At 51.1% G+C, this 71,612-nt stretch overlaps 1 protein-coding gene and 1 long non-coding RNA gene across 4 annotated transcripts; both read right to left on the reverse strand.

Annotated features, from left to right (window-relative positions):
* Positions 1-18,633: 18,633 nt before the first annotated feature.
* LOC139019652 (uncharacterized) lies at positions 18,634-39,756 on the reverse strand. 2 transcript variants are annotated; one of them, XR_011473127.1, is made up of 5 exons: positions 39,671-39,756; positions 32,446-32,538; positions 30,531-30,624; positions 20,790-20,875; positions 18,634-20,708 (listed from the first exon to the last, which is right to left on the reverse strand). It is a non-coding gene; the product is annotated as an uncharacterized lncRNA (long non-coding RNA). The 2 variants fall into 2 exon arrangements; XR_011473126.1 differs by having other exon boundaries at positions 18,634-20,875.
* Positions 39,757-47,290: 7,534 nt separating this feature from the next.
* FAM110C (family with sequence similarity 110 member C) lies at positions 47,291-55,212 on the reverse strand. Of its 2 annotated transcripts, XR_011473128.1 has the most exons (3): positions 53,729-55,212; positions 48,922-49,897; positions 47,291-48,260 (listed from the first exon to the last, which is right to left on the reverse strand). XR_011473128.1 is itself a non-coding variant. In XM_070428595.1 (2 exons), exons 1-2 carry the CDS (start codon positions 54,922-54,924, stop codon positions 48,254-48,256), a joined length of 1,203 nt encoding a protein of 400 aa, XP_070284696.1. In that variant the 5' UTR covers positions 54,925-55,212; the 3' UTR covers positions 47,291-48,253. The 2 variants fall into 2 exon arrangements, 1 of the variants encoding a protein (XP_070284696.1); XM_070428595.1 differs by lacking the exon at positions 48,922-49,897.
* Between the last annotated feature and the right edge of the window lie 16,400 nt (positions 55,213-71,612).

Genomic DNA, 71,612 nt, shown 5'->3' on the forward strand with positions numbered 1-71,612 from the left:
ACAGAAAGCAAAGGCGCAAATATATCCAAAATGTGACAGCAAAGAAAGCAATGCCAAACAGAAGGGAGCACCGACTCACACTCTCCCAGTGAGAAGGCACAGGCAGAGGCCCTGTAATGGCCTCCCCGACAATCCAAGCACAACAAGCCCGGGAAAGAAAGCAGGAAATGGAATGCCTGTGTGCCAGACACAGAGAAAGGGAGCTGGTGGGACACAGAACAGACACACATGCCACACAAACCCATGTATCAGCAGCACAACCAAGCAGTTAGCAGTGCATGTGCAGGAAGGACCCGACAGACAGGCAACCGCACACAACCAGCAAGGGAAGCAAGCAGAATGCAGGGGGATGACGTCACGCTAGCACAAAGCCAGAAAGGCAGCCGAGCCCATGTTGTAAGGCCCTGGAGCTTGGCACAGCAGATGCTGCTCAGAAGGACTCCAGGGTAACATCACACAGGAAAGGATCACGCATTTCAGCAGCCATCACTACTTGTAGCCATACCTGAACCACAGCGGGCAACCACAGGATCAGCACTCTCCAGCGAAATACACAGTGCCACAGCTCACTGTAAAGACAGACAACTGGCACCAACCACATGCTCACTGTCAAGTGCTTCAACAGATTGAAGGCAGATCACAAGGGACTGGGCCCAGGGAGTCTCCGACACCGCATAAAGATCTTCGCATGGAAATTGTAACGGCTCTCTGCGAGCAAGGTAAGTGGCAGCAAACTGTACAATAGGGAGTGGTGGAAGGAATCTTTGGGCGATGCCCATGGAAATGGGAGCCTGACACAGAAACCACAGAGGCTGAAGGGAACCCTCTGGCATGGCTCAGCTGCTGCCATGAGCTATGCATGGCAGCCTGCGGGACTTGCATTCACGGGCAACTAACCCATATTGCATGCACCATCAGCTCAACCCATCAGTCACAATCAACGGTCAACCGTGCAGACCTGAGAAGGAGATGAGCACTGCACAAGGCTCCACAGTGAAGAATGGCAAAGTGAGCTTGGACGGTGCTCGAGTGCAAGTGACACAGGAGCAGCACAACTCAGTAGCTCACAGCCAGAAACGAATCGCACCACCACAGGAACACAGCACTGACAAGCAGGAATGCTGACTCCGAACCCACCCTAGAACGTACATGCCATGGCGCATTACCATTGCAAAGGCACCATGCGGCATGGCTCGGTGCACACAGGGCAGGAAAGGAGAGGAGCCAACACGGGAACAAACACAGGGGGAGCAACTGCAGAGCCAGCACAGGAGCCAAGCCAGTACTACACATTGGCGACGCACATCAGCAAAGATGGCCAAGCACGGAAACAACACATGCTGACCCGAAATCTCAGAAACACAGGAGACAGCGGAAACACATTGGAGCTGAAACAGAGAACCTCCCATAACGTGCCATTGACCGGGATATCACTGCCTGCCCCGGAAAAGGCACACCTGACACAGGCCACAAGTGCATGCACAACTCTGCCAGGCAGTGCTACACACGGCACCCGGAAAGTCACCTGAAAACCCTGTGGGTCACGTGACCCGCAAAGCTGGAAACACCCAAAGGAAGACAGCCCTATACGGGCAGACTTGGAAACGGCTGCGCTGTTACCCAGCTGTGCCCAGAGGGCAATGATCCAAGCACCAACCTGCCCTTGGCAGGCGGAAATACTACCTAATAGGCCCAAATGCCAAAGGGTGCGCCCTTCCTGAGGTCTTTCTTTCCCCCATGGCACAAGGGAATAAGCCACCCCCAGAGCAGCGGCACCACCGTAAAGTAATCAGTCCAGGGATGCTGAGACTCACGGAAGTGCCTCTCAGAAATCAGGGCCAGGGCCATGACCAAGAGTGGGGGGCGTAACCGGCCTTCCAAGCTCAGGCTTACAGGAGGAAGGAGAGAGGCCCACTCGTCACGGAATGCACAGCTAGCCAGCTTGCTGTCAAGGGCCTGCTAATTGGGAATCCTATTGGGCCTGATGCCTCTGAACACCTTGAGCGCGTAATAGTAGAAGTGGGGCTGCCAAAGCTTTTTCCAAAGCGCCCACAGGAATCATGGCAGACATGCTTCTGGGCATGAACACCTTAATGTCCCAACAGAGAGTACCAATGTCATCTGGGGAACCCCCAGGCTGCGGACTCCCCAGAAACATTGATGTGGGTGGAAGCATTGGAAAGGACCAACCACTCAGCGTCCAGGAACACACCATGGCATGCAGCCCTGCCATGAACGCCACGCATACCTTGCTAAGAGAAACGATGGCATTGAATGCTGGACTCGGTGGGACAGTGCTTGCTGTGGGAGGGGATCGTCGGCAATGCTTCCACATTGTAACGCATGGTAAGGAGACGAGCACGGCACCGACGAGCTGAAGGCACTGCAGTGTCTGGGGGCGCACATGCAACGTGCATCTGGCAGCAAATTTGGAATGAAAGGATCCTGCTGGCATTGGATGGCTGCTAAGAGTGGGAGACGGCTTAGCTGATGACAGCTCCCATCCGGGAATGGATGGAAAACATGACTGCAGCCTGAGAAAAGCCTTGTAATGGAGCTGTCAGCTACACTGCCTTTGGAAACACTGCTGTCACAGGGAGCATTGCAAATGCAATCGAAAGCCCAAATATCCTGCGCAAAGACTGAGCACAACCAAAGAACAAATTAGCAATCATTAAACATGCTCCATGGAGATTTTCACAAGTACTTAAATTATGGCAGGCATACGGAAAAGCCCAAGTGCTTGCCCGTCACAGCCAGCACACTCAGCAAGTATGGAGCGTTTTGGTGTACCCAGTCAGGAAGATCACAGTGATTCAGCAGACAGTGTAGGGAAGGGGTTAGGTTTATGCAGGGTTTCCATTTCCCACCACCTGACTTTTTAAAAGGCAAAGACCCGGTTAGTGAAATGAATTGCACAGGGTGCACGGTCATCATGCCCTTGGGAATTGTCAATGGTGAATGGGTTCTCTTGGATGGCACAGGATTACTTTTCAATGCATTGGGAGGGACCACCACCAAACTGGAGGCATTAACAGTCCCTGAAGGAGTGAAGGCTGTAATGATTCTAGGAAATGTCCTGTCCCCACTGAAATGGCTGCAGGGACAGTCTGCAGCACTGCCATGATTTGCGAGGACCATGAAGAAATCACCAGGAGCAAACTCTGGAAGAGCATGGATCTTCCTAAGGGAACCCACTTCACTCGCACACAAGGTGAGCTGCAAGGTTGCTCATCTGGAGTCTCAACAGCATGTGACATCAAGCTCAAAACTGTAAGTACTGCAGCATAAGGGAAATGAGGCAAGGACTCTGAAAGCACTGTCACTGCTGCTGTGAAATACAGGGAGACAGCATTATCAGGACAAGCACTTTAGCAACCATGGACAGCAACACTGCTGTGCAGATACAGTACTTCCTTTGCAGGGCTTCCGTCATGTTTCGGCTGCTGCAATGCCATGGTTCTGGCTTTGTGACATGGTTTTGCTACTCTGTGGGTTTTGAGCAGGCTCACATATTCCGCTCATGCACACAGCAGCAATCTCCTTGCATCCGCCATGCTGCTGTCATGGAAAGGGCAAGCAGTGGCATGCACACATCTCCTGTAAGCAACTGCATTGCAATGCACAGAAATGCCATGCACAGGGCCAGCAATGGAGCGGAAAGGACAGCTGAGCACAAGGAGAACAGAGGGGAAACCCCCACAGGGGAAACATAAGGGAAAATTGTCGGCTGTTGAAGCTGCAACAGACACAGGCAGTGAGACATGTCATTGAGCAGAAGGTACCTGCATGGCATGGGAAGCACACACCTATCCAAAAACATGAACACGCATGTGAGAAAGACCCAGTTTGTGTTCTGCTGCACACGTCGATGGTAACGTCAGCAAAATTGTTGCTGGCATTCTGAGAGCACACGGCAGGCAACATGCACACACTGTCCTCCTAAGCACTGCAATGGCCTGAGGAAAACTTCACCGTAACTGTTGTCCAGGCCACCACTGTCATGGACCCTGCTGCATCATCAGTGTGGCTGGACACAGCAGACCAGAAACATGAAAGCATGACACACACAGGATCATGGCAGACGGACATGCGACAGCCACCAGACACTCACAGTAGCGACACACAGCACAGTGCTGCCAGTGCAGGAAACCACACAGCAAGTTTAGAAGGGCCGGAGCACATGCAAGGGCCAGCAGCAATCCAACCAGCAAATAGCTCCTATCACAACAGCAAACACAACAAGCAAGAAGGCAGCAACTCAACCGGAGAATGTCACAGCACCGCGCAGCACTGGGCAGGACAGACCACAAAGACTGCATGGCAGTGCCAATGCCTACCTTTCCTGGCAGAAGGTCAGAAGTCATTCACTGCAGTGGATGGTAAATGTCGCTGTTTCCCAGGAAGCAATGCCACAAAGCTGCCGCCACACATACCTGTGGACAACTGGAAAGTCAGTGAATGCTGGAACTCTGATATGAAGGGATTCCCTGCAATGCACTTCATGGTCACCACAGAAGACATTGGCAAACAGCACGGAACAACATAGCAGCCTAAGGCAACAACACACGACCAGGAGCTACATAATGCGAATCGCACAGCAGGGAAGACAACGAAAGGAAGGGCCTCAACACCAGGACACGGTCAAGCAGTGCATGCCTACATACATACATGCATGCACACATACATACACACATACATACACCTCAGGGGGGCACTTTACTGCATCCTAGTTAGGCTTGATGGGCACAGCCTGCCAACACACAATGGGGGAGGCAGCAGAGAAGCAAACGCAGTCAAATAAGAGCAAACTCTGCACGGTAGCTGCCCATACTGTAAAAGGTGCCTGCAAAGAAAGTACAAGGTAGGACGGGATCGCAGGGAAAGCAGAAGCTCACAGCAGGAGAAGAAGGCAGAAGACATGTCAGGGAATACCTGAAATGAGGCTGGAAGCAGCACTCTAAGAAGCCTCTCCTGAAATGTGCTGCTGCTCCAAAAATAGCCACAAGGTGGCAGCAAAGGATCACAAATAAAGTGGCGCGACCTTCACAGCGCACAGAGAGGGGATCGTGGGTCAATCCCCAGAGTTCAAACAGCAGATACTGCCAACAGGAAACTGCCAGCATGGAGAAGAGGCTGACTGGAAATGACTGACAAAGCAGGGCGGGAAAGCAACATTGAAAGCCGCAGGGAAAATCGGGAAGGACTAAGCCAATGTGACATGTGAAGGACTTCCTCGCACAGCACAATGCAGAGCAGGGGAACATGCAAACCACTGTCCCGGCAGGCCAGGAATGGCAAGACTTCATTGCCCAAGCAAGAAACCAATAAGAAGACCACAAAGCAGGCAACCAAAGAACGCACACAACGGGAAACGAGGACACACGCAGAAATGGCAGACGGGAATGACCACCACGTCACTGTCACAGACTGATAGTGTGAACAACACCCAGATGCCGCCATACACACACACAAGCAGCAGAAACTGTGGAAAGAGAGCCAGTGCCATGCTTGCTTAGGGAAACCACCTGTCTGGAAACACCTAAACAGAGAGATGCTCCCTGCAGCCTGCAGAAAGCAGCAACACAGCAGGCAATGGCAGCGCTACACATGCCCAGCACTCATTGGCCTCCTTTCATGGAGAGTCAGGGCCAGAGATGAGGCTGGAAGGACAGTAGGTGCCTGGGACGAAAGCAGACACAGGAGGCAGGGCAAGAATCTAGCAAAGCAAGTGGGAAAAACAAAAGGAAAACCAGCCAGGGGCAGCACTGAAAGCAGCGTTCCTTTGCCTTGGCACGGAAATCCGTCCCCTCCTGTGCAGATGACAGGAAACCACCAGTCTCATGAGCACAGGTGGCCCGTGACATCACAGCACACAGCTGCTGCAAGCACAATCCCCGAAAGGCTGTCATGGGGCATCTCAGAACACATGCACCCTAGACTGCATGCTAGCCATTGTAGGTCCCAGAAGAGAAAAACACAGTTGTGAGGTCAACGGGAAACTACAAAAGGAAGCAGTACTGGCTATGGAGAAGAACACGAGTCAGAGAAGGACTCCCCATGCTCAGTTAGCAGACATCCTAAACACAGCAAAACTCCGACATCCAAAACTCACCTGGCATAGCAAGAATCAATGACGGGCCGGACGCTCACATCAGCTGAGCTACTTGCAGGCAAGCAGGCAGGCAGGCAGGCAAACAAACAGAAAGAAATGATGAAAGGAAGGAAGGAAGGACAAAAGGACGGAAGGAAGGAAGGAAGGATGGGAGGGAGGGAGGGAGGGAGGGAGGGAGGGAGGGAGGAAGGAAGGAAGGAAGGAAGGAAGGAAGGAAGGAAGGAAAAACAGAAGAATAACAACCGATCTCTCCAGGAGCTTTTCGCTGACACCTTCCTGGGGCTCCACCCACCTGCCCCCAGGCATCGGCAACATCACAGCTACCATACTTGACATACTCATGTCATAGGTTCATGGCAGGACCCACTGTGGCCCTCTCAGAAAACTAATGCCGAAACATAGCAGCGCAGAAACCGCACACATGCACTGGGCGGGGAAACTTCCGTAAAGAGACTCCATGAGAAAACCTGCAAGGCGGACGCAGGGAAACTCATGGGGGTGGAGGAAATATCCACGTGACAGCAAACACACATGGAATGATGGCCTCCTGTGATCGAGGAAGAATAAGCCTGTAACCAAAACACATGGCAGTACATGCAGCAAGAAGCAAGAACACATGACAGCAGACACACAACCCTCACCAAAAATATGGCCTGTCTGGTTCCTGTGACCCAGAAAACGTGTTGCAACATAACATGATGAGAAGCCACAAGGAAATGCACATGCAAAGCAACACAGAAAACTCTGTAGCATGACAGCACCCCGAAATTCTGGAGAGCGGCTGACCTACACGATAACAGCAGCAGGATGACACATGCAGCAAACACTGGGGATCCAGGTGCAGGCCACATCCCCAGGAAAAATGGGGCAGAAGTGGATGTCGCGCACCGGCATGGGTCATGGTGACAGCCATAGGACCTGAGGCCAGAGCAAACCAGCTAATGCTCCCTCTGCAAAACCAGGCCCCTGCATGGAACTCTATTAGGAAGCAGACTGGAGGAACCACAGGCCCTTCATAAAGGCCAGCAACACCTTAAACCATGCAACCAAACAGCAAGAGGGAGCCACCCTGCACAGAAGCAATGCAATGATGTGCACCAGTGGGAAAACAGGGAAACTGATAATTATGACTGCAAAGGAAAGGAGGACGGAAGGAAGGAAGGGAGGAAGGGAGGAAGGGAGGAAGGAAAGAAGGAAGGAAGGAAGGAAGGAAGGAAGGAAGGAAGGAAGGAAGGGAGGGAGGAAGGAAGGGAGGGAGAACAGCATGTCATAGGCAGCCTTCAAAATGTTCTGGACATATCAACGCACTACGAAAGAGAAATGTAACACCAGCTCCCCACCGCTGCCGAAACACTGCGCCATCCCGCTGGCAGCCACCAGATGGCAGCAGAGGAACAGAAGCAGCACTCAGAAACGTGGAAGCGCGGCAGTGCGGAGACATTCAGAACAACACTCAAACCGCGCACAGCAGACGCTGTGAGTTTCAAGCCGGAAGCACACACTGGTGTCTCATTGGAGAAGAGTCACAGTCCAACGTAGCAAATCAGCATAATCATAAACCAGCAATAACATCAATAATCGTAAGGAAGAGATGCCTAAACAGGGAGACATGCAGAACACTTTTCAGAACCATGACATCAACCGAAAAGCACATGCGCGCAAAGCCGATGAGGAGACCGCACAGGCAACAACCACATGCAGGCGAAGACTCAACAAAATGAACAGGAGGAAATGGCCGAAGAGGACCACACAGCAACGGCATGGGCTGCCCTTGCTGGGAGGACACATGCATGTCACCACGGACAAAGGGTGGAAAATGTGGAAACAGGCAGCGGCATCCCCAATTCTGGAAAGCACCTCTTGAGACTTGCAATGCAGGGACAGTTCCCCACGACTCCTGAAGAGCAGGAGCCAAACACGGAACGTCAACGTGACAGGTGCCCAGGACTTCTGTGCCCCCTTCACACCAGAAACTGGATCAATGGGATCAAGGAGGAGCATGCCAACGGGGCATGTGGCCAGAAAGGAAATGTAACCATGGAAACATCATAACACAACTGGAAAGGAACAGGGAAACAGAAAAGAGGGACAAGGCGGAGCACAGCACAGAGAACACTGCATGGCCCCCAATGGGAGCCTGAGAATGTGAAGCCAGAGCAATGCAACGAAAGCCCCCCATGAAACACCAGGCCTCCCTCTCCATGGAAACCTGTTAGGAAGAAAGGGCTGGGGGAGGTGGGGGGAGAACTGCAGATCCTCACAGGAGACAATCAGTGAGTGGAAATTGGCAGTAAAGTAGCAGCACCGAGCCACCCTTCATAACTCCCTGCGCAATAGCACATGGAAGCTGTGCACCTGCAAGCCAGGTGACTATGGCTGGCAAACAACAAGGAAGAACGAAGTCAACACACTCTTCTCCGCCTTCAATCTTCCATGCGGTCAAGGAAAACAGGGAGCACGCAGGCAAACCAAAATTCCCCACAAAGAAGAGCAAGGCAGAGAGATTGCTGTCCTCATAGCGCACAGTCAGGCACACGCATGCAGCGTAACCAATGGAATTCATGAGCACACGCCAGGAAAGGGAACTGACCGACAGGCTAAAAGAGGGCCGACACAGGGGAGGGAGCAAAGGGCTCCTGAAAGTCTCTTCTCTTGGGGCGGGAGCACTTCGAACGCTGGGCAATGAGCTGTGAAAACGGTGCACACCCACTGGCATGAAACTCGCACCGGAATGGGAAGCAGACCCACACCTGCCCGAACTGTGACCGAACCACGGGGCAACGGGCCCACCTAGCACCTCAGCGCACGCACTCCCCGCTCCTCCTCCCTCCCATGCTCAGCACCGCTCACCTGCAGCCTCAGGTCCGCAGCCGCTCCAGGGAGGCCCGCCTCGCGCTCGCCTCAGCCTCCAACAAACGCCCGGGGCCCTTTCTCTGAGCGGCTAAAGCCAAAAGCAAAGAAGGCGCCAAGCGGCTGACAGGACAACAGTCGAACTTGCCCCTGAAGCAAGCCAGTGTGCGCTGCAGCGGGAACAGCTCCCTCTCCTCAGGGCGCAGACTGAATCCCCCGCCTCAGACACCACCCTCATCCCTGACGGGACCCACCGTCTCTGGCGGCCAGCAGAGACTGCAGAGCCGTAAAGTGTGGGTCGGGGCTTCCCTGCTTCCGGCATGCCCAAACTGTGGCCGAACCCACGGTACCCACCACCTCAGCGCACGCACTCCCCGCTCCTCCTCCCTCCCGAGCTCTGCCGCCCCCCCCCCCCCCCCACTCACCTGCAGCCGCTCCAGGGAGGCCCACCACACGCTAGCCTCAGCCTCCAACACAGGCCCGAGGGCCCTTTCTCTGAGCGGCTGAAGCCAAAAGGAAAGGAGGCGCCAAGCTGCTGACAGGGCAATGCTAGCACTGGGCCCTGAAGCAAGCCATTGTGGGCTGCAGTGGGAACAGCTCCCTCTCCTCAGGGCAGGGACCGAATCCCCAGCCTCAGACACCAACCTCCTCCCTGACAGAACCCGCTGTCTTTGGGCAGCAGAGACGGCAGGGCCGTAAACTGTCGGGCGGTCGGGGCTTCCCTACTTCCGGTGCCTCGAGATCCAGAAAAGGCTCGCTGAGGTGCTTGGTCTTTGTCATTGAGATGAAGCTCACCTACAGGCAAGACCTCGCACAAGCAGGCAGCCCCCCAATCCTGGCGGGAAAACCTGAGTTCTGGCCCACGCCCCTAAACTAACGCCCAATAATTCACAATGAGAACCACTGACGCAGCTTCCTTCTGAGGGCACCTGATAAAAGAAAGGTGCGGCCTCCTCATCCCCTCTCCACACCATGGCTGCATTGCTCTCCGAGCATCGCCCGCTCAGCCACCCAAAGAGCCGACAACACAAAGTCACAGCACTGGCGACTGCAATCATCTTAAGCACACAGGACTTGGCGTGGTCGCGGGAAAATTCCAAGGAAGGTCAAGGAAGCACCGCAGGCACTGTCAAGCGATCCTGGGATGCACCAAGGGGCCCCGTGAGCTCCGCTGACTACCCACCGCATTCAGCAAACCCTGGGTAAGTTTTTCCTTGCATTGCGGGGGGGAGGGGGGGGGACGACGGGGGACGGGACACTCCCTTGCCCTTACAGAGAATCTGACTAAACTCGAACTGCACTCTTTAATGGGGGGGGGGGGGGGGGGGGGGCTCCAGTAACGTCAGGGAATCACAGCAGGAAGAGCCATGGAGAACTGGAGGGGAAGGACGGGCGGCTACAGCTCACTGGAGAAACCAGTGCGTGAGAATCTCAGCAGAGACCCTGGGCCACACAAATGAGAGCTGGAGGACGTGGTCCAGGCACCTAAATGGCCCCATCCTCCCAGCTGCAGAGCTCCATAGTGTTCCTAGGGACCCAAGAACCTGCTTTAGGGATGTTGGAGGGCATAATGGATAAATGAAGAGAGCAGCTCATGGGGAAATGCCACACACAGTGCATGTAAGGGACTGGAACCCCACAAAGAAGGCATCAAACAGCAACACCAGATGCACTTTTCAAAATGGCACCCATAAGGTTGCTGGAGACAACAACTCCCAGCGCTGAGAACTTGATGAGGACAACGGCTGAATGGAACAGCATCCCAGCCCGCACCAAGCAATGCGGGGATGCTGTGAAATGCACATGAGCACTGCCTGTGCACGGCAACAGAAAGTGCAGCAACTGCACATCCACCCGGTAACTGCACAGCCCATGTGGATGGGGACCGCAGAGATCCCTGTGGGGGACCAGAGGAACCTGAGGTAGCGCTGCAAGCAGAGGAGAAGGTAAGCCTGAGAAACAAATAAGTAAGAATCCCCAAACGCTCCCCACACGCTCCACAACTGCTCCCTGTGTTTGCTGCCTGAGATGCCTGCTGCTGAATTCCGCTGTACCCTCCCCTTTCCGTGCAGGCTCTGCACCTGCTCCCCTAGCACTCCTGGGTGATGCCATGGGAAACACGGCTAACAATCCTGACACATGTTCCTCCTGAATCCCAGCAGCTCCATTGGGGATACAGCCACTGTGAGGCCAAGGGAACCAGCAGCAGCAGACAGAGATCCGCAACGCAAGTACACACCTACCTGACTTCCTGCTGAAAGCTGTTGGGCTCGCAGAAATCTGCAGACACAACAGGCAGAAACCCTGCTTGCTACATTGGAGACCTATGAGAATGCAGACAGCAGATGGCTGATAAGACAAGCAAATGTGCTGCTGCACCCACCACAAACTATGCCATGATCCAGGATCACCTTGATGGCAACAAAAACTGTGGACAGGCAATCTGCAGGGTGGACAATGCTGACTCACTTTCACAGCTGGGCCAGCTCCTGGGGATCAAAGCAGACCGGACTGAGGGGGACAATGCAATGGCTTCCTGGGAAATGCAATCTGACGGAGGGGATTGAGTCCAATTGCCGATTTCACATCCATGCGCTGCTGAGCAAGGAGGTGAGTGTCTGTGCATGAACACAGAGGGAGCAACTGCGCACCCATTGCAGCTGAGTGTGTGACAGCGGCACTGCAGCGAGAGAGCATGAGCCACCATTGAGGGCAGGAGGCAGATGAACAGGTTGTGGGATTGGGGGGAGGGGGGGAGGCTGCAACTTTCCGTGGCGGGATGGGGGGGAAGGCACAGGAAGGGGGCAGGCAGAATAGGCTGTGTTCCAGAGGAGGAGCAACCGGCATCCCTACGGCCACAGCACAGGAAGGAATGCTCCCCCAAAAAGTCCATGGGATTTAGGGGAGATGACACGGAACCTGAGAGGCGTTGGTGGAGCCTCACACTTGCAATGGTCACTCCAACAGGATTCTGGAAGATGGGGAAAAGGGAAAGCGGTTCCTGGGAAGAGAAGCAGAGCTGGAAAGAGGACAGACGAAGAGGTGAGTGGTGGGGGTTGGCTCCAAAGAGATGGAAGGCTGAGCTGCAAGGCACCAGGGAGACGGGAAGGCTGATAGGCAGCTTGTGGGCAGACACTAGCTGAGGTTGGAAAAGGGGTCCTGGAGAGCCTTGTTGGTGACTGCTGTGGGGAGAACAGGAGTGACAGGTGCAGGACATAATGGTTGCCCTGACACTGCCAGGGCATGGACATTCACAGGGCAAAACTAGTGACCGAGTCCCATCCCTTTCCAGCACACGGGGAAAAGGTTCCAGGAAGCGTGATGATGCTGCTGGAGCCCAATGCCTGGAGAACGTGCCACAGAGAGGCGACTTCCACGGCTAGGACACCCTCAGGCAGAACTGCCCACCAACACCCACAGCCATGGACATGGAAGGGGACTGGGACACATCAACCTGAAAGAGCAAAGCCAGGAAGGAGTGAGTTCAGCTGCAGCCTCCACTCCCAAGAAGCTGCAATAGCCACCCTGGACTCCAAACACCCTGAGACTGTGCCCTGCCACTCACAGCCTGGCCCCACACCAATCCCTTGTGCTCCATGCACCTCCCATGAACCTCTTCCTCCAGCTTATATCACGCTCACTTGCTTGCAAGTCCCTGTCCTTGTCCCTATGCCCACAACCCTGTTGACTGTGGCTCAGTGACTCCATTGAACGTTGGAGACAAGACGCTGTGTGAGGGTGGGCCCTGGGAAAAAGGTACAATGGCAGCACACACAACAGGCCAGAAGACACAGCAGATGTGGGTGAAGTACAGGCAGGGTGATGGGGAGAGACCTCCAACGCCCCAAATAAATCCATGTACATAAAAACCACACCCAACAGGACCCTGCAGCCATTCCAGCGTCCTAAGTGTCAGCTCACTCTCTGTAAACCATGACTGGGAATGGACAGGTAAGGGACTCACTGTGATCTTTGCTAAAAATTGCTCAGGATCATGCAAGATTTCAAGACAGCATGGTAAATCAAAACATAAAAGTGTCCACAGGACAGGTAACTACATAGAGAAGTACATAGGATAACAACCACATAGTCTGTGACCTGTGATGACACAGCAGCCTGTCTTATAAAGGGAGACCACACAAGACATGTTGTAAGCAGACGACTCCATGGATGGATCACAGACATCACTCTCCAGGTATCTGTCTTCTGCATCTCTGTCTTCTATCCTTCAAAGAATGCAGCCATCCTGTGGAGGGCCCACCCAAACCATACAGTGACTGTGAGGTCATAGGAACATGAATGACTCAGCAAAGGACACTATTCACTCGCAAACAAGGCTGTGCTCACAGTTCCTCAGGGAGACATGTCAGCTCCCCACAGACACAAGGGGTACTGGTTCATGATGCTTGGCACAGAGTCACTACTTCCCTTCTCAAGGAAGCCACACCATGAGGGGCCCCTGGGGAATTCACAAGCACAAACTTCAGTCCATGCTGACAAGATGAGTGCATGGGAAAACAAGGCACAGATCCCTCCATGCAAACAGCAACCTCAATGGGGAGGACATGGCCACAGAAAGGGCACACAGACCTAGACAAGAGGAATTTCTGTTAGCAGGATCCATAAACAGCAGGTTAACGGGACTAGGACCACAGGAAACCCATTAATAAACCCAAAACAAGCAATTCACCCACCCACCCACCCACCCATATCATGGAGTCCAGGACAATCAAAAGAAAAAGAGACCTCAGGGATGCCCCAAACTCTCTAGCCTACTCTAGAACCCCATTAAGTTCTCAGAAAACAACACAATTTCCTTAAAAACAGACAAACACTTCCAATGACTTTGGGCTCGTTGGTGCTGGGATAAGCTCCTAAACAATAGGGTGATCCCTTTCAAACTGCCTTCAAACACTAGGAAAACGTGGCACACTTCAGTACTACCTAGTCTGGCTCCTTGCAATGACAGTGGCTTTAGAGGGCTACACAAGGGTATTTGGGGATACACTCAGCTAGGGACACAAATATCAGTCTCTGCAACATTCCCATGAACATGGCACCGGCCACCCTCCACACTATCCATCTGAAACTTATGGATTCAGTCTACGGTGCTATCTACTTGAGACTCCAGCAGGTCCCTTCTTAGTGACTTCTCTTACTTCATAGATTCTCTGTGATAGGCTGTGCCCAACCAGGACATCTCCTTCTCAATTCACAAAGGTAACAAAAACACTATATCGCCACTCCATTACATATCCAACAATTCACATACTACTAAACTTTCATACTATACATACCTCCTGTTCCTGAAGCTCTCACTGTGGTTATACATCCAAAACCTTCAAGCCACAGCAGTGGGCAATGACGGACATGGACATGTCTTACACATGCATTCTTTCTGCAAAATCACACAGCACACCACTACACTATGGCCTTACCTCACAATCCTGTGAGAACAAGCACCAGCCCTACCAGGAAATGGCTGTGACCACATACAAGTGCTCTGACGGACCCTATGTGCAGTGCAAACAGTGGCTAAGACAACACCCTTTCCACCGGTGACATTCGAACCCAACAACAGCACCAAGGAACAACTCTATGGTGCAGATGACATACAATCAACAGATACTGTGGCACAAAAAGGAAAAAAAATTCCCTTGACTGGCCCTGAAGCTCCTTGAGATATTGGGGGACAGACATGGGAACAGGAGGCAGTGCAGAAAAAAAGGGATCCAAGACGCTACAAATGACAGTGAACTCACAAACAAAACTGATAGATGGCAAACAATGCTTCAATGAGTCCCTAGACAAGGACCTCCTAAAACTCCACAACCACAGATGTGGGGGGACTCACCTGCTTCATACTCCTCTCCTCCTCCTCGAATACAATCTGTGCCTCTGGGCCACATTTCAGAGCACCAGAAGACTTCCAACAACACTCTTTCAATCACCAATATATCCTTTAAAAAATATTTTTCTCAGTTAAAAACAAAAGAATTTATGAGAAAATGCAAACATGCACATGTCATACATAAAACTATTGCTGTTCTTTTTGAACGGTGACGCTGAGATGAGCTTGGCGTGCAGGATTAAGTTTATAGAAGCAGAGGGCTACCGCTCGCTCAGGCGAATAGCAAAGGCCCCCAAAGCTCTCATGGCTTTTATTCAGTGAGTACAGCAAATAACAATGGAGTACAGCAAGTGACAATGATGAACAGGCATGCATGCGTTTGAGATCATCAAAGCTAAGTTATACATGACACTATTAATTTCCTATGTTATACAAAGACCCTTTCCACCTGCAGCAGTGTACCCTCCCTTGAACTTTCCACGCCCTCATGGACTATTTATCACCTCAAGGAAAGGTCTGCCTCTAAACAATAAGTCTTGCTCGCAAGACTTTGTTCTGACGTGGCCTGCTTGCAGGCTCCTGACTTTTCCTGGCAGAACGTCCTCTTCTAGTTAACTTTTCATTCCACTTGTCCAGCTACACATGCACATGTCATACATAAAACTGTTCTTTAGAACAAATCAACATTTCTTCCCACGGACCTCGACATAGAGTAACACAGAACAAGGGAAAAAGGAAACAAAAAACATGCATGCAAGGAAGCCACAAAAAACATATTGTCTTGCCTCATCTCATACAGGTGACAGAAACTAGAACTCATATCAAACCTACACCGTGGAGACATACAATACACCACATTTCAGCAAAAGACACTTCACTGCACGGGCCAACATGGTGAACAGTGAGGAAAACTGGGCAAGGAAAAACCTCTTTAGGATAGAAACCACTTCAGAGTCACTTACCAAGCTCTGGTCACATCCCTCATTCCTCTATTCATTGCCTGACATTCTCTTCATTTGCCGACTTCATCCGACATTCATCAAATATGAAAAACAACCCCATCTTCATGATGAACCAGCTAAACAAACACAAAAATAAAGGATCCAAGGATAACATTCCATTCTTCTTTCAAAATAAAAAATGGCTTGCCCTTTTCACACAACATGAGTGGCAACAGATGAAACATTACACACACACAGGAATCCTTATCTATCCCAATTCAAGAAACACAAAAGCTACTTTCAGCATCCCTGACTTTCACCGCATATGGCAAACCTTGGGCAACTACACTGTCATCCACGCCCAGGCCTCTCTATCACCAACAGTCCAGACACAGGATCCGATTCAGGACAACACAGAGGGGCAACGAGCTCCACACCCTCTCCACAACCACCAGCTAACCCTCCTGCTCTGGGGCACCCAACAGGGCACTTACCTTCTTCCTTTTCACCTAGGAAAGCAAGGGCCATGCTTCAGCGGGTCCACAGTGGACACATGAAAATCAATAAACACATACTCGGTATTGGACTCACTCAACAACAACACTAGATACCACAGCCTTTCTCAGAAAAACACAAAACACATCCTCATGGGCTCAGCTTTCACACTTTCTGGTCCTCATTCTGAAAAATCCTGGCAGGCTTATCCTCACACTCAGCTCTCCCACAACAGTACACTGCCATCTAAGCAAACACTCCAGCTCTCTGCACCTGATACACTTGAACAAACTCTCATCGTTCAAAACCATGCCACCCTCTTACCTGTTGACGGCATAAACACAGCCACCCAAGGACGTTCTGGGTCACCGCACAGGGGAGCTCCAAGGAACAGCGACCTCCCATGGATGGCCAAACAGGGACTTCCACATTCCGTAAATGACTTCGCCTGAAAAAAAGAAGCAACAAACATTTGCAAGGCAGGATTCACCATAAACGGTGAGAAGGAACCCAAAGCACACAATACACAGTGTTCAGGGGATGACGGGGGGCCCTCACATGCCTGCACAACACCCACCACGGGGCTGTCATACTCACAAGCACCTCCACGAGTCCACGACGGATCACTCAAACAGCTGGCCACAGGAGTCCTGTGCAAAGAGTGGGACCAGGGGGACGACCCTGAAAATTGCACGTTACCAATCATCACACGAGCCACTTAGCAACACATCCCCTCCACAGCTGCTCATCTTCACCACACCCACCATGTCAGGAGGACCCCAGATAGACTCACACAAACACACAGGACCTGCATCGCACTTAGGGCTCCCACTAACAACCATTAAAAACAGATACAAGACTCAGAACAACTCTAGGCAATTAGCAATGCCAATTCAAGTACCACTCACATCCATCTTTCTTTCTCTGCTACCCTCCCTCCCTCCCTCCCCACCCCCTCCCCACCCCGCCACCACCTCCCTCCTACCATCTCTACAAATCACTGGGAAAAATGTCCTCATTGCTTCCATGGCCATTCAAAACAAATTAATTGTGAGAGAGGACAATACATGGAGTTCTGGGACAGACACAAGGACACTCCAACCCTCAAAAACAGGGGGGAAAGACCTCCCTCAGGGGACCTCCAAGTGCTCAAAACCTAATGCCCACATACTAAGGATGGACACACATTCACCCTCCATCCATCCATCCATCCATCCATCCATCCTCATCAACACGAAAACATGATGGGACTAGGTCCCTCCCTACTTCAAAGAAAACAAACATCAACTCAAAACAACTACAGGGATGCCCAACCTCTCATAGCACATCCAAAAACACCTCAAAACTAAAAACCGCGCCAATCACAAAACCCATCACCTCACCAACTCTACTCCACAGGGGACCTTCCCTTCTCTCACATGCTCTCCCTCACTTCACTGCCACGGAAGCACTCCCAGACCTTTCAAGCAATCGTGTCCAACTTCCAAAACGCATGCAAACACTGCTTGGTCTTCTCCATCGACACAGACAACCTTCTGCCAAGTACTACACAAACAAAACACAAACAGCTTCATGCCCATCGCCTTACCACATCCATGGCCTCTTGCTTCCTTTTCTTTGCCTGGGATGACAAAAATACACACAAAGACAAACTCCACCAAACCTGAAACCACACCTACACTCCCAGCTCCGCTCCCCAACCCCATGACCTAGGAATCACTCACCTGCACGCTCCTCTTCGGGGATGACCGTTAGCCTTCCACGTGCCAGGACACGGATCCATACACAGCCTGAGGGACGCTCCAACCCATCCCACCGACCTTCCTCCCGCATCAAAACCTATCGCACCAAGGACACTGCAACAACTGCACCCACCTGGCCTCTTCCATCAAAGACAACAGCCAGCAGGGCCATTGGCCTTCCCTCAACCATCTAACACTAAGGATGTTGGAAGCGGAGGGAGGGAGGGAGGGAGGGAGGGAGGGAGGGAGGGAGGGAAAAACAGAAAGAAAAAAAAAAAGAAAACCTAAGGCTGATAGACCTTTTAGAACATGATCATCACACTCTTACAATTCTACTGCATTAAGGGCACTTGGACACGCACAAGGGAAGACGAATGGGAACACTCTCACCTACCACACAATAGCGTGTGGGACTCAGGAACACCATTGCACAAGAACACTCCACCAACTGATGACCTACATGCTCCAAAACACACAAACATACACATGTCAAAAAACACCTCTCCCTCAGGAGACAATAACACGACACTCCAAAAACACCACCACGTGCACAGGGAAACACCCAAAAGGAATACATGCACCCACTCCCACAGCAAGGGGACAACAAAATCACAACACAACTCAACAATTTACCTCTGTGAACAACTGCTAGGTAGGTGGCCCAGGAAGGAACGAGCATGAGGACAGAATGCTGAGGGATAACAAATGGTTTCAATCAGCCGCACACCAGGTGGCTCAGCCTCAATGGCTACAAGAAACAGTAAGGGAAGTCAGCTGCTTTTAAACGACTTTGGGCGAGATTTGCACAGACGGGAATTTTTACGGGCGGAGATTTCTCCAGACATGCCCAGAGGGAAAACAATCTACAGTGCTCACCGAAACTCAACACTGAGCTTCAGCAAAGGCAATGTCCACAGTGAAATGACCTGAAAAGACAAACCCGGGGAAAAGGAGAGCAACTCAATGGCTCCATCTGTTAGGTTAGGTGGCTCAGGAGGCAGCGCAAGAAATAGAGAGTCCAGTGAATCAGAAAAGAAAGGAAAGGAAAAGGTTTATTTCTGCGTCCCCAGGAGACCCACGTATCCCCAAAGACAGGGCACGTGGATTCACGCCAACATGGAGGGAGGCGCTTTTTTTATACTGCGGTTGGGTGAGGGGTGGGGACATGAGCTGAGGTATTCAGTTGAGGAAGCTTCAGCTGCAGGGGGGTCAGCAAGGTATTCAGGAATGAATCAGCATCTGTGTGGGGGTCTGTGGATTCAGGGAGAAGAAGCCGGTATCTGTGTCTGGCACGTTGATCTGTGAGAAATTCCAGGGGGAGTCCATTGTCTCATCACATGTCTGCATGTATCTGATCCTGGGCTCTCTCCAACCTAACATCCCGGCCTTTTGGTGATAAGGGACGGCGACTCTTTCTAGCTACTTCCAGCTGACCACGGACGGACGACGAGGGGAGACGGGTTTAAAGGCCAGGGTTAGGCAGAGGCAGGTCGGAGGGGAGCCAAGTGTGGGGATGGAGCAGGAGCTGATTCACAGTCACCCGTGACATCTCCGTGATCCGGAAGCAGATGAACTTGAGGATACAGGGGGCTAGGAGAAAAAAGACACAGATGAGAATCAGGGGCCCTATCATGGATAGGGCCCAGGTAGCTAAGGGGCTTTGGAACCAGCCGGAAGGAGAGTTGTCCTGGAAGTGTCGTGCATGTAGTTCTTCATTCAGCTTAGTCAGGGTCTGTACGTTTTGCTCCACTACTCCGGACTCGATGTAGTTAACAGCATTTTTCCTGAGGGAATATGCAGGTTCCTCCTCTTTCTGCAGTCAGAAGGTCTAAGGCGCGCCGGTTCTGTAGGGCTACTTGGGCTACTGATGTCACTTGCTGCTGTAGGGAGGCTAAAAGAGACAGTAGTAGACTCCAGGGCTAACTGGAGCTTGTCATTAAAGTACTGAGCAGTGACCAGACTGTTCCCGAGGGCCCCCCCGTGAGGCCTACTGAGGCAGTGATACTCACCCCTAACATGACAGGGAGGAAGACAGCCCGGCGGGTCTGGGGGTGGGATGGAGGGAGCAGCCAGGCGAGCTCCGACTCTCCATACAAGGTTAGTTCGGAACTACTGTGACCACGAAGCGAGGCCCGGGGTCAGAGGAGTTCATGCAGTTGCTTAAGGTGCCGTTGCACCAAAAGAAGGTACCTGGTCTGGCCTTGGTGAGACTGAATGCGGTGTGGTTTCAGGTACAGTTCTAAATGACTTGTCCCCCAGTTACCAGATTACTAGTCTGGTAGCATATCCATGGGGGCAGGGTGGGCTCTGGAGTTTCAGGTTCCCAAAGGGGAATGCCAGCCACGGGGGGCTGACATTCACCTCTCCCTTGGGTTCTTGGAGAAGTCGTGAGTGGGACGGCAGCCAACAAAGACCTGTCTGGGTTTCGCTGCCGGTGACTTGTTTGCCGTTCTGGTAGTAGGTTTCACGGACCTTGAACCTCCACACAAGAGGGTGGGGGCGTGTGTAGGTTGCTCAGGGCCTGGAGGAGAAGGAGGAGGGGAGGGCGGTTAAGGCAGACGTTAGTGGGGCCCAATACATCACATTTATAGAAGTAATGCTGCTCCGGGGTCCTCTTGAGTCTGGAGAGGCGGTGCCAGGACAGGTCTCTGGAGAGGTGGTGCCAGGACAGGTCGTCAAGCTGGGGTCACCAAGCAGCTTGGCCACAGTGGGGGCTGTGAGGATTACAGTGTGAAGTCCCATCCACCTAGGCTCCAAGGCTTGTGGATATAGGTTCTTAAGGAGGACTGAGTCACCAGGGTGAAGGGCTGGTCCTTGGGAGTCCTGGTCGGTCGGCTGTGGCTTGGGCAGAAACCTGTTCTCGTGTTCTCGGAGCAATTGCCTGGGTAAAGACAGATATGGGAAATATGTACCCAGGGGAGGGGGATCAGTAAGGAGATGGTGGTTGAGCAAGAAGGGTCAAAAGGGCTCAAGAAGGTGGGACTCCTTGGTGTAGCCCGGACTTCTGGTCGGGGCCATGGGCAGGAGGTCCGGTCCAGGAGCTGCGAATTTCTAGAGAGAGTTTAGTTAGATGGTCCAATAGGTTGGAATTGAGTGGCTATGATGAGGGTTCGAGGCAGTGACAGACGAATACAGCAGGATATAGAGGAGGAGGGATTGATGTTCGAGAGTAGATGGAAAGTTGTGTTGATGAGTGTGGGCATAGGAGTAGGTCCAGGGTTCATAAATAGAGAGTGACACTAGAGGATTTCCCATCCCAGACAGTAGAATTGATGACTCCCTCTTCATTCCATGTCCGTTTCACCTGAAAATATGAAAAACATGAGCAAAATTGGAGGATCGCTTGCCAGGTAAGAGCCTGTGAGGAATGATGGGTCATCCGGTCCTAGATGATGTCGCAGAATCTTCTTCCGGAATGGTGGGAGGCACTTGGTGAGCCTGAGAGAGGTAGGTATTACAGCAAAAGTGGGAGGAAATGTTAGAACATGCTGTTATCCAAGGGAAAATGGAAGGAGCAGTGGAAGCCAGGGACCTGGAGGCTGGAGAAAAGGCGGGGAGGGGAGGGAGCAGGTCGTGCAGCCTGTTCCCAGGCCTCTATCCGCTTGGATTTTAAAACTGCCGCATTTTTTCCTTTGGGAAGGGTGGAGGGGGATGGGTCGAGATCAGAGCAGTTTTCAGTTCAGAGGAGGGGACAGTCGTGGAGGAGATAAGGAAATAAGGTGTTCACAGTGAAGACTGAGCTGGGCAAGGACTGAGCTAGGCGACTGTGGTCTGGGACAACAGGGCCCCATAACAGGATGCATGGCAGTGGGGAATCGGTGTCCCTGTAAAGGGAGGGGGCCAGGAGTGGAAGGAGCAGGGAGGCTGGAGTGGGGAGGCTGAAGGGCAGAGTGGCCGCTAGGATGGTGAGGATATCTCGTCCTAACAGGGGCACGGGGCATGAAGGCATGACTAAGAGCGAGTGGGTTATAGGGCTTTGATGAAGGAGGCAAGGAAGGGGTCCGGTGGCCAGAGGGCAGGTGGATTTGCCGTCAATACCCATGTCCGAGATCTTGGAAGGATAAAGGGGCCCTAAAAGGAGGACAGGACAGAGAAGGCAGCCCCCGTATCGACCGGGAAGGTGACCCACTACCTTCATTGTGACCCGATGCTCAGCGAGGATGAGAGGGTGATTGGAGTCATCGAGGCTGGGCTTCTTCAGTCTTCAGCCAGTTCCAACATGGCCAGTGGCGGGTCATGACCTGGAAGGGCTGCCCTCCTACGCTGAGGCGCAGAAGGCCCGCCACTTTTCCAGGGCAGTCACTCTTCCAGTGACCTTTTTGACCGCACGCCGGGCAGGACTTGGTCGGAGCTCGGGGCCAGGGGCACTGCATTGCCCAGTGGCCTTCATTTCCGCATTTGAAGCATTCTCCGGTGGCGGCTTTCCTTTTGCTGCACCCCCACCGTTCACAGGCCCCTTGGGGCCATGGCGGCTGCCATCGGTCTCAGGGTCACAACGAGGGCGTGCCTGCAGGTCCACCTTCTGTCTAAGGCGGGCTTCCTGTTCAGATTCTGCCTGCTCCTCACGGGCATTAAGAACCTTCAAGGCCATTTTTCACTTGATCTCGGACCTGGGTTTGAGGACTGATAAAGACCTTAAAGGTCGGGTTTAGAGAGTGGGGGCAGACTATGCCCTCAGTCCCTGCTGCTTCCCTCAGGGGTAGAATGGGCGCAGAAATGGAAGAGGCTGTTCTGGAGCTAACGTTCTCAGGATTTGGGCTCTAGGGGAGAAGGAAGCTGCTTGTTAAAAGGGTCTGAAGAGAGCCCAGCTACAACCTCTTGCAAAGGGAACTGGCCGGCCACCTGTGAATTTAAAGTGCTGGCAGTCATGGGGGCAGAGATTCAGCAGATCGCACAGAGGAAGGCGGGCGATTAGAACTTGCAGAGGGCACTGCATGGGGTACAGGTTACTAAGGCAGGCCTGGAAGGGGAGGGGAGACAGCAGGAGAGGTGGCCAGGGTGGGCATGGGAGAGGCACTGGAATTCTTTGATGCACGCAGTGCGGTAGTCGAGGACACCAGCTGCTTCTCAATCGCGGTTAAAAGTCACAACCTCCCAGGGGCGGGGCAGAACGAAGGAGGGACAGAAGGAAGGTTGAGCCTAAGGACGGATGCGTGTGTGCCTACTGGGGAAGCAGGCGGGGTCGGGGCGGAGTTTCCAGCTCCCGCACAGCTTAGCAGCAGCGGTGGGGGCAGAGCTCAGGAGGCAGTGGAGAAGGCCTGGCTGGAGGAGAGTCCAGCAGGGAGGGAGGAGTAGACAGAGGCACGAGGTCTGCGGAAGAGCAGCGCCTTTCGCGGGGGAATTTGCGGTGGTGTCTGGTGAAGGGGAATGGGAGAACACGGAGACTACGATGATGATGGTGACGGCACCGGCGCCGCCACCCACACACAGCACATGAACCCACCCCCACACGCACCGCACACACCACGGGGCTCGGTGGTGCACAGCGGGGGGAAGCCCGGAGGGAGGAGGAAGGACGGAGCAAGAAGAGATGGCAGAAGGAACTTTGGGGGAGGGACGGGGAACACAGAGAGATGGAGAGAGGCTGAGAGAGAGAGAGACTGAGAGAGAGAGAGACTTGGACACATTTCCCAGTTTGCTGGCAGAAATTACTGAGATCGGTGCGACGGTAAAGTCAGGGTCCCGTTTTCAGACTGAGGCCATGCTACGTTACAGAAAAAGGATGCAGGTCCGGGGCAGGCCCCGTGTTTAGCCAGATCGGCGAGCCGGCACCCTAGAGGTGTGCTCAGGTCAGGTTTGGAATTTGGATTCCCCGTGCTCCATACCCGTGGCCTGTAGCAGGGCTAAAGGCTGGCGTCCCAGCAGTTTAACCCACGCTACGGACGGACGGATGGACCGTGGGTGGGGCAGAGGCATCTCCCAGCCTTCCCAGGTCTGAAGGAGCCTTCCTGGAAGGGTCCGGAAAAGGCAATCCCTGACTCGGCCGCATTTTACGGACAGAGATGCTGGCGGGCGAGTGGCCACCTGGGACCGGCACAGGGGGCGGGGCGGGACTCACTGCTGATGCTGCCAAACTGGGAAAAGTTGCTGAGCTGAAGAGATGAGGTCCTGATGGGTCCAGAGCCATGAGGAGGGAGAGGCGGGCACCCTGAGCCGCGGAGGGACGGCCAAATGGAGTGCTCGCACCACCCGGGTTTCAAGGCACCAAATGTTAGGTTAGGTGGCTCAGGAGGCGGCGCAAGAAATAGAGAGTCCAGTGGATCAGAAAAGAAAGGAAAGGAAAAGGTTTATTTCTGCATCCCCGGGAGACCCACGTACCCCCAAAGACAGGGCATGTGGATTCACGCCAACATGGAGGGAGGCACTTTTTTATACTGCGGTTGGGTGAGGGGCGGGGACATGAGCTGAGGTGTTCAGTTGAGGAAGCTTCAGCTGCAGGGGGGTCAGCCAGGTATTCAGGAATGAGTCAGCATCTGTGTGGGGGTCTGTGGATTCAGGGAGAAGAAGCCGGTATCTGTGTCTGGCACGTTGATCTGTGAGAAATTCCAGGGGGAGTCCATTGTCTCATCACATGTCTGCATGTATCCGATCCTGGGCTCTCTCTGACCTAACACCATCAAACCTAACACAAACTATACATGAACCTTTGGGACAATCTGGGCCTCTCAGGGCCTCCCTTTCCTCAGCTAAAGAATTACCCACTGGGATCCCTACACCCAACCTGGACTCTCAGCAGACACGGCCTCTCAACCTCATGAGGAACACAACACCTGCAGCTGCCACCCAGGTTCAGCAGGTAAGACACATGCCTCCTCACTTCTAACCAAGTCTCATCCGCAAAAACAGCCGCATCTCAGCTGTCCCACGACACTTGCCCTTCTCCATCTGTGCTGCTGAGGTCACCCCATCCCCGCATGGTATCTGTCCTGGGGCCCAGCACATTTCGTTGTGCCCCAGTGGCTCCAGATACAGGGAAGTCACAAGTTACCCCGACATTTCAAGGGTATGTTATCATAGATGCAAAAAGACAGATAGGCTCAGTGAAGGTAAAGGTTGACCTTGTCAGTGAAGATACTGGCCTAGGACGTAACTGCCCACCATAACCGCTTTTAATTAAAGTTTAATTTCAGACCATCCTTTGTGGTGACTTTAGGTCTCTGAGTTTGCAAGACTGCCATGCAGGCCTTCCCTGAGCTTGTCAGGTCAGCATGTAACCCCTTTCGTCCACAGATTCAAACCACATCCACGGGGGGGAGGGGGATTGGCCGTGGGGGATGACAGCTTTTCCGATGGCAGTGACCAATTCATTGCACAAAGCTTACATCCACCACCCTCCCCATCAGAGGAACTCACCCAAGATGCTCAAACACCTGGGCAGGCGTGGGCTCACAAAGTCAAGCCTGCAGGGACACAGGGGCACAGCTGGGGGGGGGGGGGGGGGCACCGACCCTCCCTCCTCACATGGCCAAGGGACCTCACCCCCCAATGCCATCCATCCTCCCAGGAAAACACCTTCACATGCTTCACATAGAAAATCCCATCATCTTCTCCATCACTCACACACCAAGCCTCTGCCACCTCACACATCACACAATTGCATGGCCCAGCTACAAACGAAACCTCCACAAAAGGGGCTCCTCACAACACTGGGGACTGCTGGCCTCGCTTCCAACACACTTGCCTGGGGGGAGCAAAAAAACACACAGCACAATGGACAGGGGGACCGCGGGCCTCAGGGCACATGACAAATAGGAAGACACCTTTTCCCTTAGCGCCAGCTAAGCTGGGACGCGGTCACAGTCAAGCAGCAATTTCAGGCGGGGGATAGAGCCAGCCTTAGGCATCTGGAACAACTGGGCTCCATGGAAAAAAGACGGGGGCACACACTGGGAGAAGGGACATTGCCACAACACAACCAAGCCAGGGGCGCTCACATCTCCATAACACAAGGGAGCACCAACACTCGCATTTTGCATAACACAAACGAAATGCAAATAGCCCACAAAGGTCAATATTTACAAAATAAAAACAAGGAAGCCCTGCATTCACGTGCAAAACAACAAAGCCCACAGGGAACGAGGGGGGACAACCTCACGAGGCCCACGGGAGGGTCAACTTGGAGCCCAGGACTTACTAGGGGAACCAACTCCAAGGGGAATATGGATCCAGCAGAGGGAATAGCAGGCACCACAATCTGCACCCTTGACAGGACATACAGACAGGAACCCATGGGACCCTGTTCACCCTCCCTACGTGGCAGTCTGGACTTGGTCTTCAAGACATCTCCACACTTACTACAACACTTTCTGTCCGGGAATTCATTCTGCAATTCCGGCAGAAAAAAAAAATATGCGTTCCAGTACAAAAAGGACGGAGCCACGGGATCACCCTCCCCCGCCTTATAACACCCGCTACCAAGGGGCACCTCTGCCCTCAGTGCCCACTCAGGAGCCTCACATGGTGCAGGGGTGACAAGCCAATCTCTCCATCACAAACACACAAACATTCCTCCTCAGCTGGTCTTGGCTCCACCTGCTGGACAAGCAGGGACAGGCCTTTCCAAATGCAATCCTCTCACCAACACGGGCAGACACACATGGGCTCCCACCTTCCTGGGAGGAAGTTTACAAGACTAGGATGCCTTCTCCCTCCACACTTCCATTCCAAGGAACATCTTTTCATTCAGAATGCCTGTGTTTTTTAAAAAATCTTATTTCTGTAGCATCATATTCGCACAAGGAGTGAGAAAAAAAAACAGTACAAACCTTTCACTTTCAACAAAGATCGCTTCTCTTTCCTCAGCAGATTTCAAACACAGTGAACTTGGCATGGCAACTTCAAAGGATTCACATTCTGAAACGAGGATGCACTGCTTGGTGCTGATCGCATTCACATTTACAATACGGCAAATAACACCACAATCCTACTTTATTGCATGGCCACTCCAACAGGAATGCCTATAAATGCCACGGGCTCAAAACAGCCCCAGGAATGCATCTTTATTTCCGCTTACGGTGCCTGGGAATGGTTGCAAATTGACATCTTTCACAGGGAAGACCAGCACTAGCCCATGCTGCTCGCTGCATCAGCTTCACAGATACACCTGATACAACCAACACTCTCTGCTTTCTTTCAAAAGGCCACAAAATCAGCAGCTTCGACAAGGTCAGAAAGTCGCCTCACAGAGAACCTCAGGTCACCCGTCTCCAGGACGCCCCTTCAAAGGGCTGCAGGGGGTGCACAGCCCACAGCCAGAACAGCGACTTCAGGGAATTCTCTAGCATCAAGGATTCTCTCTCAGCACGGATATTTCTCCCTCCCTCCCTCCCGCCCTCCCTCCCTCCAGCCCTCTCTCTCACTTCCTTTCTAAAATAATACAAATAAGTTCCTACATAAATAAAAACATTGTTTCTGTAACAAGCCATTCAGCACAATCTTTTTCTCCTGCTACTAACACGTTCCCATTACAAAAAATGGCTCCCCCACGCTCAGGCCATGCTCCCCGGGCTGGGCCCAGGGATGAAGCTGGCAGCCACATAATTCAAGAGTAACTCACCTTTTTTCCTTAAATATGTATTTTCATATTTTCTTAATCCTCACCAGGAGTGAGAATATTTTTCCCATTGATTTTTTAGAGAGTAGAAGGGAGGAGTGAGGAAGGGGAGAAGAGAGAGACGTGACAGACACATCTACTGGTTGCCTCCCACACGTGCCCTCACTGGGGATGGGATCAGACCTGCAGCCCAGGTAAGTACCCTTGACCGTGAGTCAAACCTGCAAGCCTCTGGTGCATAGGACGATGCTCTAACCACTGACCAATGCCAGCCAGGGATGCAAGTCCATATTTTATATTTTTTTAATTTACAGTAATTTAATGTCTGAGAATTTTTACTGTTTGCAAAGCTAAATTTTCAATGATAATGAAAAATTAAGCAACCATTATTGCCTACATGGACTTGTATTAATTTTTTTTTTAATTTAGGCAACCAAAGATCCCTGCATTATGGCCATTTTAAGATGAGATTTCTAGTGAAATCACCTTATTTCTGTAAAGTGCTTGTCAGTAATAGGATTCCTATCAGGAGTATTATTGAAGGCTGGGATCTGGGCATTTCCAGCCTTGGAGGCACAATTTCCCATGTAAATTGTAGTGGGGTTTTTGAACATTGGCAGTCTGAGCAAATTCTCTAGGGCGGCTATGTAGTGGGTCCAAGTGTGCAGCTTACAGGTTGAGCTCTTCGAGGCTCTCAGCCCTTGAGTGGTATTCAACCTTCTTCTGTGCCTCGGTTTCTCTCCTCAGCTGCCTAATACAGCCGTGAGGACTGGGAGCACTAGGTGACCAACCTTTATATGCGCGTCCCTGGATGAGCCAATTTCTTCATTACAGCTGAGTTGGAGGTTCCCTGTGGAGCCCTTACGGGTCATGAGGAATGACCTCTGACACCTCCACCAAGATTTTTACTTTCCTAAGAGCATGAGAAATTCAGGCTGGAGAGAGGACGTGCCCCTTATCTTAGGAGCTGAACTACTTCAGCTCTCATTTACACAGCAAAGGCATTTGTTCAAACTCTCAGAAAACAATGCAAATTGAAAAGCCAAATTTAAAAACCAGGCACCCATTTTTCCTGTCTCACCTCATAGCCTGGGTTCTGATAACCTCTAACCTTGTCAGGTTAGCAAGTGGCCTGTTTTCATCCACACAGTGAAACAAAGGAAGGGATTACAATAGAAGAAACAAGATCAAGGGGCCCTTGGAGACAGGTTCAGGGAGCTAGCCCGGACGAGGTGCCACTGCCCACTGCTCCCCCACTGCAAGTCTACAGGGACAGGGACCTCTAGAGCTTAGAAGAAACAAAGTAAAAACAGGAAATAAGAGAAGGGAAGACACAGGCATGAGGAACAACGCACATCTTTGTTTTAAGGGTTTTACCTGTTTTATTTATTTGGGTTTTTAAATACAGTTTTATTGATTTCAGAGATAGGAAAACAGAGGGAAAAAGAGAGAAACATCCATGTGAGAGGTATATCCATCACAAACGGTGAGATTCATCAGTTGCCTTTTGTTGAACCCACAACCTGGGCATGTATCCAGACCTGGAATTGAACAGGTGACCTTCTGACGCATGGGACGATGCTCAACCAAGTTAGCCACAATGGGTAGAGCAAAGGTTTTACCTGTTTTGGTTTTGTTTTCTTTTGTTTTTTAATCCTCACCCAAGGATATTTTTTCATTGCTTTTTAGAGAGAATGGAAGAGAGAGGGAAAAACAGAGAGAAATATCGATGTGAGAGAAACACATCGATTGGTTGCCTCCTGCACAAGCCCCGACCAGGGCCCGGGCCAGGGAGGAGCCTGCAACCAAGGTACGTGCCCTTGACCGGAATCAAACCCAGGACCCTTCAGTCCACAAGCTGATGCTCTATCCACTGAGTCAAACGGACCAGGGCAAGGTTTTACCTGGTTTTTAAAGGTGACAATTTTAGGGGAGGTCTCAATGGAATATCTCAATAGAATATTTATCAACTCTCCAAGTCTGTCCTTTGATATGCTGATGCATTACAAAGAGCATAAACAGTGATAAGAGTCATTCTCTGATCAGTTTCACCTTTAAAAATGTCACTGGAAAGGGATCTGAACTAAGGTGGGTCTGCCCAGACATGGTCTGCAACGTGTACCCCATTTGCTTCTAAGCATCCTAGGTTAGGGAAGATACGTTTTTGTGATTTATTAGTTGTGCCTATAAATTACTAGGCCCTGTTGAGTCTCAGATTTTCCATTCCACTTGCCAAGGACTTTCCCTAGCTTTTTCATAACCAGCCACAACTCTATAAACTTGGGAACTCTTATTAGTGTTGAATTCAACGCAATGACCATCAGTGGACAGACACTAGATGCCATAGCCATAATCAGGACCCCAGACAGACACCCTGCACTCCAGAACCTGGACCCTATAGAGAACTACACACCAAAACCTGGATGCCCCAACCCTGGGACTCAAACTCAAACGATTCCCCCGAATCAAACATGCTATGCAGCACAAAAGCCAGAAACTGATACCAAAGACTGATAGAGGATTCTTAACAAGAGATTCCACACACCGGCATCTGAATCTATAGTTGCACTCGGACCCCACACAAGAACCCAGGACACAAAGCCACACCCAAAGAGACCCAAAACCCCACACACACACCTGAATACATATTTGACCCAAAACCACAGACCCTGGACATATAGCAGAGATCTATGACTAAGACGCATTAGCCACAAGCCAGAGCTGGACACACACACCAGACCTCAGTTGCCAGATGCCAGATGCATGAACTGAACCAGATCCTCATGTTGCACAAAAACCCGTGATTCCATAAAGAGAACCCATGTCACTCTAAGTCCAAGCAGCTAGTTTCACAAATATGTTTTTTCATGCCAATGTCAATGTATAAGAGAAAAAAATAATTCCAGATTTTCAAAATCCTACCAAACCCTGCAGTGTCACACACATAAGGCTAACAGAATGGAAAAGTAATGATACTGCTTACCTTTGCTGGCAGGTGTCCATGATCTCTCAGCTTCAGCGGTGTCAGAAGTTAGCTGTGTCCCAGCCGATAATTACACAAGGCCGGCTCTTCAAAACTGTGGGAGATTTAAAAAGCAATTATTTGCCTCATACCTCGTACATTCTAACAGCTGGGCTAATAACCAAATTAACATGATCAAATTGACAACAGATGCACTACATCTAATATATGCACAAGGAAAACTCACATACAAATGAATGCCAAAGACAAGAAGGCAATATTACAAACAGGAAATGTTGGAAAATGGGGAACCAGTCTTAGACTGTGGAGGTGAAATGCGTGATATTTAGGAAAAGTGCGGGATATGTGGTATGTTAATTTCTGTTAGGTGATCTCAAAAACTATAGGATGGGAAGAAGGGGTAAGATATGAGTATCAAGAAACTCCTGGTAGCCTGGCCAGTGTGACTCAGAGGTGAGCATTGACCCATGAACCGGGAAATCATGTTCGATTCCCAGTCAGGGCACATGCCCAGGTTGTGGGCTCTATCTCCAGTAGGGGGTATGCAGGAGGCAGCTGATCCATGATTGTCTCTCATCATGGATATTTCTCTCTCTCTTTCCCTCTCCCTTCCTCCCTGAAATCAATACAAATATATTTGAAAATAATAAAGGAAACATCTGAAAAAGCAAATGAATGAATAACAGCTACCTTGACCAGATAGAAAAATATATTGTGTTATAAAGCTACAGTAATTTAAAAACTTGGGTAATGTCCTGTGAATAGAAAAGTTGATGGAACACAATGCAAAGCCAAGTAATAAACTAAAATACATATGGAAATTTGGTGTGATAACAACATCTCCTTAGAGCAGTGGAAACAGTGTTGGAACAACTGAATGGGAAAAAATGTTGAAACAGAAGCAACTCATTTCACTCATAACTACTATAAAAACTAAAAGCTACCTAAAACATAAGGGTACAAAGAGATCAAAAGTGAAAGAATGGAAAAAGATATATTAAGCAAACATAAACCCAATAAAAATTATACGATGAACACACTGCCGGAAGCCGGTCCATCCTTGCTGCTTGACACAGTCGCTGCAGGAAAGAAACATCTACACAGCATATGTTTCAATGGACCTGGCATATATAGCATACTGTTTTTAATATGTTTGCTCCCTTTAGCGCCATGTGTTTTAACCAAGGTCACCTCTCCGAGAAAGGTTGTTTCCCCAGGTGGGGATCTTTCCCTGAGGTTAGGGAGGGGATACAACCCCTTAATTAAGTGCCAGGCGGGTAGTTAAGCTACATGGTCTTTACTCCCTGGAATGGAGATGAGAAACACCTTAACCCTTGTAATAGAAATTGACAGGATTAAAATCAGCTGGTATAAATACGGATGTAATAAGACAATAAACGTCAGATCCTCATCAGTTCCTAACCAGAACTCCGACCAGAACTTTGGCTGGAGATCCTAGCTATAGGTCCTGACTAGGCTGCTGACCAACTGAAGGCTGTCTTCGTGTCATTCCTTCTTCGCCGACTCCGCCCACACCTTTGGGGACCCCTGGACCTGCTGGGATTGGACCCCAGCAACACACAACTCTTAAAGGCAAAAGCTTAACTATAACTAAAGAAGATCACTTCGGATCAATAACTTCATTTTACCAGGAAGATCCAAATTCCCAAGCACTTCATAACATGGAATCAAAGTACAGAGAAGAGAGCTACAAGGGAAACTAGACAATTCTATAATCATAATAAATTTATAGCCATAATACATATAACACACCTCTCTCATTCTGAGACAGAGCATACCTCTTTCAGAACCAATAGCCCCCCACAAAGACCCCAGTAAAGATGTAAACACTTCAACAACCTGAGCAGCAAACTGTAGTGAAGATTCTGAGACCCACTGGACCCAACAACCTTACCTGCCGAAAGGCACGAAGGTGTTAATCCCAAGTTGCACACGAGGTGGCAGCAGAGGAGCACACTTCAATTATAGTTGATGAGACCAGGCAGTGCTATGAAGCAAGTTTCAACAAACTTCAAAGAAATGAAATTATATACGGTACGTTTCTTGTTGTCATTGCAGTTAATCTACACATCAGGAACAGAAAGCACCTAGAAACTCCTAATATTTAAGATTTTCAAATACACTTCTAAATAATCCCCAAAATACATCACAATTCAAGTTAGAAAATAATTTGAGGTAAATGATAACAGTACATACCAAAACGTATGGTGAAAAATGTGCACTCATTTACGTACATATTAGGAATAAAAGCTGAAAATTTACATGTTTTGCATTCGTATCAGAAACCTAGCCTGTCCGGTGTAGCTCAGTGGTTGAGCATTGACCTGTGAACCAGGAGGTCACAGTTTGATTCCAGAGCACAGGCCAGGGTGGTGGGCTCCATCCCCAGTGGGGGGCCTGCAGGAGGCAGCCGATCCATGATTCTCTCTCAGCATAGATGATTCTTTCTCGCTTCCTCTCTGAAATGCATATACCTAAAACAGTAAAATAAATGGAGAAAAACGTGTGCATGTATAGATGTCTGAAGAGGGATATACGTAAAACCATAGCAGGTTTTTTTTTTTTACTCTTGGGGTAGAATTTTGAATTATTTTTCTGCATTATTTAAGTAAACTGCAACAAACAAAGGCATTTTCATTTTAGGAAAAAGTGTCCTAGAGGAAAACATGGGATAATCTATAATAATAAAAGCATAATATGCAAAGCGACTGAATGAACAAACAGCAGAATGACTGTCCAGACAACCTTCCAGACAACCACGCTATGACACGCACTGGCACAGGCCAGCCAAGGCAGGTGCAATGCGATTGGTTTGGGGGCCCTGCCATTGCCCCACAATCACCCTGCAGAGGAAGGCCCCCGCCCCGGGCCGGCAGGACGATTGATGGGGGGTGAAGTGCACCAATTAAAAGACAGATTATGAGGGTGAATCAAAAACAAAACCCACTTTAAAAATAAAGACACATATACATTAAAAGTAAATGAATTAAGCTGCAGCCTGCTTTGCTCAGTAGATAGAGCATTAGCCCTTGAACTGAAGGGTCCGAGGTTAGATTCCAGTCAAGGGCATGTACCTCAGTTGCTGGCTTGATCCCCAGTCCCTATCAGAGCATGTGCAGGAGGCAACCAATCAATGTGTCTCTCCCTTTCCCTTCACTCTCTCTAAAATTCAATGGAAAAATATCCTTGGGTGAAGATTAACAAAAACAAAGTAAATGGATTAAGTAACATTAAAGAGATTATAAGAAAAATATATTCCAAATTTTGTTAGTTGTATAATGGTTATGTTTAAATTATTAACACCTAAGAAATCGGGTGAAGGGTACATATAATATGCTGTAGTATTTTATAGTTTTTTTACATGTATGAGATTATTTCAAATTAAAATATTAGAAAATTAGAAATAAAATATTAATTGAAATGTATCTGCATTACATGAAAAATCTCCTAATTGCTTCTAGCATAATTTATTAAATTGTGCTAAAATTTACAAGGGTTCAATTAAAAAATATCTTGATTCTAAATGATATAATAGAAAATATATAATAGTGCAGTTATAAGCACTTATCTGAAAATAAAAATTTAAAGAAGTGAATTTAAAGAAGGGATTAGCCAAAGAAAATATATGCACAACCCATGGACATAGACAACAGTATGTTGATGGCCAGAGAGAAGTGGGCGGCAAGAGCTGGGTAGAGGGGGCAAAAGGGGGGAAATAGGGACATCCTATCCTATCTAATAATAGACAAACAGGGTAATTGACCATACCTTCGCTACGCTTCCCATTGGCTAATCAGGGCGATATGCAAATTAACTGCCAACAAATATGGCAGTTAATTTGCATACGCAGGCACAATGCTGGGAGGCAAAAGGGGAAGGATGGAAGAAGCCGCCTGCCACTGATGGTAATCGGAAACCCAGGCAGCAGGCAAGAGCCAGGTGGCAGGGCCGCCTCTGCCCTGCCCCGGCCCGTGATCAGAGAACCGGGGCCACCTTTGCCCGCCCCCCGGCCGGTGTTCGGAGAAGTACCTGTATTTTTTTTTCAAAGTACCTGTATTTTTAATAATTTCTTGACATGGTAAAAGAATTTTACATTATGATCCAAGGGTGGTGGGGTGAGAAGGAGCAGCAGAACAATCCAACAAACAAAAAGGGAAACAGAAATGCATGGTGGAAGGGATTTGAAGGGTGGGTAGGGGCATTGCCCAACTAAAATGCAATTGGTTTGTTACTGAGTACTATTCATGGGAAGACAGCATCCTGACTCCTTCTCTATACAGCATATTGGGAGTAAAAATGATGCATCCAGGTGGAAACATGATTAGGGGTTGGAAGACAGACAGGGAAAGAAGAAGTTACAAATAGACACTGAGAGAGTCACTGGCTGGCTGGCTGCAAATACTGACTCTCCAGTAGTGATAGAATTTAAAAAGTGGGGGATATCTCTAGAAGATTCAAGAGATAGGGGGCAACTCTTCTATGGTTTTGACTTGCCCAGCAGATTTCCACATATACACGTGTACACACCTATGTTTGCATGCACACACATATACACATAACTGACTGCCCTCCCTGGAAGCACAGAAGAAGAAGAAGCTGCCCACCTTTGGTCCAGGCGCCAGTGCCTGCGGCTGGCTGCAGCCCAGGAGACGGACAAGCCACCTGCCCGAGGTCCCAGGCTGCAGCCACCTGGAGAAGCTGCCAGCCCTGTGGTCCAGGGCTCCAGCGCCTGTGGCCAAAGAAATAGGTTCCCTCTTCTACTGCACTCATTACTTCAATATTCCCCTTCTGAATTTCTCTCCTGTGCTGCAACCCAACTCCACTTTTCATCGGAAGGATACGGAACAAAAAGAGCAGTGTTAAAAGCTTACATTTTTAAGCCAGTAAGGTTGGTACTTAAACATATAAATGGAAAACTAGAGTCCTTAAGGTAACAAAGGCTACAAAGGACAGGGACAGCACATGACCTATTATATCCAGCAATCCATATGGGGACTGAAAACTTTGCAATGATGACAATTAGTGAAGATATGAATCAACTAAAATAGTTGACAGGGACAATTCTTCCATCTTTGAAAATATCTACATCAAATCTGTTTAAATAGATTTTCATCTGCATAATATAACACATTCTGACAACACCACCACCACCAATGTGGTCAGTGTTGTGCCAATAAATGTTTAATAACTGAGGGACCCCCCCCCCCCATGAGTGCACAAATTTTTGTGCACCAGGCTACTAGTATTCTATCTAATAATAGAGAAACATGGTAATTAGCCGTACCTCCGCTACCCTTCCCATGGGCTAATCAGGGCGATATGCAAATTAACTGCCAGCCAAGATGGTGGCAGGCAGCCAGGCAGCTTGAAGCGAACAGGAGGCTTGCTTGCTTCAGTGATGGAGAAAGCCAACATTCCCCGCCTGCCTTGCTGGCCTCTGAGCTTGCAGTTTGAAACATTGTTACAAATATAGAAGCTAAACAAAACCCCAGAAATCTGCTTTCAGCCAGCCGGGCTTCAGCCAGCAGGACCGCAACATTGTTTCAATTATAGAACAAACGCAGATCCCTGCTTTCAGCCAGCCGGGATCTCAGAGCTGGAGTGTGCAGGACCGCAACAGTGTTACAATTATAGAACCCAAACAAACCAGATACCTGCTTTCAGCAGCCGAGGCCTCAGAGCTGGAGCCAAGCCTCAGAGCTAAAGCTGGCCCAGAATTTTTAAAAAAAGAAAAAAAGGACAGGTTGGGAGCTTCAGTCACCCGCCAGCCTGAAAACGGCCCTCAGCCCCTCACCCAGACTGGCCAGGCACCCCAGTGGGGACCCCCACCCTGAAGGGGGTGTGACCAGCTGCAAACAGCCATCATCCCCTCATCCAGGCTGGCCAGGCACCCCAGTGGGGACCCCTACCCTGAAGGGGGTGTGACCAGCTGCAAACAGCCATCATCCTCTCATCCAGGCTGGCCAGGCACCCAAGCGGGACCCCCACCCTGATCCAGGACACCCTTCAGGGCAAACCAGCCGGCCCCCACCCATGCACCAGGCCTCTATCCTATATAGTAAAAGGGTAATATGCCTCCCAGCACCGGAATCAGTGGAGCAGCGAGGCCTCCCAGCACCGGGATCAGCGTGACAGGGGGCAGCGACCAAACACCCTGATCACCCTGCGTCTCTGTGTGTGAAAGGGGGCGGGGCCTCAACCTCCCTATCCACCCTGCTCTGTTCATGACAGGGGAAGGTGCCCCAACCCCCTGATCAGCCCTGCTCTGTGCCTGATAGGGGGGAGCTCCCCAACCCCCTGATCGGCCCTGCTCTGTGTGTGACAGGGTGTGGCACCCCAACCCCCCCCCCCCCGGGCCCTGCTCTGTGTGTGACGGGGTAGAGCCATAACCTCCTCATCGGCCCTGCCGAGTGTGACAGTGGCAGCGCCCCAACCCCCTGATCCACCCTGCTCTGTGTGTGACAGGGGGCGGTGCCCCAACTCCCCTATTGGCCCTACTCTGTGCGTGACAGGGGGCAGTGCCCCAACCCCCTGATGGGCCCTGCTCTGTGCGTGACAGGGGGTGGCGCCGCAACCTCCCTATCAACCCTGCCTTGAGTGTGACAGGGGGCAGTGCCCCAACCCCCAATCGGCCCTACCCTGAGCGTGACTAGGGGTGGCATTGCAACCTCCCGATCCACCCTGCTCTGTGCATGACAGGGGGCGGCGCCCGAACTCCCCAATCAGCCCTGCTCTGAGCCCGACCAGGGGCTGCACCTAGGGATTGGGCCTGCCCTCTGCCACCCTGGAGCAGGCCTAAGCCAGCAGGTCATTATCTCCCGAGGGGTCCCAGACTGCGAGAGGGCACAGGCCGGGCTGAGGGACCCCCTCTCCCCCCAGAGTGCACAAATTTTTGTGCACTGGGCCTCTAGTAATAATAATAAAAGGCTAATATGCACATTGACTGAACAGTAGAATGACCGGTTGCTGTGATGCGCACTGGCCACCAGGGGGCAGACGCTCAATGCAGGAGCTGCCCCCTGGTGGTCAGTGCACTTCCATATGGGGAGTGCCACTCAGCCAGAAGCTGGCTCATGGCTGGCCAGCGCAGTGGTGGTGGCAGGAGCCTCTCTCGCCTCCATGGCAGCACTAAGAATGTCCAACTAATGGTTTAGACCCAATCCCTTGGGGGCCTAAGCCTTTAGTCGGACATCCCCCTGAGGGCTCCCTGGCTGCCAGAAGGATGTCTGACTGCAAGCTTAGGCCTGGTCCTCCAGGGAGTGGGCCTAAGTCAACAGGTGGACATCCCCCAAGGGGTCCTGAACTGTGAATGGGTGCAGGCCAGGCTGATGGATCCCACCCCCCCCCCCCAGCACAAATTTTTGTGCACCGGGCCTCTAGTTTATAAATAATAAGTTAGACTGTTGTGGTGGCAACACAAGTCTTTCCTTTGCTCACCAAGCTTGGCCTCTTCGTCTAAAAAGAATAGAAGCTCTTTCTAATTGTTTAGCCCAAAGTCGCTCCTTTCATCATCTGCACCTCTTTGTGTGCAATTCCAGCAGTTCTGACTGGAATTTACCTGAGCCTGGCTCTAACATCTACAAGTGATGTTCTTTTGAACACAGAACAGACCTCTCAGGGTCGTCATTCTTTAAATTGTAAAATTCACACACACATGCTTTTTTTTGTTAATCCTCACCCAAGGATATTTTCTTCATTGATCTTTTAGAGAGAGTGGAAGGGAGGGAGGGAGGGAGGGAGGGAGGGAGGGAGAGAAACATCCACGTGAAGGAAACACATCAGTTGCCTGCCTCCCATACTCTCAGGGGATCAAACCTGCAACCCAGACACATGCCCATAACTGGGACTCAAACCCAAGACCCTTCGGGATGGGGGCGATGCTCTAACCACTGACCTACACCGGCCAGGCCGAATCCCCATTTTATAGCTTTAACATTCCTTGCTGACAGACCCAGTCTCAACGCCTGGGCTCTGCCTCCAGAGAGCCTGCAGGATGGGAGGGTGCAGCTCAGTGGACTGACAGGGAGGTGGCGCTCCGGTGCTGGTTCAGCTGCAGGACGTGCCCGTGAAAAGTGGTCCCACAGGAAAGGCTCACTGGTGTCCACCTGCCTCTCCAGTCAGGAAAAGTCCTGCTGGTCGTCCTGTATCTGTGACCTGCTGTTTGTCCCGTGTCCCAAAACCAGCTATTTTACGAGGTGTGTTGACCCAACTGATCTAAGGAGATATCTGTATCTTATACAATTTACTGACGGTTTGGGGTCATTACTAACACTTCTATGCTGTTCCATTAATTTACACACACGTTAATGCGAAAAGCAATGAGGTAATATTTGGAATACAAACGCTTTGGGAAACGGGGAGGCAGGGTGATATTTAGGAAAAGCGCAGCACACTCGGCAGCTTGTGTTTATACGAAAACCCAAACCAATGGGACGTGGACGGGTGGGGGGCCCGCAGGCTCCTGTTTGCACCTTCAGGTCTGAGGCTGAGGCCGAGGCCATTGGGCTCACGCTCCCTCCTGACACCAGGCATCGCCATGGAAACCTCTTAGGAAGAAACTACATCAACATGCACGAGGCACAGCTGTGTCCTCTTTAGTCCCACTTTGGACGGTAAACAAAAGCTTCACACCCAGAAGCTTAAACTATCTACGTATTTTTACCCCTTTAATCCTCACTGATTTCAGCGGAAGGGGAGGAGCTGGAGAAACCCAGACCCGCCGGGACCTGGGATCACAGCCGCGACACTGTTTGCGTCCAGGACCAACCGAGTCACGTCCCGGGGCCATGTTGTTGCCGCTGAAACGCGTCTCCGTTCCTCAGAGACCGTCCTTCCAGCCGCGGACAGTGACACCCAGAGGCTCCGCGCAGAGGAAGCCACAAGCCGCCTCCCCTGGGGCCCGTGTCACACCTCACACCGGAGGCCTCTCCTCACGGCCTCTGCCCCCCTCACCTCACGCCTCACACCCCTGTGCCCCCCTCACCTCGTGCCCCTCTCCTCATGGCCTCCGCGGGCTCACCTCAGCCTCAGCCCTTGAGCCTCCGGCCTCACCTCAGGACCCGGCCACGCTGCTCCCAGGCCACCACTCGCCTCAGGCCCGCCAGCCGCCTGCCTCGTACCTGAACCCCGAGTGGCTCCATTCCTTCCCCTCCTCAGGTCCACCCTCCGCTCCCCTCAGGCTCAACGCGCCGCTCGCCTCAGTTCCCGCTCAGCCCGCAACTCATGGCGGGTCCTGTGGTTGAGGACGCACAGCGAGGCCACGCCCCTACGGCCCAGACCGGCTCCCGCCTCAGGTCCGGCCCCGCCCCTCATTCCAGCCGGCCCCGCCCCTCATTCCAGCCTGGCCCCGCCCCTCATTCCAGCCGGGCCCCGCCCCTCACTCCAGCCGGGCCCCGCCCCTCCAGAATAAAGCTTTGTGGCTCAGCCATTTTTCAGTTGTTAATCCTCACAGGAGAATATTTACATTGATTTTTTAAGACAGAGTGGAAGGGAGCCCTGGCCGGTTTGGCTCAGTGGATAGAGCGTCACCCTGTGGACTAAAGGGTCCTGGGTTCGATTCCGGTCAAGGGTACATGGCCAGTGTGGGGCGTGCAAGAGGCAGCCAATCCATGATTCTCTCTCATCATTGATGTTTCTATCTCTTTCTCCCTCTTCCTTCCTCTCTGAAATCAATAAAAATGTATTTTAAAAAAAGAGAGAGAAAGTGGAAGGGAGAGGGAGAGACTGAGAGAAACACATCCATCGGTTGCCTCCCACATGCAGCCCACCCAGGTCAGGAATGGTGCCCTTAATCCAGGGCCGACGCTCTAACCACTGAGCAAACATGCTAGGGCTGCAGCTAGACTTTTATCTGTGACCTGCTGCTGGCCTCAAGTTCCAACTCCATTTATTATATAATGCACTTTTTTCTAATGACCCGAGGAAACCTGTTTATCAGACAAAATTTATCTTTGGATTTGGGTCTCTTACTACACCTTCTATTCTGTTCCATTAATTTATCTATTTGGCCCGGCTGGTGTGGCTCAGTGGTTGAGTGTCGACCTATGAACCAGGAGGTCACAGTTCAATTCCTGGTCAGGGAACATGCCAGAGTTGCAGGCTCAATCGCAGGTAGGGGTTGTGTAGGAGGCAGCTGATCAATGACTCTCTCATTGATGTCTCTGTCTCTCTATCCTTCTCCCTTCCTTTCTCCATAAAAATCAATAAAAACATATGTATTTTTTAAATGTGTCTGTTGGGAAGCAGTGCACTCCTGAATCCTGTCCGGAGGAGGTGATCATGAAAAGGGGTCCAACTGGAACCAGGAGGCCGCTCCCCAGGAAACTGGTCCTGAGGAAGCGCTGACTTGGAAACAGCGGGAGAAAGTGCTCACAGACTCCAGCTGCCCAAAAAGGAGATATAGTGGAACATAGATTTTATAGACTGCAAGCCAGGCTCTCTGTGCTCTGAGAATGTGGGTGCCCTTCTGGGTAACCACCACCCCAAATCTCCAGGACAGTCCTTGGAAAAACGGAGCAGTTGGTCACCTGCTGTGACATAAACTTCTACCACCAATCCGAATTCACCAGATTTGAGTGTTTTCCAAGCTTTTGAACCCGGTATTGTCAGTGTTGCTTGTCTGAGTGCTTAGAGCTCCCACAAGAAAGTCCAAAGGAGGCTGCTCAGCGCTGACCTGTTGGCATTCACCGAGTTTCCTCCATGGAAGTGGGAGGTGGTGACCCATCCTCTCACCTGGATACTATTAGGTTCCGTGTAATGGGGTCACGTGAACGTCTCGAGGTCTGAAAGGCCTTTATTTCCTGATTGGCAACCTTCACACAGGGCCCCAAGGCATCATGGCCAATTGTGTTTTATTCCTTAATTATTTTACCTGCCTCCCATTAGCGGCTTGGGTCTAGTCAGGGCTTGTTACAGCCCAGTTCCAAGTGGGTGATTTGCAACACCCTGAACCGGCTCTCCTGATTAAAGACACATTCCTTCCTAATGCTGATGAGCAGAAAGGGGCTGCAGCCACAGGAAACCTTGGCAGGAGCGATGAGCTGGGGCTGGGGGAGCAGCAGCCTCACTGACTCAGCAGGTCTGGCAGGGATGGGCACCCTGACCTTCTCAGGGCGGCGCCCGCTGTGTGTTTATTTTAACGCTTTCCCCTCACCTTGCCAGGATAAGGTGGGGATGGGGATGTGGAGGGAGGAGGGGGCAGGTGGAGTGGCTCCAGGACTTATTGGACATCCTAGAAAGGACCCATCATAAAAGGCTGATTGCCTGGCGTGGCCAGTGATCCTGCTGCCGGCCCAAGGGGAGCCAGTTCAGCAGCTGGGACCTCCTCTTTGGAAGATTCTTTCCAAACTCGCTTCATTTGGCAGCCACGCCTCATTCCATCTCTGTTCAGCGCACAGTTCCGGTCACTGCACACGCATGCGCACGTGCTCACCCCTGCCCAGGTACACAATGCTCAATATGCATACACACATGCATGTACACACATGCATGCATACCACATGCATCCACACACCAGGCCACACTTGCACATGCACATGCACACGTATGGACACAGGCGTGCACACAGACTACATAGCAGATTTCAGCCTTATCCTAACCGTTGGCTCCAGGTCAGGTCCCCGTGGGTCTCGGGCCGCTTGCACATTGGCTCCTAGTCGAACTGACCTGTCTGTGATGGGGCACGTGCTGGAAGCCCCGCGCTGCTCAGCTCTGGAAGCTTCTCTCTCCCTCCACACAGCCCTGCCCTTCCCCTTAAACAGGCTCCACGTATTCCTTTGGACCTGGGGGCGGTGCTTGCAGCAAGGAGGTTTCAAAGGAGCAACCTGGGCACAGGTCACCAGGGCTGGGCGATGTAGCAGCCCCGCCAGGAAGACCTCAGCTTTGGGGCCATTGCCCATGGAAGCCTGGATTTACTTTAAGATGTTCCCTTTTTGGCGTTTTCAGCCAAACTTCTGCTTTCACCCAAGCTCTGGGCCTCGTCACTTATGGGATATGCCCACTTTTCCCTTCTCCTGAGCACGGTGGCCCAGCCTCGCATTACCTCACTGGGTGCAGTGTTTGTTCTGACCCAGCCCTCCACCAGGCGCCGTGGCCTCTTCCCGGTGCTCCCTGGCTCAGCGACAGCTTCCTTATGGCGAGCCCTGCACACAAGGACCCAGGCCAGACCCATTTCCGCGGAGGCCCCGAGCGGCCGGGAAGTTCAGCTGGGACTGCGGGGGGCGGGGAGCAGTGTTTGGAAAAGGCCACTGGGACCTGGGGTGGCGCGGGCGGGGGTGGGGGGTGGGCTGTACAGAGGCGCCTCCACTGACCAACCGCAAGGAAAAGCGCACGGGGCTCCGGCCCCGGGGAGCTCTCGCTCTAACACTCTCCAGCGCCTGCTGGGGACTCGCCTCAGGGAGCCATGCGGTCTCTCGGGTTCTCAGGGACCCACCTGCACACGCAGGCATCGGGCGGAGGGGCCTTTAAGTCCCGGTCTGGAGCCAACGCTCTGATTCTCAGGAACCGGGGCCCACGGAGAAGTGCGTTCTGTCCACGCTGCGCCTTTGACGAAAGCAAGTATCTCTGGGACTCTTTCTCCAGCGGAACCTGTCACAGAGTCTGTCCACTTGGGCGGAAACAACGCATCTGTCTTTCAAACATAAACATTCATCAGGCGCCCGAGAGGCGGAAGACCTACAGTAAAATGAGCTGGCGCGAAGGTCGGGGTGTCCACGGAGGAGGTCTGGGGTGTCCACGGAGAACAACGCCGTGACACATCACCAGCTGTGGGACAAAGGTGTGACGGCCGTAGGCAGTGGTCCCTGCCTCACACCAGAGGGACCCAGGCAGGGCCTGCACAGACGTCTGTCCGAGCTTCCCCTGTGCTGGGGCCCACCCTGCACGTCCTGGGTCCCCGCTCCTCCACTGCCAGGTCACCCTCAGCAGCAACCAGGCCTGTGTCTTCCCGTCGAGACCAGCTCACCCAGCCCATCTCTCCTTCCCAGGTGTCACCCGGCCTCCTCCAGGTGCACCTGGTCCCAAGACTCCCTTTCCAATTCACTCTCAAACACCAGCTTGGTTTGCCTTTGTCCAAAATCAAACCAAAACCAAAACCTAGCAAAACAACAGATTCTCTACCTAAAAAATGGTCACAACCTTGTCAAATCTGACACTTACAGTCCTAATTTTGCTGAGCACATTTGAAAGAATACACACCTGTCCCCAACAAGGGAAAAATGAAAACAAAACATCTGTGCTCTTGGCTTGCTGTGCATCTTGGGTCTCGCAGTGCCTTCCTGCTGGTCCCTCCCCGTCCAGGGGTAACACTGCCACTCCCTGTGGGTCGTGGGCCTCTCCCCCTCTCCTGAGGGACCTCGCCCCTCCCAGCCCTCTCCTCTTCATCCAGACTCCCTGAGGGTCCTGCTGACTGGTCTCACCTTGCAGGAGCTGCAGGTACACAAGCTGTCACCCCAACCTGGGACCCAAGCCACTTTCCTCCAGCCCATTCTTCATTCAACACTGCAGTGGTCTTTTGAAAATGCAAGTGTAATTTGATGGTGTCATCTAATTCCTTAAATTTTAAATGATTTTCCTAATGGATTTAAGATTTTTTAAAAACCCATACTCTTTATCATGTCCTGACCCTGCAACACACAATCTGCCTCTAGTCCATTTCCCACAACTGTGTTCTTCTCCTATCCACCATTCCCTGTGTTTTGGTTACATGTAGTTTTTCATGTTTTACACATGAAATTATTTTCATCACAGGGGTTCCATACATGCTGCTCCCCTCCTCTGGATGTCTTCTTGGACAGTTTCCCTCTCTCCATCATTATTACATGGAGAGAGGCCATTAATGAGAGGGAAGTGGTTCAGGGAGGGTGACTTCCACGATATTCCTGGGGACACGTTCCTGGGAAGCTACGTCCGCCTAGAAAAAGGCTACAGACACTGACAAGGGGGGTCACTGATATATGGAGGCACTTGAGGCAGGAGGTGGGCGGAGGGCCCAGGCAGAGGGTGCACCTTGCGTGAGAGCCCAGGCATGTGTTTGGTTTGACAAAGGGATGGAGGAACAATGGGTGTAGGAAGTGTGTCCTGAGAATGAAAGCTAAGACCATTCACAACCCGTACTGTGGTGTGACCTTGGGATCCAGGAGCTACACATTAACCAGGAACTCGCTTCTGAAAACTGTCCCTGCATTTATTTTTATTTTTATTTTTGGTATAATCCATTTTGTGGCGTTTTTAAACGATTAGTTACAGTGTTTTGTTGCCCTGAGCCCTACAGATAACTTCTTTTGTGCTGAATCATAAAGTTCTCATTAAGTGACTGAAAGAACTGTTACTGCTGCCTTCTTAGCTGGTCCCAGTCGTGGAAACCAGCCGAGAGGCCTGTGCTGTGCACCTGCTCTGGGTGTGGCCTTAGAGGCTGGTGGCAGCTGCTGCGGCCGTGGGGCGGCTGAGAAAGCCACTTACTCTCTGCGCCTCAGCTTCGTCCCCTGTGAACTGAGGGTGTGGACGTGGCCCTGACGCCCTCCCACCATCTGTCGATGCTCTTTGACCTGTGCGCTTCTATTGCACAGACCTAAGCGGAAGGAAAACAGATCGATTGCGAGTCACTCTCTTTAATACAGAGGTTTTCTGAAACAGAGGCTCACACCGACAGACCATCACTTCAGCTGTTTCTGAAGCAGATGCCGATCCTGTTTCTCAGCCCCAGAGACAAAACAAGGCACTCCGACGGTGACAAGTCACCCTGCAGGAGCTCGGTGCTGGCATAGCTCTGTGCTCCTGGGGAACTGACTCTCTCCCAGCTCCCAGGTCTCTCTATCTCTAGAATGAAAGCCCCACAGAGTCCTCGCCCAGTGGCATCGTTCCAGGCCCTGAACCCAAGCCGGTGTTTTGGCCTTCACTCCCTGGCATGTGACAGAGCACTCAGTGCAGGAGACGCTCTGGCCTTGAGCATAAATGACACGTGTGCTCCCTCGTGTCCCTGCAGATCCAGAACCTCACCTGGAGAGGGAAGGATTCGGCGCCACCGTGGTCCCATCAGGAAGCCTCTGCCCAGGGTTTGGTGCAGGTGGCATACCTGCCTCACAGTGAGGGGTTTTCCAAACCAGCCAGCAGGGCCCAGTCACAAAGGTGACAGTACCTCTTATGCTCATTAGTAGCTGTGCTTCTGAGAGGTTTCATGCTCAGATGCTCTAAGGCAGCGGTTCTCAACCTGTGGGTTGCGACCCCTTTGGCGGTCAAACGACCCTTTCACAGGGTTTGCCTGAGACCATCCTGCATATCAGATATTTACATGACGATTCATCACAGTAGCAACATTACACTTATGAAGTAGCAACGAAAATAATTTTATGGTTGGGTCACAACATGAGGAACTGTATTTAAAGGGCCAGAAGTTTGAGAACCACTGCAGGGCTGCCTGATCAGACAGGAGGAGGTGCTGGAGCAGGAATAGACTTTCCACCTCCTGTGAAGCACTGGGTTTTAGACAAACCCGTGCAGCCGGGCGGCACCGGAACACGGCCCAAGACCCTGGGCTCTGGAGCCTCCTCCTGGGGTGTGGGCGCTGCGGTGCACTCTGTGCACACACACACCCTTCTCGGAGGCTGGAGTCTCATCTCTGTTGCAGGTGCATTTTTGTTAGGAAACATTCTTGCTTGGAGTGGGCTGTGTGGCAGGGCCCCCGACACCGCAGATGGCCGACCAGGTGAGAAGGTCCCGGGAACAGGGCTGGCGTGAGGTGCATCCCGAGTGGAGCTGGACTCCCTGTGACCTTCCAGGCCTCCCTCCTCCCAGCCCGAGCCAGCACACAGGGTGAGTTATGCTGCCTTGCCCCTGCCTGCCCGATGGAGGTGTTGACATTGGCTCAATGTGTCTTCTCTCCCATAACACAGTAACAGGTGTGTAGCCCTGAGATTAGGTGTGGGCAGCAAGGAGGTGTTTGGAACATGTACATCTTGGCCTTTTATTAACTATTGCTGAAAAAAATCACAAACCAAAAAATGTGTCAGACTTTCTAAAGAAGTCCTGTCCTTTTTAACTGTGGCCACTTCCCATTCACCTAAAGTGAGTGTTGAGCCACGGAAAAGATCATATTCTGCCAGACATCCCTGAGGTGATCTGGAAGGTCCGAGGTTCTCCGGCCCTGGGGTCCGTGCTCACCTGGGGGCTGAGGCTCACCTGGAGGCTGTGCTCACCTGGGGCCTGGCACCTTGGAGTCGCACTGGCCTCACCCAGCCCAGAGCCTACTCAGTACTGCTCTGCTCCTCTGACAAATCTTGTTTGTTCCCTCTCTGATTTTTCTCTTTATTCTCATTTTTTAAACACATGTTGCCTTATATAAAACTAGAGGCCTGGTGCACAAAATCCGTGCAGGGCGGGGGGTGGGCCCCCTCAGCCCAGCCTGCACCCTCTCCAATCCAGGACCCCTCAAGGGATGTCCGACTGCCGGTTTAGGCCCAATCAGGATCAGTCGGACAATCCCCTCACAATCCTGGACCACTGGCTCCTAATCGCTCACCTGCCTGCCTGCCTAGTCGCCCCTAATTGCCCCACCCCCTGCCAGCCTGACCGCCCCTCACTGCCTCTGCGTGCTGGCCTGCTTGCTCCCAACTGCCCCCCTCTGCCAGCCTCCCCTGCCTCCCCTGCTGGCCTGGTCTCCCCTAACTGTCCCCCCTTGCCGGCCTGGTTGCCCCCAACTGCCTCCCCTGGCTGGCCTGGTCGCCCCCAACTGCCCCCCTGCTGGCCTGGTTGCCCCATGCAGACTTCTGTTCAGTTGTTTGGTCATCCCTCACTAACCCCCCTGCCGCCTGGTCATAGGCAGCCATCTTGTGAGGGTGTGAGGGTTAATTTGCATCTTACCTCTTTATTATATAGGATTATCTACAGAAACCTAAACATGAGAGCCTTTCCTGTAATGTGAGCATTTGCTGCTCTGAGGTTTCTCGGTGTGGATGTTGGGGCAGCATCGGCACCCCGAGGCAGCCCAACCTGGCCCAGGTCACCCATCAGGGGAGTCACTGGGGCACTGAGCAGTTGTATGTGAATCTGCTGAGGTTCCGACCCATTGAACCGGTCTGTGCACTTGGTAGGTTAGTAAATCCTTACACGTGCTGGGTGGCATTCATTTCTTGAAAACCAGCCTGTGCAGAGAGAGACAGAGTGGCCTTTGGGACCAGGCAGATTTGGGTTCAAACTCTTCTTTCTCTGACGCATTAGGTTTTGACCCAGGCAGCTGCTCTGTGTCACCACACTTCAGCCCCTCAATCCATTCTGAGTTCATTTTTGTACACAGTGTGAGAAAGTGATTAGCTTCATTTTGTTTACATGCACCTGCTCCAGTTTCCCCAACACCATTTATTGAGGGGCCTGTCTTTCCCCCATTGAGTGCTCCTGCCGTTTCTGTCTCAGATTAATTGACCACACGGGTGCGGGGTCATTTCTGGGCTTTCTGTTCTGTTCCATTGGTCCACCTGTCTGCTTTTTGGACCTGTATTTTACTGTTTGGATTCTGAGAGTTTGTCAGCATACTTGGATATCAGGGAGCGTGATACCTTCAGCTTTGTTCTTCCTCCTCAAAACTTGGGGGCTTTGGTGGGGGAGCCACATGGTTTCCGACATCACTTCCAGCCTCACCTTCTGTGGTCCTTGCTGAGTGGGTCTCTGCCCATCCCAATAGATGCCCACAAGGACATTCTCTCTTTGGCACCTCACCACCTGCAAGGAAAACCCTGTGAGAACACGTCCCTGGCACTCTGGGTACACGCCTCGTTCAGAACTCTGGATGCTGCAATTCTGACTTGCCAAGCAGCTTAGCAAACACAGTCCTCAAATCCTGATCACGTCATCCTGACTTGTCCCAGCCTGAGCCCTGCTGCTCACCTCCAGGCATGTCATAGAGTCGCTCCAGGGGTCACTCAGGGAACCGCGGCCCGGGCACCAGCCTGGCCTGCTCTGGGCTGACTGACTGCTTATTTGCTACTCTTTTACTCTTTCCCTGAGTTTGACAAGGGACTTCTGAAAGCCCAGGGAAGCAGGCGATCCCTCACAACAGCCTCTGACCAGCTGTCCACTCAGAGCACTCTGCAGAGCAGAGAACACTGCTCACAGTCAAAAGTTGAAATGCAATTAGACAGCAAATACGAAAAGAGAAGCAGGAGAAAGTAGGAGAACAGGATGTGATATTATTCTGGTAAAACTAAAATTATGTGACGTGAATAAAACTATTTGAAGACTTGATAACTGTGTAAAAATAAATATTTAAGTCAAAGACCTACTCTTCTAGTAAAACAGTTACAAAAATAGAATATCATACTAAATGAATACACAATATACCAATGTGAACTGGTTAGAACTATTTTACATTGAACTATTTTACCATTGAAAAAATCATTTCTCTCCCCTCCACATTCTTCTCTCCAATAATGTTGTTCTTGAAGAGGGACATTTGATAAAACACCGAAAGCTCTGGAAGACTTGTCGTCATGGACTCAGTTTCTCTCATAAGGTTCTGAATCTGAAGGCTGTTTTCTTTACTCTGGATGCTGTGAGCCGGCTCAGCATCTGGTCACACCAACTCCATATCAACAAGGATCTGACCCTGGACTCCCAGCCACCCGGAGGCTGCCCCTCCTGGCAAACATGCCCTTTGCACAGAGCTGAACTGGTGCCACTTCTGGGCACGGATGACACACCGCAGGGCGGGGCCTGAGCTGCAGAGCCCAGACCCTGGCTTCTTCCTGGAGATTCCGCACAGCTGGGAGCTGGAACGCTCATGACAGGACCTGCCTCTCCAAAATGGTCCCCCGTACAAGAAAAGGACTTCAGCAGTATTTCAGCTCCCACTCATCTTTTCATGGTATTTGCGCTTGTTTGCCGCCCAGGGGGACTGGCGTAAGTGGAGTGACAGAGGAGCCTCCAGTGACTGGAAACGTGCTGAGTCATTAAAGCAGCCACCAGTGCCGGGTGCACAGTGCGTGATGCTGAGAAGTGTGCATGCAGGTGCGAGCCCCAGGGATAGAGAACACGGTCTTGGGGTTCCAGAACTTTGATTCAGAGGACTGAAAGCAGTCGATACCATGGCATGCTTGGTTTTCACGCCTTTGCCTTTTTAAATTAATGTAGACATTATTAAAAAGCATCACAGTGCCTCTTAGCAAACCAGTCAAAAAGATATTATATTATATTTCCTCTGGAGGCCAGGGTGGGTCCACCTCAAACAAGGAAGCATCTCTAGTGGGTTACGGTGTGTCACTCGGCTAATCCTTGATTTCTAAGTTCCACGGCCCCATCTTCTCCGCAGCATCTCCAACCTTCGCGAGTTCCATAAGCTTCTTCAGTGGAGCTCTTTATTCCTGGAAAAAACAACCATGTGGTCACTTGGGTGCACTGGACCAAGCCTGTGGCAGTGATCATGGCCCTGGGGCCTCCAATCATCCAGGACATATTTCAAGGAGCCCCACTGTTGGGAAGGCTCCCCCCTGAGGAAAAGCTGTCAATCAACTCCAGTCCAGGCTGAGGCTGCAGGGCCACACATTATACTCCCAAGGCTCCCCGCAGACTTTGGTTCTGTGATATTTGCTGCATTATCTTGTATCATAGAAATGCATACCTGAGACCTATGTGATCCTATTGACCAATGTCACCCCAATACATTTAATTGAAAAATTCATACATTTCCTTTTTGCATTTTAAATTTTGAACTGAAGTTGGCAGCCTTAGTAAAGAGCCATCTGGTCTCTCTCTGTCAGATAAATATCCGAAATATCCGTCTTCTTGTAGCCTTTTCTTGGATTTTTGAAATCAGTTTCCCTCCAACTGTTCACAGGCAGTAAAGGAAATGTCTGAATGTTGGTAAAGCCAGTACGTACCGTCACAGAGTTGAAGGACAGAACAGAGAACAAGGCAGGCAGCCCAGATACATACCTGCAGGCAAACAAACCCCACCCTTTCCAAACAAATCTCCCTAAAAAGGCCCAGGGCTGACCTGAGACAGGAAGGGGTGCCTCAGGGCTACTCAATGCTGTTCACGTAAAATGCTCAGCTAGGGACCCACCCCGTGGTGGGTGAGCAGAGAAAGGAGCAGGAGGCAGGAGCGTGTGTGTCTGCTCCTCCAGGGCATCTGTACAATGTGAGACCAGCTCTGCCGCACGCATCAGTGACCAGGGGCCCACAGCTTTCCTTTTTTACTGAAGAACGATGTGAAGAGAGCTGGGGAATACCTGAGATTTTTGCCTTAAAATTAAATAATGTTTATCCCAAAGGACAAGTTACCATTCTCTTATAACAATATTAAAACTAGTAACATATATCCAAAGCCACACAGCAGAGAGACTGAAATTTCGGCAGCCCTGCCTTTGCAGCAACTTGAAGGACAGGAAGATGACTAAACGCCCGCAGACAGAGAAGCAATTCTCATGAATTATACGCTGGGAAATGGAATACAAAATCACCCACGTGTAGCTGCCTGTTGCTCACGATCCCTGTGGGGTCACTGCACATTCTGAGTCATTCCCCAGCTCTGAACTCTCCATTTTGACAAGTAAACATTTTTACTCCATGGGGGTAATAGCCTTATGAATTTGTTCTTTAATCTGGATAGTATATTTTAATTTTAATTGATGATAATACCTCTACCTACCAATGGGACAAAAACCTCCATGTAAAATATATTTGTTTTTATTTTCAGTTAGAAAGCAAACCAACTGATTTTCTGAATTTTTCATGAAATCCTGTAATAAATTTGTATGAATTCCAACACAAATGTGCTGATAAACTAGAGAAAAATTTCAGCTTGCATTCCTGCTCCCACAGCTTCCAGAAGTGATGGAATTAGTCTCAAACAAGTAACCCCATGAGGACAGGTCGGCTTCCAGAGGACCCTCAGCCAAGAAAGGGGTGGAGGCTGCTCTGAGCTCAGCTCTCTCCACTGGACCTTCTTCACAGGAGTCCACAGGGGTCCAACCAGGGGGCTGTGACCAGAAGCAGATGTCGCCTCAGTCCCAAGGAGCTGGACAGCCAGACACTCATTTTCTCCTCCCAACCCTCCAACTAGTCAGACGTGGGTCTCCTGGGGTAAAGTTCCCAAGACTCCAGCCCTGTTCTGGGTCCAGGGGAGTAAACGTGTGAAGCAAATATATGCAGTGCTGGTGGCTGCTGAGGCAGAGAAAGTTGGGCCGGCTTGGTGACTCTCTCTTTCTCTGCTCAAATGGGAGGGGACACTGCCAGCCCCCCAGCTCCCCCCAGGATCGAGAGAGAGGCAGAGGGCGACCCCATGAATCTCTGTTCTGCATAGCTTCACTCTCCACAGTTCCTGTCTGTTCTCTCTGCCTTGACATCAACGGCTCCCATGTCAGGCTGAGCACACTTCTTATACTTTCCTAAGCTCAACCCTAACCTCAGGGCCTTGCGAAGGTTCCTTCATGGGCTGCACCCCAATTCTGCTCAGGATGCTGCTTTGACGTTGGAGCCCTGGGCCTGGATGGGTCTGGGTTCTGAGGGACCGGAGCTGAGTCTTTTATGTTCCTGTTGTCGAGTTTTGTTTGGGTTTGTCTGTGCATTGCTTGTTCTCAGCACATTTACCCTCCAGTCCACCTGCCATCCGTACCTAAAGCACAGGAGGGACCTACTTATAAACGTACATGTTACATTTCCAACAGATAGTGCTGCTTTCTTTTCCTTTTCTGGGTTCCAATCAGGAAACCCGGATACACAGATACCTGACTATACAGATTACAACGTGCAGAGTCGGAGACCCTCCCTCTGCCTTCCTTTTATGGACAATGGATGCCCTAAGTGCAGGGTGGTGACTGACAGAAGACAGGCCTCCCAGGCCCCAGGTCAGGGCTCTGTGCACCTGGCCCTATCCCTCTGGGACCACCTGAGCCCCTAAAACTTGCACCCTCCACACCAAGATACCCACAGTGCCTGCATCTCATCTCATTGCCAAGAAGAGAATCTATGAAAAACACAAGTAAATCCTTTCTGTACTTAAATGTTGACTACCCATTTGCATACACTGGGGGCTTATGCTAGTGGCAATTAATCTTCAATAAGTTATAAGAAGGAACTTAGGTCATGATCCCTCCAGGTCCAAAACAAACAATGACCTCTTCTCTCCTTGTTAACTTTCACACCTGAACTAGGACCATGGCCCCTCAGGGGCCTTACCAGGTGTCTCTTCCATTCTCACACACAGGTGAGCTGTGACACACAAGTCTGTGGTGCCTCCCCCAACAGCCTAAACACTGACACTGTGTCTTCAATTAGTTTATGTCGAGGGCAGACAAAATACTTCCATCACATGATTTTAAAAAATTATACCAAGTTGTCATTGAAGGATAGAGAAGAAAAGATACTGTAATCTTTAAATTCTTGGTTCTCATAAGAGAACCCTGAAAAAGTGCAGCCTCCTCTCCCTTCTCTGTCCCTGGAATGCCCCCCACAAGTGCCAGGAAGGGGGTACAGGTGACGGTGGGGACCAGCGCTCCTTAGCTCCTCAGCGGAGAACCGAGATCAATCCTGGGCCGGCGTCATAGGGCAAGAAGCAACCTCGGGTATGGCCCTCAGAGGCACATGAGCTATAGAGTTGGGGCCACGCAGAGCTCAAAGGCACAGAGATAACCTGGTCCAGCGCCCAGTTCACCAACCAAAGCTCCTTGTACACGAGCTGCCTCAGGGACAAAGCTCTCAAACAATGTGAAACACATCTGGCCAAAGAGAGATCTGTCCACGAAATGAACGCCTAACTGCCACAAGGCCCGGTAGGGCCTCCTCCCAGCGTCCGCTGATCAAGGCCTCCAGGCTGTGTGAGGCCCGCCCTCCAGGGAGAGTCAGCTCTGATATAACCCCGGGACGCCTCAAGTCACGCGGGAACTAGGGCTCCGGGCTACTTCCAAGGCAGACATCATAAAAGCAGATGTACAGCTGCGTTCTGGCAGCGCTTTAGTCCGAGTGTTTTCTCTTCCCATAGAAATGAGCCAACCGGCTGGTGCTAGGACAGAATCAGGTTCCAGGCTGTCAGAGGAAAGGGCCTGGGACGGAGGGAACCTGGGTTGTCTCGCCCCAGACTCCGCGTCTCACTCTCCGGGTCCCTTCCCACTTCAGAGGCCTGCCCACCCGCTCGATGCAGCTCTGCCACCCACGCAGCCCTCGCAGACGCCCACGGACACCACGTGGTGGCTCACCCGTGGATCCCGGCCTCGGCGCGGTGGTCACGCGGGCCCTGCCACCGTGGCGCTGGCGTCTCCGTGGCCTTCCTGCAGGTGTACAGCCACTTGATGATGCGCGCGTTCCTCTCCACGACCGAGGGGGCGCTGGGCGCCTGCTCCGTCAGCTCCTCCTCCTGCAGCCCCTCGTCGCCGCAGCTGCGCCGCGAGAAGCCACCCTCGGAGGTGGCGACGCTCACGCTGCGGACTCTGAGGGTGCCCTGGTCCGACCCCGCGGAGAAGTTCTCCCGCCCGAGGGCCTCCACCACCTCGGGCTCCAGCCCGCAGAACTGGAAGAAGGTGTCGAACTCGGCAGCGGACTTGGAGTAGCGGGAGCTGAGGTCGGACTGCGAGCGCTGCAGACCCCGGCGCCTGGCCGCCTGCAGCTCGCGGGTCCCTGACGCGGCCGGGACGCTGGGGCGCGCGGGGGGCGTCGGGGGAGCGGCCGGGACGCTGGGGCGCGCGGGGGGCGTCGGGGGAGCGGCCGGGACGCTGGGGCGCGCTAGGGGCGTCGTCGGGACGCTGGGGCGCGCTAGGGGCGTCGTCGGGACGCTGGGGCGCGCGGGGAGCGTCGTCTGGGGAGCGGCCGGGGTGCTGGGGCGCGCGGGAAGCGTCGTCGGGGGAGCGGCCGGGGTGCTGGGGCGCGCGGGGGGCGTCTGGGGAGCGGCCGGGGTGCTGGGGCGCGCGGGACGTACAGGAGCCGCGGCGGGGCCCGGCTTCGTTGGCGTCACCTCCGCGCCCGCGGCCCTGCCCTTCTCTCCCGCCAGGGACGTCTCGGGGGGCGTCGGCGTCCTGTCCTTACCCGGCCCCGGGAGGCGCTTCCTCGCCAGGCTGCCCCGGAGGCCGTCGGCGCCCGGCCCGCGCGCGAACTCGCACTTCTGCCGGTAGATGACCAGCGAGTCCGGCCTCAGCGGCCTCCGCGGTATCGCCCTGCGCGCCACAGCGCCGGGGGCGCGGGCCGGGGGGCGCGGGTCGACCGCCTGTCCTCCGCCCGCCCCGGGGCTGCTGCCCTCGGAGGCCGGGCCCCAAGCCGTCCCCGGCAGAGCCCGCACGTACTTAGCGCGGTCGGCCGCCAGCCTCTCCACCGCGCTCCTGAGCGCTGGCCGCGCCGTGTCCGGGTGCCCGGGCAGCAGCTGCTCCATCCGGGGTGCGTCCGGCCCGGGCAGCGCGCGCATCCCGCCGGCACAGCCGCTGGGCTCCCGTCCGCGGAGAGGCTCGGGCTGCAGCGCGTCGGTCAGGGATCGATTCCGAAGTCCGAGCAGGGCGGGGGCTGGCGTCCGTACCTGCCGCCCAGGTCCAGCAGCTCCTGAGGGGCAGGCCTCTCCCAGCTGTGGCTGCTGCTCCTCCTGGGCCGAGAGCGAGCCCGGCCGATTGGAGTCGCTCCAGGGCCTGCCTGCGGCTTCTCGTTCGTTGCCGGCCCTGCCGTCTTCCTACCCCTGGTAGAGGCTCAGCACCTGTCCCGCCCGCTCACCTTCCGCCGGCTCCGCCCAGCCCTCGCCTCCCTCCCACACCTCCAGCCCCGCACCTTCCGCCCGCTCCGCCCCGCCCCTCCACGCCTCCAGCCCTCTGTGCTCCTGGGGCTGGGAGGGCTTGGCTGCCAGGTCCCCGCTCCCCCCTCCCTCCAGAGGGCCGTGGGTCAGCGCTGGAGGCCAGCACCTCCGCGGTGGGGGAGAAAAGGGCAGGTGTCTCACGTCCTTTGAACTGTTAAGGTTGGCCTCAGGGTGTTTGGAAACTTGACTTTAGTTTCCTAAATCTGTACCTGCGCACAGATCTTTATTTTCAGAAAAGAAATGGACATAAAGGAAAGAGAACGTGTGTAGGAGAGACTCAGTCTGTCTGTGTTGGGCGGAAAGAACCCAGGACCCACAGGGACCTGGGTCAGGTCCAGCGCCGTTACTGGCCGGCCGTGACCCTGACCCAGACCCGAGGTCCGTGAATTTGGATGAAACCTGGACAAATGGCCAGAAAAGCTGCTGTTTTTACTGCAACCAAGGCAACAGGAAACCACGGGCTCACAAGACAAGTGGATCAGCCCAGGAATGCCAAACGCATAAGAGAAAATATTTCCAAAATTCCATTATTTCCAAACGCTGGACATAGAACTAGAAATATCTGCCGGCGTGCAATGCCTACCTTCTCTCTTGTGTTCCAGCAGCTCCTGAGGGGCAGGCCTCACCCAGCTGTGGCTGCTGCTCCTCCTGGTGCAGGAGAGTGCTTGGGCTGGGACGGTGTTTCTGAAAGCATCTGAGAGCCTGCGGGCACCAAAGGTGGTGAGTCAGCAGGTGCAGCAGCAGAATAAACAGAACCAGGTTTGGCTCACTCAGGGAAGCCCCCCGGCCCCCCACCACCGACGATCAAACAGCAGCAGGTTTGTGCCACGGGGGCCTTGAGGCCTTAGTCCCTGTAAGGCCAAACCCCATAGTCAGGGATGAAGTATAAGCAGCCCAGGCTCCTGAGATCCAAACTAGCCACCTCCACTCATTGGAGCTCATGGGAAAGATGGCTGTGGTCCTTCAGGTCAAGGAAAGGAGATGTAGATACGGGTGGGCAAGCATAGCTTTACAGCTGTTCATGTGGAAAAGAATACAACTAAATCGTAGCGCAAGAACAGGCTGTTAGCGCACTCACAACTGTAAAAAGACATGTTTGTTAAATTCTCTGTGTCGGGGGCTATATTTTCCACATATCTCCACAGTGGGAGACACCATTGTAGCCCATACTAGTTATTGGAAGATCAGCATTTTCTTCAGCCTCCTAAACCTGTTTTAATGCAAGCCTATTTCCTCTTACTGATTTCCATAAAGTTTTGGAAAAACAGATCAATATCTCTTTATAAACACCATCTTCATAACAACGAGAAAGTGTTTCACTTGATAGCTGCCTTCCAAGTTTCCTCTCTGTTCAGGCCTCACCTTCACTCACCAGGTTTTCATTCTCTTTCCTATAACCATTCTACGGCAGCTTAGAACTTCAGAAAAGAAAGTGAGTAGAGCCTTCCTGGTTCAAGGGGCGCTGAGTCAAGGTTCCTGGAGCCAACAGGCCATGTTGCTGGGTGTGAGGCCTCGGGGTGCTTGGGCTGAGAGGGGTAGGTGGGGAAATGCTGGCCTAGTCCAGGCGGGAGCAAGGCCGGACACAAGATTCCTCAGGAATGTTATAGGGAAGCTAGTCACATGACCAAGGGATACAATTGTTCTCCTTAACCAGAGCCCAGAGCCCTTAACCTTGAGCTTAATACTTCAAATGCTGACGTTTTAACCGGAAGGAAAGAAAACATTGGTGTTAAACTGCAGGCAGGTGTTTATGACTTATAATTCTCTATAAAGTTTTAGGGACTTTGTGCCAACGTTTATCTTCAATGAATGTGTTTTCACATCATCTACTGGCATTTCATGTGCTACCTGGACTTGTTCTGAGAGGGCAGGTGAGATTTATGGAACCTGAAGAAACAGGATTATCTTGTCCATGGCTGCGCCAACACACGAAGGGCTAACTGGGAAAGACAGTGATTGACATGTGTGGTACAGTGGGTATCTAAGAGTGTCACACGCAAGGGACATCACTTCACCCCCGAATCAAAGGGACGAGGAAGTTCCCAAAACCGGTTACTAAGAACTGGATACTAATTAAACAGGAAGGCAAGTAATAAATTACCTGTCCAAAGCTATACTTTTAGAGGAAATTGCAAAGTTTAATAATTTATTTTGTACTTTAAGAGGATGTTTATTGATTTTGAGATAGTTTTTTTCTCAAAGACCTAGACACTGATGGTGCATGGAACATGAACGTGTTTGCCCAGGTTCTGGCCCACACAGCAGGTTCTGACGATGACCCAGCTCTGGTGGGGAAGCCAGGAGGTCTGGGGTCAAAGCCTGGCTCTGTCACCTGCCAGTCACTGGCCCAATGATATTGCATTGGGACCGAGAGTTACCTCAGTGTCTCGTGGGGAGTGTGAGGGAGCATGTGAGAGTCTCCTACAGCCCTCTCCTGCCTGGGATGACTCCTTCCCCTCCCCCCATAGCCTCTGCTCAGCTGAGGCCTGGAGGGTGTGGGCACCTTTTCCAGGGCCTCCGTCCGCAATATGCTTCTCCTCTGCGGTAGCTTCAGGGAAGTCTGTCAGAAATGTGTTAAAGGAACCCATTTAATATTCCAGGTGAGCAGACGGGTACTAGTTTTCATCCTCAAAACTCCATTTGTTAGGGTCCGGGAATGCCCTCAGGGGTCGGTGACGGGGCACCTGCTTCCACGGGTTGTGAAAGAGCCACGTCAGTTATGAGGATTGTATCCCAGTCTATAGTCAGATGAGGACAGAGTGATGCCCATGGAGCCTTCTCCATCCACCACCTTAACTTCCAGGAAAACGACAAGTGTGCACCGGGGGCAAGGTGCACCTGCGGCACACTCCCACAGTCTCACCGTTCCCACCCTTCCGCTGTTCCCACACCTTCCCAGTGACTCCCATTTCCTTGGGTCAAGGGCAGGTGATCCTCTTACCCCTTCAGCCTCACAGGTCATGGACTCACCTTGGCCAACAGACGGTCAGCAGACAGGAGCTGAGACTGAGCCCTGTGTCTGCCGCCCCCTCTTTGCTCTGCCGGCCCTTTTCCCCAAGGACCGCAGAGTGTGGATGGCAGCTTTATTTTTTTTAATGTTCCCATTACAATTCTAATGTTAATAGAAAGATAGAATATATGCATGCATCCTATTTTCTTCCTATTAATATAGATCCAGAGAGGTTATATATCGCCTGTATATGTATATGAAGATTATGAATAAATATAACGTCTGTCAGCACATAGAAACTCCACAAGGCTGGTGGGGACTTCCAGGGACAAGCCCCCAGCAATGCCACCGAGTTCACAGTTTATATTACAAACACCAGGAAACATGGACGCACGGCTGTGTCAGTCTCCGGTTGTTGCTGTGACAAATTTCCACAAATGTGGCTTAGCGCAAATGTATCACCTTAGTTCTGGAGGTCAGAGATCTACGATGAGTCTCCAGGACTTGGGAGAATCTCCTCGGGGGCCTTCCCCTTGTCTAAAGGTTCCCCACTCCCCTTGGCTACGGTCCTTCCTCTCTCACCAAAACCACAGAACAGCATCTTCTCTCTCCTCTGACCCTTTCTTCTGAAGTAAAAAATTAGGTCATTATGTCCATTCCTATATCTTCGCCTTTGAAGAAATCATTTAACTTCTTGGGATTTTGGTTCTGTCTTCAGAACAGATATAAACCACTGAATGCCTACCTTACAAAGACACCTGGAAGCGTATTGCAAAATATAATGCTCTTCAAATACAAAGAGGTATTGATCAGAGTGGTAGAAGGCACGCCAAGCACTGAGGAACTAAAGTTCAACTTGAAGTTATGACTTGAGGCAAGAAAGATTGCTCAGTGAGGAGGCAGAGGAAAATGTTCCCGTCGAGCCTTGAGGGTTTGGATGCTCCGGGGCCGGTGGGGGGGGGGGGGGGGGGTGGGTGCCTGGGAGGTGGGAGCAGAGATACTGTTAAGGCTGGAGGTGAAGTTCATGAGCTCGAGGTAGCGGACAGGTCACGGCCAAATGGACAGTCATCGGAAAGATCAAGCCAAATCATGTCAGGTCGCCAAGGCCAGAGAGAGGCACCAGAGCAAGACTGTGGGAAACCCAAGTCAACAGAACACGTCCCCAGTAGCAGGTTGTGAGGTGAAGTGTGATATTGAGGTTCCAGGAGAGTGGGCCACAGCTTATTGGTCATTTGCAGCCACAGGTTGGTTGACTTCAGCCATTGCACACAGGTTGCCAGGGAAGGAAGCAGGGCTGAGGTTACACGGTGAGGTGTTCTCCTGGGGGAGGACCCTGAAATCCAAGGCTACTCATTAGGAGGGAACAACAAACAAAAAATGTAAATATAATGGCAATCAAATCTTATAGACTGAGGAGCCTAAGCCAGAAAACAGCAATTAACATTCTTCATCTGATACCAAAATAGTTAGAAAGTTGTTGTGTTGTTCAGTGCCGTTAACACCTGCCATTCTTTAGAAAAGGCAAACCCTCTTTTATCAGTGGTGATGACAGTTTCTTCAGGAAGCAAATGAGTTACTTTATACTTTTGTTAATTACAGAGAAGGAAACGTAAATTCTTCGGCTTATTTCCCACGTGTAGATGAAGCCTTCTCTATGAACAACTATAAGGAAATACCACATCCTCAGAGACAAGAGCCTACAGCTTTATGAAAGAGAAGAATTTAAACATGTTTACAAGGCCTGACTTTACAGTAACCACTAACATGCACATGTGTTAGGCTACTTTCTATTCTAAAGTGAAATCCCCAATACATTGCTTGGTAAGCCATGGTGTTCACTGGGAATAAGTTTGCATATAGAATCGTGGCCCGGAAGCAATGGAAGCATGCCTTAGTCTTCAGTGCAACTGAAAACCTGGTGATCAATCATAAGGTGAAATTTGGGCTGCTTTCCCCAGGCGTGACTGATTTATTTTTAGTATGTGTCCTCTAAAAATAACAGTGGTATTTTCATGAGTTTTTTGTTTTTATAACTGAAATCACAGAGTTGGTTTAAAGTGGTGAATCAGGGCCCAAACCCAGGCCTGTAGAATTCTGATCCCTTATTTCACTCAGTTCAGCCAAAGACTTTGCTCTGAGGAAGGGAAGAGCCAGGCTGCTAATGTACTAGAGGGGAGCTCTGGTATGGAGTACAGTTCCCCATTAGACCCTGGCGGGGGGGGGGGGGGGGGGGGGGGGGAGATGCATGTGCATGTGTAACAAAGTCAGCATGCAGGATGCAGATGCTCTGGGAGGGGCGGGGGGCTCAGCCCTCATCCACCAGAGGTCTGGGGGACACGGCAGCTGTGCTCTAGGAGACTGTGGGGCAGCTGCCCTGGGAGAGAGCTCAGCCATGTAACCCTAATCCCACCGGGTTTCCCTTCTAACCACAGCTCTGAAGTATGTTTACTTTGTCTCACTCTGCTAACAGCCTGTTAGTAGACACTTGGTTTGATAAATGTTATCAGACGCCTCACCTGCATGGTGTGAACGCTGGCTCCTGCAAACGACGTTTGATTTTCCAGAGGCCTCACCCCTTGCCCCTCGGGCTTGGCATTTGTGATCCATCTGCTGACATGAGAGACTGTATTCTGGGTTTCTGTACTGGTGAGAGCTGGAACGAGCTCTTATGAACCCAAAAGTCTTGCTGTCACACCCAGGAAGGTGGGCTCTCCATCGTTCACAGGCGACTCAGATGGAATATTCACCAAGCAGATGCATGCCCCGCCCTCCCTCCCTCAGGAGGACAGCGCCACTCGCTGGGGTCCCTGGGACAACGGTGTAAGCGTCAGGCTCACACAGGCTGTAATCCTATTTCTGCATCTCATGGAGCCACATGAACTCCCTGGCCCTCCCGGTGTGACACGTGGAGTGTGTCTGACTTTATGTGGGCAAAGGCATGGATGTTCTCAGGAGGGTATGGCTGGACTTCCCGATGCACAGGGGTGAGGGTCTGTCATCAGAGCAGGTCAGACTCATCACAAAGGTCATCGCTGGTCTCTAGTCCTCATGGTCCCTGGAAATGAGGGTCTTCTCCTGTGTGCGGGTGAGGGAGCCATTACCCACTCCAGCGGCTGTGGGTGCGGGTGCAGGCTCAGTGGGATGCAGTCCTGGTGGGCACACTGCTATCGTCTGGAGGGCCATCGGCTGGGGTCCTCAATGGCAAAGGCTGCTGGGGTTCCTGCTTTGCTTTCCCCACAGGATAAGTTCCAGCCCCAGGACTCCCCTGACAGGGTCTGGCACACAGGCCCTCAGAGTGGGGCAGGCCTGAGTCCTGGGCTCAGGAGGGTGGAACTGCTGGGCTCCAGGGGCCGGGACACAGTAGCCATGGCAGTGGTGGTGGCACCAAGTGTCTGAGGTACGACAGTGACAACCTGCCGACTAGGGCCCAGGTGTCTGGGGCTCACCCTGTGCCTCAGGTGGGTGGGGGGGGGGAGCGTGATCTGGGGCACAGCAGTGGGTGCTCCAGCCCTGGGAGGTTGGAGGCGGGCACGCCGGGAAGCCCCTCCCTGGGATTGAGCCTTGGCAGCCAAGGCTGCAGGTGTCAGTGACATCACCTCCAAAGGTGCTTTTGAAACAAACATAATGTAGTCAATGAGTGTCTGTGACACACTGTCAATACAATTTCCATTATAGAGCAGTTTTAGACTTACAGACAATTGTGAAGATAGCACAGAGATTTGTATGCCCTGTATCCAGGTTCTTCTGTGATTAACATCCTACATTCGTGAGGTTTATTTGTCACCATTGATGGCGATGGCGACAAGTCTAAGGGGAGCAGTCTGGGAAGCCCAGGATGCCATGTCCTCCCTGGGGATCCGAGGGTTGCAGCTCCTTGTGACATGGGGGCAGGTGCTGGTTTGTATTTTAAAGTGAGCCAGAAAGATCGAGAGAAAATGGCTCCAGAGGCTGCGTTGGAGAACTAGTGTCAAAGTAGCTCAGGGTGGATCATTATCCCCAGATCTGGAGAAGTCACAGGCACATTTGTGAAAAATATCTTGCCTTACATGCTTGAGTGTTTGGACTTAAAGTTCCTCAACGTGTTGACTTGGCACTGACTTCATTTCCTGAGTGTTCGGAAACCACATTGTTACATGTTGTCTGACCAATGGAATCCTTTCAAAGAAAATGACCCACTGGGGTGTATTTTCATGAGGAATTATACCTTCTGTCTTATAAATGTAAATATCTTAAATGATAGGTCTCGTGGTTGCAAATTGTAGGTCTTATGCCTCCTCACAGCGGAAAAATGTGCTCTAGGAATTGAAAACTTTACAAGCTGACTTTAAAATGGGTTGGCAGCTGACATATAATCGTAACACAGCTTTAATCAGAAAATATGTTCTAACAAATTGGCAGGGAAGCCGGCAGTGAATGAGTGATGGCACAGCCACCTTGTGGTCTCAGGCGCTCTGGGGACTATTGCGTTTGCTGGGATGGAGGTTTCTATGCTTTTGGGCATGTTTTTGTTTACACACCACAGGTTTAGGTTAGTCACACCTCTGACTCAGGAGACTCTCCCCTGCCTGGAAGTGAGTTCACCTTCGGTAACTCTGTACTTCCCAAAGCCACACTTTCACAACCGGGGGGCGTGTCCACTCTCAGGTCTGCAGAGACGGGCTGTGTGCACTGTCTCACCACCACGTGTTGCAAACCCAGAAAAGGAGGCCCCGAGTTTAGAGTTTGCTCAGAGTTCCAGAGCCAACTCAGTAGAAAAGGGAAGTCCGGGACCAGTGTCCTGGCTTGTCGGCCAGTAGTTTTGTGGGTTTTGTTGTTCTCGTTCGGTTCATAAGGTAGACATGAGTCTACTGTATGCACGTACTCCCTAGGTTACTCCCGCACGGCGGGCACTGCTGGAAAGTGATGACTCGAGAGACGTCCCCTGTGAATCTCTCTCCACTGACAGCTCTCCTGGACGGCACACGGTCCCCCCTCGCTCTCCTGGTCGTGACACACGGCATCTCTTCTCGTGGGTCACTTGCCATCCTGGGCCTATCCTGATGGTTAGTTCCTCTGTGGTTAAATATTTCATATACTCACAGAATCTTGACCCCCTGACTTACTTCCAATACGTGTAAAATCGAATTATTTCATGAAGTTAAGTGTTAAAAATATAAATGAAACACTCTCTCGGGATGGTCAGGGGTGTTTTTAAACAAAGTCCTCATAGCCTTGAGAAGACCACATAATCCCACCTGCTCTCTCAGGGAGGGGTGTTTGTAACAACAATCCCTACTAACTAAGTGGAAGTCAGACAATCCAAACATAGTAATTCAGAAATAATGAATTTCCCTGGGAAATCCAGCAGCTTTGGCCCGGGGGCTGCATCGAGATATCTCCTCACTTATGTGGAGAAATGTGATAACAGAGGAGAAAGAACCAGTTCATTCTGGAAATGAGGGTTCTTCACACAAAACTCTTTTTTTTTTAAATTAAATCTTTATTGTTCAGATTACATTTGTTCCTCTTTTTTCCCCCCCCTTAACTACCCTCCTCCCAGCTCCCGCCCCACCCTCCGCCCTCATTCCCCACCCACTGTCCTCATCCATAGGTGCACGATTTTTGTCCAGTCTCTTCCCGCATCTCCCATTTCCCTTTCCCCCTCAAGAATAGTCTGTCCATTCCCTTTCTATGTCCCTGATTCATTATAATCACCAGTTCATTCTGTACATCAGATTATTTATTCACCTGATTCTTAGATTCACTTATTGATAGGTGCATGTTTGTTGTTCACAATTTGTATCTTTACCTTTTTCTTCTTCCTCTTCTTAAAGGATACCTTTCAGCATTTCGTATAATACTGGTTTAGTGGTGATGAACTCCTTTAGCTTTTCCTTATCTGTGAAGCTCTTTATCTGAACTTCAATTCTGAATGATAGCTTTGCTGGATAAAGTACTCTTGGTTGTAGGTTCTTGGTATTCATCACTTTGAATATTTCTTGCCATTCCCTTCTGGCCTGCAAAGTTTCTGTTGAGAAATCAGCTGACAGTCGTATGGGTATTCCCTTGTAGGTAATTGAGTCTCTTTCTCTTGCTGCTTTTAAGATTCTCTCTTTGTCTTTTGCTCTTGGCATTTTAATTATGATGTGTCTTGGTGTGGTCCTCTTTGGATTCCTTTTGTTTGGGGTTCTCTGCGCTTCTTGGACCTGTAAGTCCATTTCTTTCACCAGGTGGGGGAAGTTTTCTGCCATTATTTCTTCAAATAGGTTTTCAATATCTTGCTGTCTCTCATCTTCTGGCACCCCAATAATTCTGATATTAGTGCGCTTGAAGCTGTCCCAGAGGCTCCTTACACTATCTTCGTATTTTCGGATTCTTTTTTCATTTTGCTTTTCCGGTTGGGTGTTTTTTGCTTCTTCGAATTTCAAATCTTTGGCTTGATTCTTGCGCTCCTCTGGTCTGCTCTTGGGTATAATATTCTTTATTTCAGTCCGTGTGTGCTTAATTTCTAGTTTCTTTATCGTAGCATCGAGGGTCTCATTAGTTTTTGTGAGGCTCTCCTCAAGTTTATTGCAAGCCCTCAAAATTGCGTTTTTTAGCTCCATATTCTCCATTTCTGTCATGTTTTTTTGTCTCCGCATTTTTTATGCTTTCTTGGTGCACCCCCTTGTGGTCTTTGTGCGCAGTCTTGTTCTAGTTAAGCCTTGATTTTTTTAGTTAATACTGAGGGATTTGACCACCAGGCTGACTGGCTGTGAGAATCAGCTGTGTGGAAAACTTCTGTCCTCTGGGGAGGTGCTAATCTAGCCTTTGCCTGAGGCGATCCGGCAAATGGCTCTGCACAGGGCTTGGGCGGGGCGGGATCAACAGGGCGGGTGGAGGGAGCAGTTATGGCTGCTCTCAGTCCCGTTCCTAGAGGCTCTGCTTCTCAGAACCCCAGCAGCCGCTGCAAACCTCGGAGAGAAAGCTGCCCTCAGATTCCAACTGATGCCGGACAATCCCGCTTCTCCCGTCTGAGTCTGAGTCCCTAGAGACTCGCCCGGATCTGGAGCCCAGAGTCTGAGACTCCCTCCCGACTGAAAACGACAACCGCGCCCTCAGCCACCAGCCCGCTTTGCGCGCGCACCTCAGTACCTTTGTATTTTCCACACTGCGCCTCCTCTGAGCCTCGGTTTGCTGTTCTCTTTCCTTCTAGTTTAAGAGTCTCTCCTCAGCCAGCTTTCCTGTGGTTCTGGGTGATGTCTGTTCCGTCTTTTAGTTGTATTTTTGAAGTGGTTGTTTGCGGCAGCAGTCTCCGGTGTTTACCTATGCTGCCATCTTGGTTCTCTCCTCCACACAAAACTCTTAATGGTGAGAATTAGAATTTATATAGATACTAGAGGCCCAGTGCATGAATTCATGCACTGGTGGAGTCTGGCCGGCCTGGCCCCAATCGGGGTGGATTGGGGCTGGGCCTGTCAGGAGGAGATGGCTGGATGGGCTGGCCCTGCCCCTAAGTGGGGTGGAGGGGTCCAATTGGGGACCAGCAACCTGGGGGAGGGGCCACGGGTGGTTGGCCAGCTGCCCCTGCCCTTGATTGGGGTGGGGGGGGTGATCAGGGATGGGGCCTGTCGGGGAGGGGCTGTGGGCTAATAGTGGGGGCCCACCAGGGGCAGGGCCGGCCAGGGGGAGGGGCTGCAGGAGGTTGGCCGGCCAGCCCCAGGCCCTATTGGAGTGGGGAGGACGATTAGGGGTGGGGCGGCTGGGGGGCGGGGCTGGGGGCCGATCTGGGTGGGGCAGGCAGATCGGGGGTGGGGCTGGCCAGGGGGAAGGGCCATGGGGGGGTGTTGGCCAGCCATCCCCACCCCTGATCCAGCCGGGTTGTTCTGGTCGTTACAGTGTTACGGTCTCTGGCTTTTTATATATATAGTTAGAGAAAAGACATACAAATTAAAGGCACTTGTCACCTGTACACGTAGGTTAAATACTCATATGAAGTCTGCTAAAAAAAAAATTCAACCAAGTAAACTTAAAGATCTAATTGGCTTTACTAAATGCTTCATGAACCAGGCAGCTTCCCATTTGACAACCAGGTCACTCCCAAGAGTGGGACAAGATGCAGTTTCTTATAGGCAAAAAGGGAGTGGGACAAAGATGTTAAAAGAGTGAATTTTTCAGACAATGTGACCTTCACTTAGGGGAAGTCAGGGGTCTTATCACACAGATTAGCTTCCTCGTGCTGACCAGGAAATTCCTAACTGGTGAGAGAAGAGTGAAGATGCGGAGTACGTAAAATAGTCACTTTAACCAAGCTGCTGGAATTATTAACATTATGAGGCTGGAGACACAAGGAACGACCCTAGTTGTACGTAGCCTGGGAAGCTAAGCTTTTGGAGATTTCCGGTCCTGTATCAGTGCCCAAATGTACACCTGGATGTGGGCCAGATCTCCAGATAACCTCAGCTCAGCCTGCAGGACTAGCATCCAGACCATGTGAGGCCACTCGATAGCCATCGCCCCGACTACAGGATGTGACCAGATGCCCTGGCATCCATCATCAGCCCCCTGACATCTGACTGATGAGCCTCCTGGACCAGGGCTAGGGCTGAGAAAGCAGGATTATTCTCAAGAACGGACTTTGAACTGTAAGAACTCTTAACTTTTCCATCTTTTCAGAACACTTCTAGGTTTTTGCCCAGCTGTGTTCCCAGTTCGCAAACTCTAAGACTCTTGAATAAATCTTCAACATGTATTTCTAGCACAGCCTCCAGACTCTTTGAATTAATTCAACGTTGCTTTAAAATTCCATTCCTGGGAGAAGCTGAAACTGCAATTAGTTTAGTTATTATTGTTGGTGGGACTTAACAAAAGTGACTCCATTTTGAGTCTGTTGTTTCTTTAACATGTCAAACCAAAAACATTTACCTCACAGCTGCAAAGTGCTGAGGCCTGAGGCTGTCAGAGTTCATGGTATATTTTGAGGATTTAATTGAAGTTACTAAATATATTTCTTAAGGTTTGCAGCCTCTCACATGTCCACTGCATATATGTTTTTAATTACACAAATATTTAAGAATCTCACTGATGTTACAGACTGTATTGCAGGAACATGAAGATGAATAAAATGGGAAAACGATTAAGTACATTGAGCATGTATATTTCTGCCAAGTGGATATCAATTTCAACACTCATTAGGGTGAGAAGAGCTAAATTCAGAGAAAGAGATTTCACAGTTTTTATAAACTCTTCAATGCAAATTGTTCTGTAATGCTACATTAGCCCAGAAGAATATTTTATTGCTGTTACCAATTCTGATAAAAATTGCTGCAGGGACAGTGACTCCTTCTGCCTTTAGTTTCACAGGTTTGATTCTTGGAAAAAGTCAGTAAGAGTTACACCCACATCCCTGAAGACACTGCTTTCCTGGGGCTGCGATGCTTCCCAGGACTTGGGGCAATTCTAGGGAGAGTAATCGGCCTCCGAAAAGATGCCCCATAGACAGCATGGCTCATTGGCCGGCCACATAAGAGATCACAGGATAAAAAGGGTTGGGCCACAGGCCCTACAAAGTGTAAAGAGAAGTGTTTATTGAAGTTAGAAAAAAATCTCTTTTGGAGAATAGGCAATTTTCATATGAAGTGAAGTAAGACATTAGAATGAGTCACATTCTGTGAGCACCTGACTTCCGTCCCTGTTGGGCAATACCCATGATTGCATTGTGAGCAAGAAGCCCGGCACACATTTAAACTCCCTTATTTTGTTTTTAGCAGAAATATATAATTTATCAAGTGTCAACATCGACAGCTTCCTTTGAAGAACGTCCCGGAACTTTCTTGCTGTTTTGCACCATGATTAAAATGGGACATCACGGGATTGGGCAACGGGAGAGGAGGAGCTATTCTGATGAAGACGGTCCAAACCAAGGGTGAGCTGTGTGGACCTAAGGCTCCTGCATGACGACAAAAATAAGATTTCACACAAAGATTCTTGTGACCGAGAAGCATGCGCATTCGCAGTTGTCTATTATGATAAAATATAAGTTCATCGTGAACATTTTAAAAATTCAACTATTTTAGCCAGTTCTGGGTTCCTAGAAGATCTTATTTTTAAAATGTTTGATTAAAACCAAAGCCTCAATCATCAGCAGCAGCAGCAGATTACTGAAAGCTCACTGTACAGCTGGGCACTTGGCTTCATACCCAACGGGAGCGATTCCATTTCCTTCTGCGGCTCCCTGAGGAGACCCATCCCCCGGGCAGCACAGCAGTGATGAGAAGCACTGAGCACTCACATTCTGTCCTTCACTTGCTTAGAATCTAGGGGCACAGTAAGTTAGGGCTAATAATGGCCCTGACCTCAAAGAATAAGTGAGTGGAAAAGTAAAACACTGGGAAAATGCCCACTGCTGTTAATGAAAACCAAGGCGGAGGCCAGGTCAGTAACTTGCTCAAGGCAACATTGATAAGAGGAGGAAATCTGAGAATTTTAACCCCCCAGGCAGTCCAACTTCAGAGAACTCTCAACTACTCCACTGTCCTACAAGAAAACCTTAACAGGTCACATTAAATTACTTGAAGTCATGTTCTCTTCCTGGGCACACAGCCAGATCAAATTTGCAAGCATTTTTTGCAGGTAGATGAGGACATAAGAAAAAATGGGTAGGAGGATTTTGAAAAAAGCATTTGAGCTGGGTATTGAAGCTTCAGAAGGAGCGAGTTGGCAATTCTGAACTGCAAGGCACACTCTGTGCTTCTCTGTGAACTTGGATCTTCTGGGTGATGTTGAATAAAAACCGATTTGTTCCTTTATGGCTTTCTGGTTTTATAGAATTCTTCTTCTGAATAATAATGAGAATTTGAATGTTATGTACATTAGTCTTCTCAGCTTTATTTCTAGTGTTATCAAGTTCTTTATGTCCTGTTTATTGCAAAAATAAGTCCAAAAGCAGGAGTTTTCCTATCATTTCAGGGTAAATCTTCCTTAAAGACAAACACCAGTTTATCCTCACTGCACAGCAAGCTTACTCAGTAGCTACATCTAGTGGGTTTCCTGAAAATTGTTCTATTTTTGCCCAGAGTAGATAGGCCGAAGGATCGCACATAACGCAGTGCAGTTTATTAATTCAATATTTGAAATTCTCACTGCACCACAGTCCTTGACAGCTTCATTTACTGTGTCTGTGTGTGTGTGTGTGTGTGTCTGTCTGTCTGTCTGTCTTTCTGTCTGTAGGTTCCCACGTTCAAAACGTTATTTTGTAACAAAAATTTCAAAAGAAATTTTGAGCCCGGCCTGTGGCTCAGTGGTTGAGCATTGTCCCATGAACCAGGAAGTCAGGATGCCATTCCCCGTCAGGGCAGGTGCCAGGTTGCAGGTTCCCCAGCAGGAAGCACGCAGGAGGCAGCCAACTGATATTTCTCATGGATGCTTCTTTCTCTCTTTCCCTCTCCCTTCCTCTCTCTGAAGTCAATAAAAACCTACTTTCAAAAAAAGAAATCTTGATACTATATTATCAGTGATACTTAAATTTCAATCTTGCCTGTAAAAGGTCCTCATAATCTTGATTTGGTGGAATTATTAAATCTTTCATTCATTTCTTCACCTATACCAACAGCTACCATTCACTGAAAATTTAATGTGTCGAGTCATGTGCTAGGTGCTTTCACCTCATTACCTGAATGCCTTTCACAACAACACTAAGACAGAAGTGTACTTATTCCATTAAGCTCTGAGGGCTGGCAAGCTCCCTGGAGGCTGGTAGCAGCTGTGGGAACGTGGCGTGGGGACGCCTTTCCAGAGTGTCTGACTCCGGAGTCTGTCTGAGTCGGGGACACAGACAATGTGGGGCACAGTGTCTTGCTCCATGGAGCCTCAAAGAGCTGGAAGGGACAGAGAAACTTGGAATGTAAGACAGTGGGTGGTAATGTAGGAATCGATGACGTTTATGCTGAGGCGGCTAACATACAGGGAGCTGCCTGATCCATGAGGGCCCCATGGGGGAGGACTGAGCCACACTTTGACCACACGCAGCATCTCCACCAGAACACTCTCCAGGGTGATGACGAGGAGGTGGGATCAGCCTGGCCTATGCCCAGAGGGGTGACCAAACATATTTGCCTTCATTCAGAACTTTGGTTTTGAGAAGTGGGGGGAATTTGAACCAGACTGATCAAGGGTTGTAAACTAGAAGGCTGAAGGCTGCTGGGAGCCCACAGATGTGTTTGTTATGGTAACAATCTGCGTAAGCGACTGGCCAGCAGGGCGCCCTCTGCTGGTGGGACCAGGACACTGCGCCCCGCCGGGCCAGCAGGGAGCCTCCTTTAGGAGGAGGTGTGTGAATATCCCCGCACCTGCCTGGCTGCCACCCCTCCCCCCCACCACACACACACACACACACTCTGTGCCCCCAGACTGTGTGATCATCCTTGATTCCCAGGGAGTGACCTGGGGAGGCCCAAGCAGGAAGCCGGAAGCCAAGAGAGGGCACCCAGCTCTGGCTTCCACGGGCTGGCTGTAGGAAGGACTACGCTCCCTGCCTGTCTGCCTCCCCCATCTCCCTCCTGACCTGAGTGTGGCCCTGCCCCTAACCTTGCTCCCTCCTTTGTAAGCAGCTTCTTCCTTACACCTTTCCCAGACACCCTGAGGCCATGCCAGGAGTTGGGGGTCAGGCTCTCCACCCCTGGGATTTGGGAGCTGCTGATCCTCCTGCTTTGCCCAGGCTCAGCCCCAGGCCCTGCTGCTCACAGCACCGGGATGGGTCTCGCTTGTCAGCACTTTCACACCGTTTTTGTCATTTCTCTCTCCTCTTCCACTGAGCCCTTTCCTTTTGCCCAGAGCCAATGGAATCCATACTCTAAAAATCATCAAACTGCAATACAGAAATAAATAACTTGTTCGCATTAAAGCAGCCACAGTATATAGTTTACTGCCTCACAAGGATGGGAACCCATCCCGGTCAGAAGAGATTCCCCAGACAATAAATAAATCTGCTTTTCCCACTTCACGCTCTGGCTGCTCTCCATGCTGTGTGGGCCTTTGGCGAGTCTGAGTAGTAATCAAATCTTGATTTGTGTGAGGATATGGAACTTTTCCCTCATGATAAATGCAGAGGAAATTTGGAAGTGACTGTTCCCTCCCAGGCCCTGCTGCCTGGGAGTCCTGTTTACTGGAGTATCCAGAAGCGATGATGACATTTTCCTTTCGTTTTCCATTTTACAAACACCGATTATTCATTTTCAGTGTATGATCCTCACCTGTCACTGGTGGTGTTGAATACTACAGTCCAACTCTAAAACAGCTGCACATCAACACACCAAACTTTTAGTTTGAATCTGATTTCAACACTTTCCCACCTGGAATGGATGCTTGATAATACAATTGAGTATTTGACTTTTCAGAAGCACAAAAT

The sequence above is a fragment of the Myotis yumanensis genome, unplaced genomic scaffold (genome assembly GCF_028538775.1).
Source record: "Myotis yumanensis isolate MYYU_CA2020_CCGP unplaced genomic scaffold, mMyoYum1.0.hap1 SCAF_11, whole genome shotgun sequence".
Classification (NCBI taxonomy): Eukaryota; Metazoa; Chordata; class Mammalia; order Chiroptera; family Vespertilionidae; genus Myotis; species Myotis yumanensis.

Bases quoted from the DNA above. Each gene is read 5' to 3' on its own strand.
- FAM110C (XM_070428595.1), bottom strand. From the start codon at position 54,924: ATGCGCGCGCTGCCCGGGCCGGACGCACCCCGGATGGAGCAGCTGCTG.